Consider the following 72089-nt stretch of genomic DNA (forward strand, 5'->3'; position numbering starts at 1 on the left):
TTAGTGAGTCTTCACATTATAGATTTTCTAGAAACTTTATGTGCAGATATTTTATCTGGATCATAGTAACTATGTAAAATAACACATTCTGATCATCAGTTAACCCTACACAAGTAAAAAGGAATTGTGCTGCATTGGTAAAAGCAGTGAATGGGCTGATTTAAAGGTAATGTATGAGCATGGCTCTTGTCTTGAAGGCTGTCTGCCCTACAGTGTGTAAGATCTTTGCAGAAGTAGAAAGGCTAACAATTTCATAATAAACTTCCACACATGTTACTCCTAATCAATTACCCTATCTCCTCAATAAGCAAGTTGGACTCAGTTGTCTCTACATTTCTTTACAACTGAGGGATCATCAAGCTTGTTGAGCCATATTCTTTCTTGGAGATGGCTGACTGACAAGGAAACAAACAGAAGCCTGAGGCTTCTCAAGTTTTAGCTAGAAAACTGCTTAGTGGAACGACTACTAGCAATGGTTAGTAACATCAGTAGAACAAGTCAAGAGTTAAGGGCCAAGAGAGCACAATGGCCATAGTAAGCTAATATTGAGGGTACATGTGTTGAATGGAGGAATAGTTTCCTGTTTCTCAACTACTCATAGAAACTTGTTAATTCTAGTAGATACTGACTCTGGATAACTGAAGAAACATGAATTTTGGCAACAGTTTATTTATTTCACAGAATTGAAAGGAAGTTAGGAAATTCAGGGGGAAATGTTTAAGAAAATACAAGGACTGAGATATCACTATACTAGCGGGAAAGGCAGTGCTCAGTGAACGTCATTGGGGTGCTACTGCTGAAGTTATCCCATGCTCCAGCTATTTGTAGAGTAACCTAATATTTATCTCAATGCCAACATAATAAGCTCCCCAGCCTTTCCATTACTGAAAAATACACCTGAAATAAACACCTTAATACATGACTGATTTCAGCTCATGCTTTCAGAGCTTGCCTCCATGGATGTGGGTGTTCAGTGAAACTAACCATCATCATACAAGGGTGTCATGGAGCAGAGCTGATCATCCCATCACAGTCAGGAAGTAAAGATGAATAAAAGCAAGGGGCAAACTAAGAACTATCTCAGGCTATTTGCTTCCTCCACCTAAGCCCCAATTCCCACAGTTCTACCACCTTCCAATATTCAGTTCAAATTTGAATCCATTAGTGGATGGAGGTCAGAGCCCTCATAAAATAATGTTCTCTGAAAATACCCTCACAGACACAGGAAAAAAGGAGCTTCATGAATCCTAGACATGCCTCAATGCAATCAAGCTGATAATCAGCAGGACTAAGCCAATGACAAACATGCAATTCTAAATAAATATATCTGCATTCTTGAACTAACCCACTCAAGTTTTGAAGTTTGGGAACACAGAATCTGACTGTCTACAGAAGGCACATGCCTGTTCAATGTCCACAGGAAGCGTATGCATGGTCATCATAATTAACCATGCCATTAATAATGCACACAAGCAGATTCACCAAAAGGAAGCTGGGACACTGAAAGCTTTATATTGACTCAAACACACAGCAGGCTCTCAGTCAATCACATCTTTGGCTTGCTTTAAAAAAAAATCTACTGACAGTAATTGTATATTAAAACAGCTCAAACCTCTTTCCATATGAATGTCTTCAAAATATTTCCATGTTATCTGTCTAATTTTCATTGATGTTGCTGATGCACTTATCCCAGAATCTTCAGCTTTTCTGCACATACAGAAGTGTAAGCTATGCTATTACTACAAAAGAAATGTAAAATTGAAATGTGATTTTTGTCTTTGATGTAATGATAAAAATGTATGCAGGCAGCCCAGAGTGGACAGAGACCAGATTTCTTCTGCTAAATTGCATCATTTCCTATGATACAGTCCTCATTATCATGATTAAATCTGAATTGCTACCTGTTTTTGCATTTCAAAATGGTGGGGGGGAAGGAGGGAAAAAGATATATGCAAAGAAAAAGCAACTTTCTTCCTTAGGGTATGATGTGGAATGTGCAGACTTAAGTCTGCTGACTTCTCATTGACCTCCATGTGGTCACATTCACATGGCCGCACCCAGACAGATGGTCATATTAAGTGTGGGGATAAACTATAAGTAAAAAATGTGAGAATGAAATATGGGAATATAATATGGGAAAAAACTGAGAAAGTATTTCTTACGGACATTACAAATAACTTTTCTGAGAATGTTGTGAAATGCTAAATTTCTTACTTGTAACTTGCCCTAAAGTTAATCTTACGACTGTGTAATCCATTCAAATCAATGTGACTAGGATTCCTCTGATTTAGTGTACCTTTGGCCTGAACAGCACAGTTGGCCAGTACTGATAAGCAATGTTTAGAGATGCTGACTGATCTAAAGTTATGCTCTTTGCCCAATTTTTCAGATGCCTGGCTGGACTCTTGACTCAGTGAAAGCATATGTGTATAAGAAGTACTGGTCATAGTATTGAAGTCAATGAGATCAGTAACGAAGGACTCCCAGAGTTGTTGAAAGCAACAGGTGGGTTTAATGGGAGATTGCTTGTGTGATCAGAGTGTATGCATGTTTTGGATCAGCAGATTCCAGCAGGCCATATCCATAAATCGCTTCTTTAACAAAAGTTTAAAGATTTCCCAGTGCTGAGAGGCTTCCGGTCAAGATGGCGACCGCCTAGCTGCACTACAAACAACAAGGGGAAAAAAAGGTAAGTATTCAAGGGAAATTAGGAACTTTTTGAAGAGGGAGGGCACAGATCAGGGTAAAAGAGGGAAGCACACACGCGACCCATGCCCCGCCACCCCGCCTGCCGTGAATCGCCGCATTGGGCGCAGCCCGGCGCCTCAGCGTCCCGGCGCCCCGTGCGCCCAAGCCCCACGGGCCCCAGCTGCCCGTGCGCCCCACAACCCCTGTGCCCCACACCCGTGCACCACGGCCCCCCCAAGCACGCCCCTCCCACCCAGCGCGCCCCATGCTCCCTATCCACAAGCAGAGGCGCAGACCCAGCGAACCAAAGCTACCCGCGCCCCGGCGACCAGGCCTGCCCCGCACCCCACGCCCCCCCCCCCGCGCGCCCCACCCCCCACACGCCCCACGCTCCCTATCCACACTCAGCAGGCGCGCCCCAAGCGCCCCACGCCCCGGGCGCCCAGGCGTGCCCCGCACCCTTGCGACCCACCCCCACGCGCCTCGAGCCCCCACCCGCGCGCCCCGCCCCCGCCTCCGCCTCCCCCCGCAGGCCCAACACTCCCTACCCACACACGGCAGGCGTGCGCCAAGCGCCCCTGAGCGTCCCGCGCCCCCCGCGTGCCTCAAGACCCCGGCACCCCACCCCCGCGCTCCTCGAGCCCCCCCGCGCGCCCCACCCCCACCGCGCGTCCAGAGTGCCCTGCGGTGTCCTGCAGCGTCCCCCAGCGTCTCACGCTCCATCTTACCTCAGTGTGCTCCACACCCCCTGCAAGACCTGTGACCCCTTTGACCCCCTCCCCCGCGCGACCCGCCACCCCCCCCCCCGCGAGTCCAGAGCACCCACGGCTTCCCGCAGCGTCCTGCGCACCCCCCCGCGCCCACCCGAGCGCCCCGTGTTCCTAGCCGTCCACCCTCCCCACGCGCTCTGCGCCCCCACCCCCACACGCCCCGGAGCATCCGCGCCCTGAGCCCCGTGCTCCCTGAAGCGCTCCCTGCCCCCCCTGCACCCCGGCCCCAGCCCACACGCCCCTCGTCCCCCTGCCGCACACGGCCCCGTAGTCCCGAGCGCGCCCCTGCGTACCCAGGCGTGCCCCGTGCCCCCTGTGCCCCACCCCCACGCGTCCTGCGCCCCGGAATGCCTCAGCGTACCCAGCCCTGCCTCCACCTCCCGCGCCCCACGCGCGACCCCCCTCAACCCCCCCCGAAAGCCCCGCCACCCCCCCGCGCATCCAGAGCACCCTGCGGCGTCCCTTGGCATCCCGCACCCCGGTGTGCCCCGCGCCCCCTCCCCCCACGCGCACCTTGCGCCCCCCTGTGCACCGCACACAACACCCACGTGCCCTGTGCCCCTAGCCCCCCACGCCTCCCGCAAGCTCCTCCGCGCCCCCCTGCGCATCGCGTGACCCCCCGTGGGCGCCGCGCTCCCCCCCGCACCCCCCAGGTGCCCCCCACCCTGCCGCGCCCCGCCCACCCCCCCTGCATGCGCACCCCCCGCACCAAGAGCGCCCCTCGCCCCCTAACTGATCAGAGGGCCCCACGCCCCCCGCCCCTCCAGGGCAGCCCACCACACGCCCCCTGAGCCCTGCCACCTCCCGCACACCCCACCCTGATTGCCCGGTGCCCCGGCACACCCCGACCCCCCCCCCGCCGCCTGCCCCACTCGCTCCATACACACCTTCGCACCCCGCGCCCCCTTCTGCCCACCCGCCCACGCACCCTCTGCACATCCCACATGGCTGTGCTCTGATCGGGCACCCACCAGTCACGCCTGCCAGCCTGCAAGAAAATCAGAAAATGAGGCGAAAAGGGAGCTGGACAGAGCGATGGAAGTGATACATAGGAAAGTAGTAGAAAATGCAAACTTAATTGAACAAGTCCAAAACTCACTAGAGGCTCTCAAGAATAGAGTCAGCAAAGTGGAAGATAGAAATTATGATCTAGAAAACAGGATGGAAGAAACAGTTCGAGAGTCCAAAAATTTCAGTAAGTTCAAAACTTCCTGTGAACAGAACATGAGAGAATTGTGGGATACACTTAAACGTCCTAATATCAGAATCATTGGAATACCAGAAGGAGAAGAATTTCAGACCAAAGGCATGGAGAACTTATTTAACACAATAATTAAAGAAAACTTCCCCCCTCTCTTAAAAGAAAGGCCCATCAAGATTCAAGAAGCAAACAGAACTCCTAACCGACTTGACCAAAGGAGAAACTCCCCAAGGCATATTATCATTATGACTCTAAACATTGACACCAAGGAAAAAATCCTAAAAGCAGCTAGGGAAAAACAGCACACCACTTTCAAAGGAAACCCCATCAGAATTACTTCAGACTTCTCAATGGAAACCCTGAAAGCTAGAAGGGCCTGGAATGAAACTCTCCAAAGTCTAAGAAACTATGGCTTTCAACCCAAACAACTCTACCCGGCAAAAGTCTCCATTATAATAGATGGTGAAAGGAAAACTTTCCACGACAAAACTCAGCTTTACAATTATATGAACACAAAACCAAACCTACAGAAAGTACTCCAGGAAATTCTCCACAGAGAAGAAACAAATAACCAAAAACAAATGCCTACAAGAAGAAGATCACAGCAACCAAACCCAGAGAGGATAGAAAAAAAAAAAAATTAAATTCCATGAAAATGCCAACACACCTCTACCACCACAACATGACAGGGATCAAATCAAATCTCACAGTCATCACCCTAAACATTAATGGCCTTAATTCACCCATCAAGAGACACAGGCTAATAGGGTGGATCAAAAAATAAGACCCCTCAATCTGCTGCCTTCAAGAAACCCACCTTACCACTAAAGACAGAAACCTCCTCACGGTGAAAGGGTGGAAAACAATATTCCAAGCAAATGGGAATAAGAAACAAGCAGGTGTAGCTATATTAATATCAGATAAAGTTGACTTCAAACCAAAAACAATCAAAAAAGACAAAGAAGGCTACTTCCTACTTGTAAAGGGAACAATCCATCAAGAGGATATTATAATCATAAATCTGTATGCACCAAACACAGGGGCACCACAGTTCATAAAACAAAACCTACTTGACAATAAAACAGAAATAACCACCAACACCATCATAGCTGGGGACGTTAACACACCATTATCAGTAATAGACAGATCATCCAAACAGAAGCTCAACAGGGAAGTAAGAGAGCTCAACAAAACGATAGAGCACTTAGACCTAACAGACATCTACAGAACTTTCCATCCCAAATCCACAGACTACACATTCTTTTCAGCAGCCCATGGAACATTCTCTAAAATAGACCACATACTGAGTCACAAAGATAGCCTCCACATATTTAGGAAAATCGACATAATTCCCTCCATGATATCAGATCATAATGCTATATTCCTAGAAATCAACAACAAAAAAACCAACAAGAACCCCAACGGCAACTGGAAACTGAATAGCACACTCTTAAACAATAAATGGATAGTGGATGAAATAAAAAATGAAATTGCAAAATTCCTGGAATTGAATGACAATGACAACACATCATACCAAAACTTGTGGGACACAATGAAGGCAGTCCTCAGGGGAAAATTCATAGCACTCAATGCCTTCATAAAAAAGACAGAAAGATCCCAAATCAATAGCCTAACCATCCACCTAAAGGCATTGGAAAAACAAGAAAAATCCAACCCAAAGAGCTCCAAAAGGAAAGAAATAATTAAAATCAGAGCAGAAATTAATGAATTGGAAACCAAGGAAACAATTAAGGCAATTGACAAAACAAAGAGCTGGTTCTTTGAAAAAATAAACAAGATTGACAAACCTCTGGCCAATTTGATCAAGCAAAAAAAAGAGAGACTCCAATTTAACAAAATTCAAAATGAAAAAGGAGAGATCACAACAGACATCAGTGAAATCGGCAGAATCATCAGGACTTATTTCAAACACCTCTACTCCACAAAACTGGAAAATGTGGAGGAAATGGATAAATTCCTTGATGCATATCATTTACCAAAGCTAAACTCAGAGCAGATCAACCACTTCAATGAACCCATCATGCTCATGGAGATTGAAAAAGTAATAAAAAAACCTCCCAAAAAAGAAGAGTCCAGGACCAGATGGATTCCCAGCCGAATTTTATCAAACATTCATGGAAGAACTCAAACCAATCTTCCTAAAACTGTGCTACACAATTGAAGAACAGGGAAAACTACCCAACTCCTTCTATGAAGCTAGTATCACCTAATCCCAAAACGAGGCAGAGATGCCACAAGAAAAGAAAACTATCGGCCTATTTCCCTAATGAACATAGACGCAAAGATCCTCAACAAAATTCTTGCAAACCGAATCCAACAACACATCAACAGCATTATCCACTTGACCAAGTGGGATTTATCCCAGGAACACAAGGGTGGTTCAACATACGAAAATCTGTCAATGTAATACACCACATAAACAAGCTTAAACATAAAAATCACATGATCATTTCGATAGATGCAGAAAAGGCCTTTGACAAGATACAACATCACTTCATGATCAAAACATTGGAGAGAATCGGCATGGCTGGTTCACATCATAATATAATAAAGGCAATATACAAAGCTCCAAAGGCCCAAATAATACTTAATGGAGAGAGACTGGAGGAATTCCCATTGAGATCAGGAACAAGACAGGGATGTCCTCTCTCACCTCTGCTTTTCAATATAGTTCTGGAAGTCCTAGCCCAAGCAATAAGGCAGGAGAAGGAAATAAAAGGGATACAATTTGGAAAGGAAGAAGTTAAGTTAGTGCTATTCGCCGATGACATGATTGTATATGTAAGAGACCCGAGAGACTCCATCCCAAAACTCCTGAAGGTGATTAACTCCTATAGCAAAGTAGCAGGATACCAAATCAATGCACAAAAATCGGAAGCATTTCTGTATGCAAATGACAAAGACACAGAAAAAGAAATAAAGGACATAGTCCCATTTTCAATAGCAACAAAAAAAATAAAATACCTTGGAATAACGTTAACCAAGGAAGTAAAAGATCTATACAACGAAAATATAAAAACTCTCAAAAAAGAAATTGAGGAGGACTTGAAACGATGGAAAGACCTCCCATGCTACTGGATAGGCAGAATTAACATTGTGAAGATGACAATCCTACCAAAGGCAATATATAGATTTAACGCAATTCCAATTAAAATTCCTACAGTGTTCTTCACAGACATAGAAAAAATGATCTCAAATTTCATATGGAAAGGCAGAAGGCCTCGCATATCCAAACATATCCTCAGCAAAAGAAATACCTCTGGTGGCATCACCATACCAGATATAAAGTTATACTACAAAGCCATAGTAATAAAAACAGCATGGTACTGGCATAAAAACAGGAGTATAGACCAATGGAATAGACTTAAGGACCCGGATTTTGGGCCAAGCAACTATAGCTACTTGATATTCGACAAAGGCCCAAACAATATAGACTGGAAAAAAGATAGCATCTTCAACAAATGGTGCTGGACAAACTGGATAACCACATGTAGGAAACTAAAACTTGATCCACACATTTCACCATGCACAACACTCAAATCCAAATGGATCAAAGACCTCAACATAAGACCAGAAACTCGAAAACTACTGGAAGAAAATTTAGGAAGTACCTTCCATGATATAGGAATGGAAAAAGACTTCCTGAATAAAACCCCAGTGGCTCAAGTTCTTAAACAGTCACTCAACCATTGGGATCATATGAAGCTGAAGAGTTTCTTTACAGACAAGCATATAATAAGCAAAGCCAATAGAATACCCACAGAGTGGGAGAAAATATTTGCAGGTTATCCAACTGATAGAGGCCTTATCTCTAGAATTTACAATGAACTCAAAAGTCTAAACAATAAGAAGACAAATACCCCACTCACCAAATGGGGCACAGAGTTAAACAGGCAATTCACAGAGGAAGAGATACAAATGGCAAGCACACACCTAACAAAATGTTCATCATCCCTAATCATCAGAGAAATGCAAATTAAAACAACTATGAGATTCCACCTTACCCCAATAAGGATAGCCAACATCAAAAGGTCAAATGAAAATAAATGCTGGCGAGGATGTGGAGAAACAGGGACACTCATTCACTGTTGGTGGGAATGCAGGATGGTACAACCACTTTGGAAAGCAATATGGAGACTCCTGAAAAAGCTGACTATAGAAATACCAACAGACCCAGTTATACCATTACTGGGCATGTACCCTAAAACCTTCAAACCAAAAGCCAGAGAGATTTGCTCAACCATGTTTGTAGCAGCTCAATTCGTAATAGCTAAGAGCTGGAATGAACCCAGATGTCCATCATTAGAAGAACGGATAACAAAGATGTGGTATATCTACACAATGGAATTCTATATAGCAGTAAGAAAAAACGACATCAAGAAATTTGAGGAAAAATGGTTGAACCTGGAACAGATCATTCTCAGCGAACTTACCCAATCACAGAAAAAAAAATCAACACATAGTCTCACTCATCTGCAACACCTAACCTGAATTTGCCCAAGATGCCTTACATACCCACAAAGCACCTCATGGACTAGACAATAAGGTGGATGGGAGGGCGGGGAGGAAATCAAAGGGTGGAAAACAGTAATCCGGACTCAAATGGCAATGGTGCCATAAAATTCTACTTCCTAAAAGACAGACCAAATGGCTGAACCTTCACTATTCCCTTACAGGAAACACCTGAGCCACAAGACACTGGAGAGGGTAGGATCAAGACTGACCTAAATCTCCTACATCTTCCTTCCCTCCCTCTCCCCCTCTCCCCTCTATCTCTCTCCTCTCTAACTCTTGTATATTAGTTATCTTTTCCTCAATTTCTTAGTGGACACTGACCTGTAACCCCCACTTCCAGCTTGGGCCTACCATCCACAATGAGCTTTTGATCAGAGAAACCTACAAGGTTTCCCAAAACAATGACAGACTTCTGTCAGAGTACTTGATGACCCACCAAAGGCCAGTGGTAAGACCCTATTGCTGAAGACTCCATACGCAGCTGACACGTAAAATGGAATGACATGGCTGGAAGCCAGGAGAGAGTCAGTCCCCAGACAGTCAGCGTGTCTAGTGCCAGAAGGCGCTACATAGGCGACTGGGGGAAGTGACCAAGATCTGTCCAAGCAACACATTGTTTAACCTAAGTAGCAACAATTAACCGGATGTGATACCCACACAAGTGCAATAGTGGTACACAGCCATGGTGAGGAATCAATTGCTCTTGATTTGGCTAACTGATCCACTCAGTGGTACTAGACCCTTAGCTGGAGCTGGGAAACAAGTCAGAACCATACCCAAACACAAGCCCACTCTACAATATCAAGCTACCATCAATCACGGGGTATAAGAGGGCCTACACCTATCAAACTGTCTGTCAAAAAAGTGTTATCTCAATTTTCTGGGTGCTAACTTACTCTCCATTGGAGAATCTGCTTCTCTTTTCCAGATAGATGCAGATCCTAAGAAGAGAGCTGCCCCAACATACCTCAGAAGGGGCCCAATGAAACTAAGGACAACTGGCGAAATAAGCAAGGGTGATGTTTTCCTGTGAACTGGATACCAGCACAAAGGGGAAGGAGATCAATGCAGAGAAAAATCAACTCCTACCAAATCAGAGAGCCAGAGCCTCAGAGGCCCCCAACACCTCAGCACTGAAGCAGACCAAAAATGAACCCAACATGGCTCAGGGAAATCTTGCGGAAGAGGGGGCGGAAAGAATGTCAGAGTTACATGTTGGGTCATGATTTTCAGAGACATTTATCATACTAATAACTGGGGGCTAACTCCACAATGCACGACCCATTTTCAATAACAAGGAGGGTCTAATGGGAGGGGGTAGATCACAGATGAGCCTAAATAATGGTACCAAACTGCCTGTATTTACTGAAAAGAAAACTAATAAATTAAATTAAAAAAAAAAACACTGTCTTATAAATAAGGTCACTGAATCTGAATGAAAAACCACTTTTCCTCAATATATCTCTGGATACAATTTTTTAAGACAATTTTATTATTTTGTGATAAACCTACGTCACACCCATGTTGTTGGCAGATGTTCAAATGAAAGTGTCTTCCAGGGTGCACTTTCAACTAGAAAAGTTAAGGACAAATGTGTATAACTCATATAAAGTAAGAGAAGCCATACCCTTCTTCAGTGTCTTGTTATATTCCAAAGTAGAGCTAAGTGCCATGGGAAATGACACCTGCAAAACTATACAATGCATCTCATTTAAATACAGTGAATTCAATTTTTATTAAGCGCATTATTTTCTATTCACAACAAACATTAGCAGTTAAAGGCTTACTCACTACTTGGTGCTGGGGAAGCCTCAGGCCCTTTTTTTTAAGTGCAGTGCACTGCTATTAAACCTCTGTTCATAAACTACTGTTCCATTATTGAAGAAGCTCCCTAATGTTTAACAAAGCTTTTAATACAGAATTATCATTCCTAGGCTTAAGTAGATAGACAGCTTCCTCTTATCACTTATTTAACTGTGCTCAACATGGTAAAGGAGCTAAAAAAAAAAAAAAAAAAAAAAACCCTTCCCACATTTCTTAGTCATTACTAATCACCATATGTTTGGAAACTATTTTTGGATAAGAATTGAGATTGTGTGAATGGAACCTAATAACACCGTCTGCAGATTTGGTGTCATATGTGCCATGACAATGTGTCAACAATAAGTAGTTATTAGCACTTTCAGAAGCTTTTTCTAGGGAGATGGCTTAGGGAAACAGTGCTTACCAGTCAGGCTTGAGTACAGAAGTTCAATCACAAGACCCCACATGCAAAGCCAGAAGCCACGGTAGGTTTCTATAATTCCAACACAATGAAGTACTGATGAAAGATGCCAGGCAGAGACAAGAGAACATCATGGAAACTTGTGGCAAGTTCAACAAAGAGCCACAGAGTGAGAATACAGAGCAAGAAACCCTGCCTTAGTTGAGGTGATTAGCAAGGGCTGACCAGTTGTCCCCTGACCTTCACACAGATACCATGGCACACACATGCCTGTGCTCACACAAACTGGCACACACACTCACACACAAATAAATAATAAAAACTTTTACTAAATAAATCAAATTTAATTTAGGTGAAAATTAATTCAGGCATTTCACAGCAAACTCACCCATCTTTGGGCATGGGTAGTTCCCAACACACTGAATCCCTGAAAGGAAAATGTTATACTTTGTTGACATGTTTTTTTAATTAAAACTTCTATACTTACAGACAATAAACCATGTTAATTCCCACCCACTTCCCCACTTTCCCCTTAACAACTCCACTCTCCATTATATCCCCTTGCTCTCTCCATTAGTTTCTCTTTTATTTTATTGTCATTGTCTTTTCCTCCTATTATGAGGGTCACATGTAGCAGGTATTGCTATGCACTGTGTGGTCATGATTATTGATGCCAATTTCCGTTTAGACAGTTACATTGTAAGGAGTGGTACTCTTCCTTTTGGCTCTTACATTCTTTCTGTGACCTCATCTTCAATAGACCTTCAGCATTGGAGGGTATGATAGAGATGTTTCAGTGCTGAATACTCCTCTGTCCCTTCTTCTCAGCACTATGTTTCCTTTTGGGTCATCCCAGTGGACACTGCCATATGAAAGAGAAGCTTCTCAAAACAAACTGAAAGTAGCATTGATATATGAATATGAACATTCAGTGTAGTACTTTCAGGGCAGTTCGATGAGCATAATATATAAATTTAGCCATAAAAGAGCAGGCTTTATACCCCTAAGGCTGATGACTTCTGCCATAAGCTTTTGATTAGGTTTTCAGTAATAGATATGTATTCCCTCTCATAGAGTAAGCCTCCAGTCCAATTAGAGAGCAGTTGGTTTCCCTAAGGACATACATGCCACTATCATGCCCATTTTGTCATTTGGTCTGTCTGGCCATGCCAGGCTCCCCCAGCAGGTAGTGCTGAGGAAGTACCAGACCCGCTGGTTCCTCCCAAGGGGTTGAGAAGGAGGATGAGTGTCGACGGCCAGGAACACACCACCAAGCCAGGAGTCTTGTCGAACTCACTTTATTGTTACAGGTGGTTGCCTATATAGCATTGAGAACGAGGGTGGGGATTCTAGGATGGGGAGAGAGATAAGGGCCAATAGTATAGTACAACTTTTGAAATGATTGGTTCTAAGTGCGTGCACACTTGAATTCCAACTCCTATGCAGAAGTAGCAGGCCAGAGGCCATTAGGGCTCTTGCTGAGTCATAGCTGGCGAAAGGCAGATTGCCAAACTTTAGCTAGGCTCAGGAAGTTCCACTAGGCCTCACATCCAGGCCTTTCAAGACCCAACATGGCCAAACTTGAGGATTCCAGTATCCACTGTTTTCACCACTAATGACTTTGGTCTCTCATAGGGTTGAATACTGTGCATCTTTTTCCAGCTTTTAGTTGGCTGGCCTACAGGGAGAAGGTTATCAGCTCAGCCCCAGCTTGATTTCTCAGTGTCCTTGCTGCCCATGCATGTAAAGTCTTCAGGAATAGAGTCTTACCATCTCTTTCTGTTGAGAAATCAAAAGCTTTGGCAATAGCCTGTAATGTTTGGTCAACAACTCACTGGAAGGTATCCCATCACTGGCACTGAAAATTTTAGAGTAATAATCTATGGCTTCTAGATGTGCCATTATCCAAAAAATAAATCTAGGTTTTCATATATCTTATTCAGAATATCTTGAATTTTGATTGACCCTAACCCTGCACTTCTTTTACTCAATCTCATACTGTGGTCTCACTTAGACCATTCCATCCATGTAACCTGTTCTTCTACTTACATATATAAAATACCATCCTCTTAAGCCCTTCCCTCACCTCCCTACTTTATAATCTTTTTCTAGCTTACTGGCCTCTGCTACTGATTTTTGGTTCCAGATCACACACAAGTCTATACATTTGTAGCTAGGATCCACATATGAGAGAGAACATGCAATATTTGGTTTTCTGGGCCTGGATTACCTCACTTAGTATAATCCTTCCTAGAGTCATCCACTTCCATGCAAATTTCATAATTTCATTTTTCTTTACTGCTGACTAGAACTCCATTGTGTAAGTGTACCACATCTTTATTATCCATTCATCTGTTGTGGGAAATCTAGGTTGGTTCCATTTCCTAGCTATTATGAGTAGAGCAGCAATAAACATGGTTATGCAAGTATCTCTAAAGTAGAGAGAAGAGTCCTTAGGATATGAAGAATGCCATTGTAATTTTAATGGGGATTGTAATATATGTGTATATTATTTTTAGTAAGATGACATTTTCACAATATTATTTCTTCCAATCCCAGAACATTTAATGTCTTTCGATTCCCTAGTGTCTTCTGCAGCTTCTCACTTGAGTGTTTTATAGTTCTCATTGTAGAGATCCTTCACTTCCTTGGTTAGGTTCATTCCAAGGTTTTATATTTGAGGAAATTGTGAGTGGAAGAGATTCCCTGATGTCATCCTCTACATGTTTGTTGTTAGTATATAGGAAAGCTACTGATTTGTGTATATTTCTTTTGTATCCTGCTACATGGCTATAGGTGTTTATCAGCTCAACACTTTACTGGCAGAGTCATTAGGGTCCTTTATGTATAAAAATCATATAATCTGCAAATAATGATAATATGATCTCTTCCTTTCCAATTTATAACACTTTAATGAGTGTCTTTTTCCTTATTGTTATAGCTATGACTTCTAATACTATATTAAATAAAAGCGGGGATAGTGGTCACCCTTGTCTCATTCCTGAATTTAGTGAACAAGCTTCAAGTTTTTCTCCAGGTAGTGTTACATTGGCTGTAGGTTTGTCATAAATAGCTTTTATTATGTTGAGATATGTTCCTTGTATTCCCAGTTTCTGTAAGACTTTTACCATGAAGGGATGTTGCATTTTGTCAAATGCCTTCTGTGCATCTATTGAGATGATCTGTTAATTTTGTCCTTTAGTCCATTTATATAGTGTAATACACATCAATTTGCATAGATTAAACCATCCCTACATCTCTGGGATATTGCCTACTTTGTCAGGGTGAATAATATTTCTTTTTTTTTTTTTTTTTTTGGTTTTTTGAGGTAGGGTCTCACTTTAGCTCAGGCTGACCAAAAATTCACTATGGAGTCTCAGGGTGGCCTCAAACTCACAGTGATCCTCCTACCTCTGCCTCCCATGTGCTGGGATTAAAGGCATGCGCCACCACACCCAGCTTATGAATAATATTTCTGATATATTCTTGTGTTCTATTTTCCAGTATATTGTTGAGAGTTTTTGCATCTATGTTCATGAAGGAGATTGATGTGTAATTTTCCTTTATTGTTCTGTCTTTGTCTGGTTGTGGTATCAGGGTGATACTGGCTTCGTATATGGAGTTTGGTAGAAATCCTTCCTTTTCTATTTTGTAGAAAAGTTTGAGAAGCAGTGGTGTTAGTTCTTACATGAAGGTCTGGTAAAATTCACCAGTAAATCCATCTGGGCCTAGACTTTCCTTTAGTTGGGAGACCTTATATAACTACTTGGATCTCTGTACTTGTTACAGGTCTATTTAAATAGTATATCTCATCTTGATTTAATATTGGCAGGTCATACGAATCAAGGAAATCATCTATTTCTTTCATATTTTCACTCAGAGGCATATATATTCTTAAAGTATGTCCTTATAATTTTCCGAATTTCCTTTTTATCTGTTGTAATGGTGTCTTTTCATCACTAATTTTATTGATTTTCTCTCTTCTCTCTTTCTTCTGGTCAGATTTGCTGGAGATTTATTAGTCTTGTTTATCATTTCAAATAACCAACTCTTTGTTTCATTGACTCCTTGGATTGTTATTTTGGTTTCTATTTCATTAATCTCTGCCCTAATCTTTATTATTTCTTCTCATGTACTGATTTTTGGTTTGCCTTTTTGTTCTTTTTCCAAGGACTTAAGGGGAAGCATTAATTTGTTCACTTGTGAACTCTATACTTCCTTAATATAGGCACTTACAGCTATAAATTTCCCTCTTCATACTGCATTCATTGTGTTCCAAAGGTTTTGGTGTGTTGCATTCTCATCATCATTTGATTCTATAAATTTATTGATTTCCCTTTTCATTTCTTCAATTACCCATTCACCATTCAATGGTACACTGTTTAGTCTATGAATTTGTGTGTGCTCTGTAGTTTTTCTTGCTGCTGATTTGTAGTTTAACCCCATTGTTGCCAAATAGAATACACAAGATTATTTCAATTTTCTTGTATATTTTTTAAGATTTTCTTTGTGTCGTAATATATGGTTAATTTTGGAGAATGTTCCATGTGCTGCTGAGAAAAATGTATATTCTGCAGCATTTGCATTAAATGTTCTGTAGATATCTATTAGGCACATTTGTTCCATGACATCATTTTATCCAGGTGTTTCTCTGTTTATATTTTGCTGGGATGACCTGTCAGTTGATGAGAATGTGGCATTGAAGTAACCCACTACAATTGTGTTAGGTGTTATCTGTGGTCATAAGTCTAATAGTGTTTATTTGATGAATTTGGGATCCCCCATGTGAGTTGAATACACATTTAGGATTGTAACATCCTCCTGTTGAGAGTGTTCCTTTAATCTGTATAAAGTCATATTCTTTATCTTGCCTCACTAATGTTGGTTTGAACTTTATCCTGTCAGATATTAGGATAGAAACACCTGCTTGTTTCCTAGGTACATTTGCTTAAAATACTGTTTTCCATCCTTTCACCCTAGGACAGTGTTTGTCTTTTATTGAGATATGAGTTTCCTGGAGGCAACAAACTGCAGGATCTTGCATTTTAATCCAGTTTGCAAGCCTGTATCTTCTGGTTGGGGCATTGAGGCCACTAATACTAAGAATTATTATTGAAAGGTATATTTTTATTCTTGCCATTCTTCTTGTTTTGTAGTGCTTCCTGTTTCCCTTTACTGTGTTGTTTTGACTGTTGTTTGAATATGCTTTATTATTTTCCTGTTTTCTCAGGTGTCTGCTTTGCTTTTTCTTCAGCATGAAGGATTCCTAAAGTATTTTCTGTAGAGCTGGCTTACTGATTTTTTTTTGGGGGGGGGGTATTTATATTCTTTTATTTTTCTTAACATTTTCCATGATTATAAAAAAAATCCCATGGTAATACCCTCCCTCCCCCCACCCCACTTTCCCCTTTGACATTCCATTCTCCTTCATATTACCTCCCCATCTCAATCATTGTACTTACATATATACAACACCAAACTATTAATACCCTCCTCCCTTCCTTTCTCTTCCCTTTATATCTCCTTTTAAAAAATTTAATTTATTAGTTTTCTTTTCAGCAAATACAGGCAGTTTGGTACCATTGTTCAGGCTCATCCATGATCTACCCCTTCCCAATGGGCCCTCCCTGTTGATGTAAATGGGTCGTGCATTGTGGAGTTAACCCACAGTTATTGGTATGATAAATGTCTCTGCATATCATGACCCAGCATGTGACTCTGACATTCTTTTCCCCCCTCTTCTGCAAAATTTTCCTGAGCCATGTTGGGTTCAGGGAAATAAGTCAGAACCATAGCCAAAAATAAACCCACTCTCCAATATCAAGCTACCATCAATCATGGGGTACAAGAGGGCCTACACCTATTAAACTCTGTATCAAAAAAGTAAGTGTTATCTCAATTTTCCAGGTGCTAACTCACTCTCCATTGGAGAATCTTCTTCTCTTTTTCAGATAGATACAGATCCTAAGGAGAGAGCTGCCCCAACATACCTCAAAAGGGGCCCAACTGAAACTAAGGAAAATTGGCGAAACAAGCAAGGGTGCTGTTTTCCTGATGAACTGGATACCAGCACAAAGGGGAAGGAGACCAACACAGAGAAAAATCAACTCCTACCAAATCAGAGATCCAGAGCCTCAGAGGCCCCCAACACCTCAGCACTAAAGCAGACCAAAAATGAACCCAACATGGCTTACTGATTTTGTTGTGAGATGTCCTTAATTCTCCTTCACTTTGGGTAGATAGGTTTGCAGGATTAAGTAATCATGGTTGACAGTTTTTCTTTTCCAGAACCTGGAATACATCATTCTAAGCCCTTCTGGCTTTTTTTTTTTTTAATATTTTTTGTTCATTTATTTATTTATTTATCTGCGAGTGACAGACACAGAGAGAAAGACAGGTAGAGGGAGAGAGAGAGAATGGGCACGCCAGGGCTTCCAGCCTCTGCAAACGAACTCCAGACGCGTGCACCCCCTTGTGCATCTGGCTAACGTGGGACCTGGGGAACCGAGCCTCGAACTGGGGTCCTTAGGCTTCACAGGCAAGCGCTTAACCACTAAGCCATCTCTCCAGCCCCCTTCTGGCTTTTAAAGTTTGTGTTGAGTAATCTGTTGTGATCATGATGGGCTTCCCTTTATAGGTGACTTGCGTTTTTCTTTCTCCCTGCTTTCAATATATTTTCTTTGGCTTGAGTGTTTAATGGTTTAATTATAATGTGGAGAAAAGTTCTTTCCAGGTTTTGTCTGCTTGGTGTTCTAAAAGCTTCCTGTATCTGCATTGGCATTTCATTCCCAATTTGGGGAAAATTTTCTTCTGTGATTTTGTTGGAAATGCCTTCTATGCCTTTAGATTGAAATTCTTCTTCTCCTCCTATGATAACCTGAATTCTTATGTTTGATTTTTCAGTGTCCCTAATATCTTGAAATTCATATTCATATCTTCTTATCAGCTTCTCTTTGTCTTTGTTGGACTCTACTAGATCTACTGTCTGGTCTTCTCATTTAGTAATTCTGTTCTGCCCTTCATCCATTCTACTGGTGAGAGGTGAGAAATTCCATAGAATTTTTTATTTGTTACTGTGTTTTTCAGTGCTACTATTTCTGCCTGTTTTTTCTTCAGTATTTTTATTTTCTTCCTCATGTCTTGGAATGACCTCCTTATTTCATTAATCTTGTTTCCTGTGTTCTGTTGGAATTCCTTCAGGAGTTCATTTTCTTCTTTAATTCCCTTGTTTTCTTCTTTGATTCCTTTGTTTTCGTCTTTGTTTTATTTGAGTACAGACACAACCATTCTTTTGAAATCTTTGTCAGGCAGTTCATCTAAGACAGTCCAATTGGTGATCATTTCTGATGGATTTATAATTTTAGTGGTATTGTATTGTCTTCATTCTTGTATTATAATGTAGCAATTTTTTCATCCTGAGTTGATTTGATGCTTTGGTTTTCTATTTATCTGCAGTGCTTTTAGACTTTGAAATTCAACTTTATGTACCTTCAGAGTAGGAGCTTAAGGTGCCAAGTGTAGCTCTTGTACTCCAATCCTACCACAGAAATAACCCTAGGTGTTGAGTTCGCCTGCTGTTCAAGTATTCTAGTTGTCTGGGTGGAGCAATTTACTACCAAAATTTTAAAATTCTACCAAGTAATATACACATTCAATAAAAACCAGCACAGAGTATGGAAGTGTGGGGGTTGAAACAAACAGATATCTTTATAACGCCAAAATTCCCAAGGGTGGGTGTTGCTCTACCCCCTTAATCTTGTCAGCAGAGAGCTTGAGATTTCTGTTCTTAAATGGGTTCCCAGTCAGCCTGGGTCTGAATAAGACCTGCTCTCAACAATGACAGAAGAAAAAGACAAAGGCTCTATGAATCTGAAAACATCAAAAGCAACATTAGTGAATCCCTAAGTACTGCTTAATTGAGCATGGTAAAGCCAACCAAGAATATGAAATCCATAATCTTCCCTAACATGGAAAAATATTAGCACTTCCAATGCAGGACCATGTACCTGCTATTTTGTCACTCAGTCTCAGTACCTTTTGGGGTAGCTTCTAATCTCACCAATGCTGAGTGCCCACATCAATCCCTCTGTGTTGTCCTGTGGATCTGTTCTTCTGATCAGCTAGCTGGATGCCCTGCAGCCAGGGGCTGAATGCATTCTCTGGAGATTCCTGTTTCTGATGGTTGGGGGAAAGGGAGAGTACAGTAAGCCGGGAGTTTTCCTGGAACTGCTAAGCTTTCCCACCTATATCCTCTTCAGCTGGTCTCTGCTGTTTCCCCTTCAAGTTTTTTGACTTTGCAAGGAGGCTGATGAGGTTGTAAAATTCCCTAGTTTGGTCTCTGCTCCTGCAGCCTGGTGCTGGGCCAAGGCAGCATGTGGATTCATGCTGATTGGGGTCACAAGCGCCTTCACAGGATTCTGGCTGGTTTCCTCCTTTCTAGTAGATCTTGGTCTTTTTCGTGCTTCTCCTCTGTGGCCTATAAAAACCTATACACCTTCACTTTTCAGAAGAAGCGTGTATTTTGCTGTGGTTTTGTTTATATCCTTCCCTAGGTTGGATTAGCATGACTCCTATACAGCCATCTTACCTAGAAGTCCCTTCTGCTTTTTGAGTCCTGGAGACTTCCTTATGTTCAAGTTATACCATTAAGCACATAATACATCTATAAATTCACAAAATGTGGCCTCACTGACAGAAAATGGAAATTGCCATCAGTTTCCCAGAAAATACAGTAAAATGTAAATTAAATTAAACACAAAATGTAATATTTATGCTAGCCAATATAATTAGCTATGAGTAAATATTAAAATAACTTTTCTGGAGGAATATCTATATTTCTTTGTCAATAAAATACATTCAATTTTAATATCTAAGAAAGTATTTGACAAGAATCTTTTATACTCACTACAATATATTACCTATCTTAGAATAAACAATTTTTGATGTTGGACAGACTGTCAGAAATGTGTTCCTACTAATAAAGTATCATAGTAGATTGTCTTCTTTAGGTTTCAAAAGCATATTTTTTATTAAATGGCATGAATTACAAGACCCACTACAGGGTTTTCCCCCATCCATTTAGTGTTATGTTTCAATTACATTTTTTTAAATTTTTATTAATTAGAAACTTTGTTGTACAGGCAAATTATATGTTGGTTCCCTTTCCCCCTCCCCTCTTCACAGTCTTCATTTCACTGAGGACCTTCTTCAGTGTGGTTTCTAGTATTCACCATGGGGATATAGGCTCTCATCAAGTTCAGAATTTCTGTTTTGATCCCATTTGAGCATCCTCAGTGTCTATGGCTATCTCCCTGGAGTAGGTTGCCAGGCTTGCCATGAAAGCAGCACTCATGTTTAACTCACCATTTACTTCTATGTACCCTGGATAATACACAAGAGGTGGCTCATCTTATTATAGGAAGTCAGCTACTTTTCCTTGATGGATTTGGGGTTTCCCTGTGTTTTTTTTTTTTCTACCTTCTATAAAAATAGAAAACAGTCTGCAATAGAGAGTGAGAGCAGTATGGATTAAAGGGGATACTTTAAAGCATACTTAATTAAGAGAAATTTTATGAGTGTACCCTCTATTTTGGGCAAAGACTAGTGGAATCATCTCACTGGAGTCCATTGCCATCATCTCTGCAGGATTTTGACTTGGTTCCCAGGTCCAGTTCCTTCCCATCATACTTTATATGTCTCACTCTGTTAGCTTATAGTTGAAGATTTCACTCAAAATGTTCATTTGATCAAATTAAGTGCCTTATCACCTTAAGTTTACCTTTTTAATTTTTTTTTATTTTTAGTTTATTTAAGTTAGTGAAAGAGGGAGAGAGAGGAAGAAAGAGAGAGAATGGGTATGCCAGGGCTTCCAGCCACTGCAAACAACCTCCAGACACATGCTCCACCTTGAGCATCTGACTTTCGTGGGTCCTGAGGAAATGAACCGAGATCTTTTGGCTTTGCAGTCAAGCACCTCAACTGCTAAGCCATCTCTCCAGCCCCACATTTATTTAGTTTTGCTTTTAATTTTCACATATTTGGGGCTTTAATTGCATATATTACATATCAATCAGGACAGAATCAAAAGTATTTTGAGTATAAAGCAATGAGGAAATTATAAACAGTTGAATGGCATTAAAGGAAGTGTTTAAAAGGAAAAACATCAAAGAAAGAAATGAGGGGCCAAGGGCATGACTTAAGTCCAGTGACACTGCAGGAGATTCCATTGGCATCTGAAACACTTGGGTTAGACATGATATCTGGCTAGTCTGAGTGTGGCTCTGTCTCTGAGTCTTCAGGAGAGCTGTACTGGCAGGCTTCTGGTCCCTGGTCCCTGGTCCCTGTTCATCAGCAGTACAGCATTCCCAGCTGGAAGCTGGAGAGACACAGCAAAAGAAAGGCAATTCTAAACTCTTATGTGAACTTCACATTGGAATCAGACTTCCTCTGACCAACTCTCCAAACAAAAACTTCAGCCTTTCTTTCACCTGATAAATCTCACATACCTGCAGCTTCATCACGTCTAACTTGAAAACAGAATAAAATGGAATTCTAGGAAATTATTTCCAAATTAGTAAAGACAATATCACAAGCCATCTTAGTCATCTCTTGTCAACTTGGTGCCCATACATAACTGTTTAAAAATATTTAACGTCCAAATAAAGTTCTGCTTCTTACTAATATTCCTGGTTCATGCCCAAATAAATATATGATGTGCCCCCAATCATTATATCTCAAAGAACAACTTATCTATCCTTAGATCATGATAACCCTCTTCCAGAAATCACTTTTTCTGGCCTTCTATAAATCAAAGTTTGTTGTGCAAGATTAGCCTGGGGTCTCTTTGGCATGCTAGTGAATTTGTGCGTGCATGTCTGTAGATATTGTATATGCATAATAACAATTATAGACCCCTTTGATCTTACACATTTTATCTGAAATTTTTACAAGTTGCAGTAACGTTGTATTGCATTATCAAAAATAGTTTTAATTATTAAAAAGTTCAATTAAGACTTTCAGTTAAGATGGTGGCGTAGGTACCATGCCAAAGCAGCCTAGGGGGAAAAAGCACCAAAAAAAAAACTCAGCAAAATACACACTTTTACTAAAAAGGATGCAGAATATACATTCTTTTCAGCAGCACATGGAACAATCTCTAAAATAGACCATATATTAGGACATAAAGCAAATCTTAACAAATTCAGGAAAATTGAAATAATTCCTTGCATTATATCTGATCACAATGGAATTAAAACTACATATCAGTAGCAAGAAAGGCTATAGAGCATACAAAAAATCATGGAAACTAAACAATACACTACTAAATGATGAATGGGTCAATGAAGAAATCAAGAACGAAATCAAAAAATTTATAGAGTCAAACAAAAATGAGAACACAACATATCAAAATCTCTGGGACAAAATGAAACAGTTCTAAGAGGTAAGTTTATAGCCTTAAGTGCCTATATTAAGACATTAGAAAGGTCGCAAGTAAACGACCTAATGCTTCACCTTAATGCCTTGGAAAAAGAAGCACAAGGCAAATCAAAAATCAGTAGATGGGAAGAAATAGTAAAGATTACGGCAGAAATTAATGAAATAGAAACAAAATAAACAATCCAAAGAATTAATGAAACAAAGAGTTGGTACTTTGAAAGGATTAACAAGATTGATAAACCCTAGCAAATCTGACCAAAAGAAAGAGAGAAGAGACACAAATTAATAAAATCAGATATGAAAAAGCTAACATCACAACAGATTCCAGAGAAATTCAAAAAATCATAGGGACATACTATAAAAGCATATACTCCACAAAGTATGAAAATCTGAAAGAAATGGATCATTTCCTTGATTTATATGACCTACCTAAATTAAATCAAAATGAGATTAATCACTTAAATAGACCTATAACAAGCATGGAGAGCTGAACAGTTATCAATAATCTCCCAACTAAAAAAAGCCCAGGCCCAGATGGATTCAATGCTGAATTTTATCAGACCTTTAAGGAAGAGCTAACACCATTGCTTCTTAAGCTTTACCAGGAAATAGAAAAAGAAGGAATTCTACCAAACTCCTTCTATGAGGCCAGCATCACCCTGATACCAAAACCGGGCAAAGATAGAACAAAAAAAGAAAATAACAGACCAATCTCCCTCATGAACACAGATGCAAAAATTCTCAACAAAATATTGGCAAACAGAAGACAAGAGTATATCAAAAAGATCATTCACCTTGACCAAGTAGGCTTTATCACAGAGATGCAGAGATGGTTCAACATACACAAATCTATAAATGTAATACGTTATATAAACAGGTTGAAGGACAAAAATCACATGATCATCTCATTAGATGCAGAGAAAGCATTTGACAAAATACAACATCCCTTCATGATAAAAGTCCTACAGAGACTGGGAATAGAAGGAACATATCTCAATATAATAAAGGCTATTTATGACAATCCCACAGCAAACATATTACTAAATGGGGAAAAATTGGAAACTTTTCCACTAAAATCAGGAACAACACAAGGGTGTCCACTGTCCCCACTTTTATTTAATATAGTTTTGGTAGTCTTTGCCATAGCAATAAGACAAGAGACACACATAAAAGGGATACAAATTGGAAAGGAAGAGATCAAGTTATCATTATTTGCAAATGACATGATTCTATACATAAAGGACCTAAAGACTCTACTAGCAAACTGTTAGAGCTAATCAAAACCTACAGCCATATAGCAGGATACAAAATAAATACACAGAAATCAGTAGCCTTCATATATGCTAACAACAAACACACAGAGGATGAAATCAGAGAATCACTCCCATTCACAATTGCATCAAAAAAAAGTAAAGTACCTTGGAATAAACCTAACCAAGGAAGTAAACAATCTCTACAATGAGAACTTTAAAACACTCAAGCGAGAAATTGAAGAAGACACTAGAAAGTGGAGAAACATCCCTTGTTCCTGGATTGGAAGAGTCAATATTGTGAAAATGGCAATCTTACCTAAAGCAGTCTACATATTTAATGCAATCCCTATCAAAATACCAAAAGCATTCTTCATGGAAATAGAAAAAACAATCCAAAAATTCATTTGGAATCACAAAAACCCTCGAATATCTAAAATAATACTGAGCAACAAAAATAAGGCTAGTGGTATAACCATACCTGATTTTAACCTATACTACAGAGCCATAGTAACAAAAACAGCATGGTACTGCCACAAAAACAGACATGTAGATCAATGGAACATAATAGAGGACCCAGATGTAAGGCCAAGTGGCTATAGCCAACTGATATTCAATAAAAAAGCCAAAAATACTCATTGTAGAAAAGACAGCCTCTTCAGCACATGGTGTTGGGAAAACTGGATATATATCTGCAGAAGGATGAAAATAGATTCTTCTCTCAAACCATGCACAAGAATTAAGTCCAAATGGATTAAAGACCTTAACATCAGATCTGAAACTGCTAGAAGAAAAAGTAGGGGAAACCCTTCAACATATTGGTCTTGGCAAAGACTTTCTGAATACAACCCCAATTGCTCAGGCAATAAAACCACAGATTAATCACTGGGACGTCATGAATTTACAAAGATTTTGCACTGCAAAGGACACAGTGAAAAAAGCAAAGAGGCAACCTACAGAATGGGAAAACATCTTCGCCAGCTACATATCTGATAGAGGATTAATATCTACGATATACAAAGAACACAAAAAGTTAAATAATAAGGAATCAAACAAGCCAATCAAAAAATGGGCTATGGAGCTAAATAGAGAATTCTCAAAGAAAGAAATATGGATGGGTTATAAGCATCTAAAAAATGTTCTACCTCACTAGTCATCAGCGAAATGCAGATTAAAACTACATTGAGATTCCATCTCACTCCTATCAGATTGGCCACCATCATGAAAACAAATGATCATAAATGTTGGTGGGGATGTGGAAAAAGAGGAACCCTTCTACACTGCTGGTGGGAATGCAATCTGGTCCAGCCATTGTGGAAATCAGTGTGGAGGTTCCTAAAACAGCTAAAGATTGATCTACCGTATGACCCAGCTAAAGCACTCCTCAGCATATATCCAAAGGACTCATTTTATTTCCTTAGAAGTACATGCTCAACCATGTTTATTGCTGCTCAATTTATAATAGCTGGAAATGGAACCAGCCTAAATGTCCCTCAACTGATGAGTGGGTAATGAAGATGTGGCACATTCATACAATGGAGTTTTACTCAGCAGTAAAGAAAAATGAAGTTATGAAATTTGCAGAAAAATGGATGGACCTGGAAAGGACTATACTAAGTGAGGTAACCCAGGCCCAGAAAGCCAAGCGCCACATGTTCTGTCTCATATGTGGATCTTAGCTACAAATGACTGTGCTTCTGCATGAGAAGGAAAATACTTAGTAGCAGAGGCCAGTAAATTAAAAAGGAGACATAAAGGGAAGAGAAAGGAAGGGAGGAGGGTACTTAATAGGTTGATATTGTATATATGTAAGTACAATGATTGAGATGGGGAGGTAATATGATAAAGAATGGAATTTCAAAGGGGAAAGTGTCGGGGGGGGGAGGGAATTACCATGGGATATTTTTTTATAATCATGGAAAATGTTAATAAAAATTAAAAGTAAATAAATAAGTTCAGTTAATTTGTTAATTTTAACTCTCAGCTGGGGTCTTCCCTTTGAATTGTAGTAAACCTCCACAAATGATTAAAACCAGTAAACCTCAAGTGAGTCTTATACATACTAGAGATTTTCTATTGTTCTAACATTTAAAAGAGGGTTTTTGTTTTGCTTTACTTATTTTATATTATTTTGTTTAAAAGAAAAAATGTATAAATGATTGGTAAACGTATGCATAAATAATAGATAAACAAGTAATATTTTAATGGATGGTGCTGGATAAGTGAGAGAAAATAGCTGAGTAAAAGAGGAGGCTAACCAAAGGATAACCAAAAGCAAGTAATTTACACAAGAAAGAAAGCTAATTGCTGATTTATTTCTTTGAAGCTTAATAGCTTATCCCTAGGCTCCTCCCCCATGCTCCCTTATTATCTAAGCAGAGATATTTTCAATGAGCTATGTAGCAACTATAACTTAAAAGCCCCTCCTTTACAATAAAGATCTTCATGGAAAGATTTTCACCTCCAAAATAAAGCTAATAATCCTGTAAAAAAGTAATGACCATAATATAATTACAGTACTGCTTATTAAAATGCCCCTCCATTTGCTACAGATGCACAGTTCATGGTTATGGAAAGGGGTAATTTGTTTAATAATATATTCACCCAGCTACACATAATATGATTTAATCAGTACATTATATGCAGGCTTCAAATGTAAATTATCTCAAATGATCTAATGAATTATTAACGGTTTGCAGTCACTGAACAGTTATGGAGGAAGGACAGTTGTAGAGATTCATCACATCCCCTTGTAAATCTCTCTACCTTTCAGCTATATCTAAACATTAAGACTGAAAACAGCCTTTCATTCCAAACCACAGAAGAGAAGCTCTCCTTGTGGAAGACAAAATCAAAACTAGTTTCATGATTTGATATTGGCAGGCTTCATGTCATTGAGCATAAACCAGTAACATCTTGTTCTAGCCACATATTTCTCCCTCACATTCCATATTGAAGTCATCACATAACCACACAGCCTTTCCTATAACATAATAATAAGATGGCCATCTTCCTGCTTCTATGAGCCTGGTCCAAACCAGGGTCACTTTAATAGACTTTAAGTATGTCCTTCCACTTTTATGTTTGTTTTTTTGTTTTGTTTTGTTTTGTTTTGTTTTGTTTTTCGAGTAGGGTTTCACTTTAGCTCAAGCGCTCTTGGAATTTACTATGTAGTCCCAGGCTGGCCTCGAACTCACAGTGATCCTCCTACCTCTGCCTCCCAAGTGCTGGGATTAAAGGTGTGCACCACCACACTCGGCTTATGTTTGCTTTTTTAAAGCACTTTCTCCATTCAAACATCAGTATGGTGCTATCAAAATGAAAGATAAGAGCTCCTGGCATTTATTTGCTAAGCATTCTTTGTCAGTTGCTCACTTAACAAGGAGCAAAGGCCAAGGACCTGTGATGGCTATGTTCTCCAGGAAATTAACTAGACTTGTCCACATGAGGCTCATGGGTCGAAATGTGAAGGTAAAACACACATATCCATGAAGTCTTGGCTCATAATTGGTCTATGTGCAGTTCAATTTCATTATGAACCAGTCACACAGGAGCCCAGATAGAAAGAGGTGTGGAAACATTATCAATGGAAGAGTTCCAAAGACACCATAAGAAAAATAGTCATCACATCCCCATGTTGAAAATGTCACCCAAGTCATAAACTGGCAAATCCTCATAAGAATGTGGAATGTCCAGGAGATGATACAAATGAGAACCAAATTACAGTTCATTATCAATTCATAATAAGAAATTCATTTCAAGTGCAAATCTACATTGTGACCAAGATCTAAGACTAAAGTACCATCAAAAACATTAGAACTTTTGTTGTCCTTTCCTACTCTTAATAGCATTGTTATTGTTTAACCTTTTTATTAAAGACTAGAGACATGCTTTAGTATAATAGGAGAATATAATAATTTAGATGAAATGACTCACACATAATTTTGGCAGAGACATAAGAAGGCCTTAAGTGAAACACATATCACAATCCTATTAGAGGATTTGGAACTTTGGCTGATTATATATCCAAGTGCATTAACGGGGAAGTGGTGATCTAAGAAATGGAATGTGATCCAGAGGAAGCCATCAGATGCAAATATAGACATATACTGTATTGCCATTTTAGGTATTTAAACACATGCATTCTGTTTATTCCTTCCTGGACTATTTTCTCTCCCAAGTACTACTTTCATGTTTGATTTTTTTTTAAACTTATGATTTATAAAACCCATGATTTGTCCACCTTTTTATTTTCTCACTTTGGCACCAGGCTTATCTTTGCCCTCTGTCACATTCCTTTCTAACTAGGTCAGAAGCTCTAGTTTGAAAAAAAAAAGGCAGACTTTTCTTGTGTAGATATTTTAAATCTCCTTTATATTTCTTTCTCTGTATTCAAAGTACAAAGAAATCATGGGGTCATTGGAGTGTGGAGTTCTATGTGTAACTATAAACAAAATGTTAGAGACAAGAAAAAAAGTGATACAATAGTTCTTAAGACATCTGTGAATTTTGAAATACTCATTTATGTTGCTTTTATGGAAACTAAGGAAAAGGATAAAAGTCAATCCCTAACATTACCACTTCTTTTTAAAAGAACCCTCAAGACATGAGGCAGCATTTTGAGTAGGAATGGCCCTAGAATTTGAGTATGAATACAAAACTTGATAAGGGGCTATAGAGATGGCTTAGCAGTGAAGGCGCTTGCCAGAGACACCTAAGAACCTAGGATCAATTCCCAAGAAACCAGTAAGCCAGGTGCACGTGGTGGTTCATGCATCAAGTTGGTTTTCAGTGGCTTGAGGCCCTGGTGTGCGCATTCTCTCTCTTTCTCTTTCTCTCTCTCCCTATCTCTTCCCAGAAGCTAGTTTAGATATAAGTGGTTTATGCTTAAAAACCACACAGTAATTATACACATTTATAATTGGGAAAATTCATATTCATGAATGACATGATGACAAAACAAGGTACACACAGATCCAAGCACTGTGGCTTCTGTGATGGGAGTCCTGGAAATAAGCAACATTCTACTGCATTCTATTAGTAACATACCCTCTTGTTCAAAACAATTTTTTAAATCCCTTTTATGTTTTTGAAATAATACAAATCTACACACTACATTTAAAGCTATTGTCCTTTCGTTTTGTGACAATTTTATGTCATTAAATTCTCCAGTAAAACTTCAAGATTGCTGGTGTCTTTCTCAGAAAAGTAAATTCTGTATCACTACAAAAGTAGAATATGTACAGTATACTTTAAATGCCTTTATTAAGACAGTTTTCGTTATTCTTGCTGCTTCAGAGACAGAGGGGTCATCTGAATATACCAAGCTCAGATGAGTGAATGAATTTGATCGGACTCTAATTGCAATCATGGCTGCCGTCACATAGATGAAGAAATGGGTCAAAGCAACTCCACTTTGAAGTAGCAGTATGAGTGTGATTAAAACCTCCTGGGTATGTGGGGTGCCCTAGATCTGCTTGAATGCATTAAAAACTAAATCTCAAAAGAAAAGGGCTGAAAAAGTGTTGCTACTTCAGAATGTTCTAAAATCTCTACTGAGTCACGGTGAACAGGATTATCTCCCAAGTTTTTTCTTTTATAATCCTTACATTTTATTTATGGTGTATGAATATCATATTAAACATTTAGCATATGTCCATGTATGATGATACTAGAAAAGATATAATCCTGAGTCATATAAAACACATATATGAGTTCAATGATACAGAATTATTCCCTTTTACCCCATAATTGCAAAGCCCTAGTCAGGCTTCCAGCAGACTGGTAATTTCCATACAAGCTTTCATTTGTACCTAATGTCTTTGAACTTAATGTCATAGTAACCAAAGGTCAGTAATCTGGACCACTTCAACCAGTTCATCTCAATACTACTTGAAGATGCCAGTGTATGCAGAATTTTTATGAGAAAAAGCCATCTCAGAAGTTCTTACTCTTGAGATTTAAGAAGAGAACTATTAACACCATCTCACTGTAATAAATTAGCTTCAGAGTACTCCATTTTCAGCTCTGCTTCCCATGTTATTAATGCTCCAGAAATTTACTGTGGAGATATTGCTAATGAGTTTTGGGGTGTATGCGTGTGTGTGTGTGTGTGTGTGTGTGTTGTGTGTGTGTGTTATGTGTGTGTCTGCTTAGAAGCTGTAATATAGCCTCCATTTTTATGAATGTTCATCATGATTTTAGTTCATCTTAATGAGCATACCAGGTCTAGACCCTCACTGAACACTTTGGTTCATCATTGTCTGGCTCCTGGTGGCTGGATCTAAAACTGTTTCAGACTTTTCTTACCAAAATTCTTCAACCTTCAGTATTATGACACAGATTCCAATATATCTATACAAAGGGGGTTAACAGGCTATATAGGAACCTTGGCATTCATGTCAGCTCCAACTTGAGCTGCTTTACATTAGAGGCTTACTCAGATTAAGACTTCTTAATCCATTCCCATTTTTTATGTATACTTAGCATTGGATAAGTTACCTGCAGAGAGATAAGGTGTTATTTTGTACATCAATATATCAATGTACATGATATCATTATATGCAATCAAACAGTTCACTGAACTGAGAAAACAAGTATGGGAGTAGCTTGAGATGGGAACCACCAGCCAAACCACACAGAATCTGTTCATGTTCTTTATTGAAGCTTTCCGTATATATTTTCCAAAATTCTCCTTAAGAGTTAAATGCATCTCGAGAGGAAAGCAGGGAGTCTGCCGCCACCTCGGCGCGGCTACCTGTCGTGAGGTGTGGGGCGAGCCGCCACCAAGATGTGGAATAGTGGATTTGAAAGCTATAGCACCTCCAACTTTGGGGGAGCCAGTGGCTACACGCAGACCCCAAGGGGCTTCGGATCGCCGACCACTTCTCAGGATGAAAAGAAATCGAGAGCCCGAGCCCAGCACATCGTACCCTATACCATATCTCAGCTGCTTTCTGCTACTCTGGATGATGAAGTGTTCAAAATTGGAAATGTTGAGATCTCACAGGTCATTATTGTGGGAATTATCAGACATGCTGAGAAGACTCCTACTAATATTGTTTATAAAATAGATGACATGACAGCTGCACCAATGGATGTTTGCCAGTGGGTTGACACAGATGATGCCAGTGGAGAAAACACTGTGGTTCCTCCAGAAACATGTAAAAGTGGCTAGACACCTATGGTCTTTCCAGAACAAAAAGAGCCTGGCAGCCTTTAAGATTATTCCCCTGGAAGATATGAATGAGTTCACTGCACATATTCTGGAAGTAGTCAATGCACACATGATGCTGAGCAAATCCCACAGCCAGCCTTCAGCAAGCAGAGCATCTATCGGCAACTCAGGAATGAATGAAACAGGAAAGTTTGGGAATAACTTCATACCAGCAAATGGCCTCGCTGTGACCCAAAACCAGGTGCTGAATTTGATAAAGGCTTGCCCAAGACCAGAAGGACTGAATTTTCAGGATCTCAAGAGCCAGTTCCAGGACATGCCTATAGCTACAATCAAGCAAGCAGTGGATTTTCTGAGCAATGAGGGTCACATTTATTCTACTGTGGATGATGATCTCTTTAAATCCACAGATGCAGAGTATTTGGATCTCACTGGCTACCCAAGATGCTTCAGCTGGACCTGTTTTCATAATCTGCTATCTCTGGCTATGTGTTTGGCCACATGACTTCTAGAAAGGTTACATCTATAGGAGATCTCAATTGATGTCCTTTTGAAACTTACTGCTCTTCTCTCTCTCTCTTGTGTGTGTATGGCTTAAACGTTCTAAAGGAAAGGGGGCAATTGACAAGAGGTTGTAAACCAGGGTGGGATTTCTTCCAGACGTTCCAGTAAGTTAGTTAGTACAGGGTGGATAGCATTGAGCGAGGGCAGTACCACCTTATGCTTGGAGTGTCTGTTCATGGAAGGGCTCCTGCTGAGAAGATAAACAAGACCACTAGGGCCTGTGGGCACAGTACCAGCCGTTGTCGCTTCCCACTCTGGGTGTGTGGCATAGCTTTCCAAATCACACTTCCTTCCCCTTCTTGCCTGAAGCTGAAAGTGGGCTCCTGTGAAAGTGAGGTTCTGGAGCAGTGGCCTCGGGTCGGAGGAGAGGAAATGTAACAGCATCTTGTATAAATAAATGTGTTCATATGTTTAATAAAACAGTTATCTTATTACTGAAAAAAAAAGAGTTGCATGAATCTCAATGGCTGGACAGAATAGTCTACCCTTTCTTTATCAGCAGTATATCATACATAAAATACATAAAATGCAGGGCTAGGAAACAAAAAGTTCCCACTCTTAGACATGTCAACATTTCTACCAAAGTAAAAGAGAGAAATAGACAGTAGTGGCCCTAGAAATCAGTAATAAATCTATTCTCTATGTTGAGTATTGTGTACAGGTGTTTTTTTTTCATACAGGGAACTTTTTAACAATTTGAGGATCATTGCTGGAAAATATTCCTTTAATTTCTTCTTAATCAACTGCATGGTTAGAGAAACTTCATTTGATCAAAATTCCCAAGTAATAGTTTGGACAGTATTCTATACCTTAAGACCAACCCAAATCTGTTAAATTCACTAGACTGGCCTTCTTTCATTTTCCCCTTCTTTCTCTTCATTTTCATTATCCCTTTCTTCATTCTATTACACTTCTTGCACTTTCTCATTCCTATCTCCTTAAATTCTTTTTCTTTTCAAGTCCTTCCTTTCCTTCCACTTCATTTTTTTTACTTTTTCCTTTCCTCTACTTCTTCCTTTCTTCATTTCTTTTACTTTCCTTTTTTCTATGTCTCTTTCTATTCTTCCTATTTCTCCAGAAAAACCACTCTCACTTTGTCCTTGCCTATATAACATTTTACTTCTAACCGAAATAGATGTAGAGCATCTGTCTTTCAATAAATAATCAACACATGCATGTAAATCATTTAATATCCTCCAACGAGTGTGCTCAATGGAATTTACCTGAAGCAAATGCTAATGGTTTAGAATTTTAATAAGTGCTGTATTGTGCTGCCATATGAGCAATCTCCAGCATCTGTCAGAGATGCAGCATCTCTGACACTCATGCCAGTTTAATAACTGTAGAGAAATGAACAGGAATTGTGTGTTTAGCTGACAGTTTTAAAATGTGGAAGAACTATAAAATCCTCTCTATATAAATTTCCATCTTTTGATAGATGTTACTAAACTACAAGGTATATTTGTGGAATAATTTCTCCTTAATAAAAATAAGATATTATAAATATCTAGTATAATTGAAAAACCATGTTAAAGTGTCCACAAACTATTTTTATTGATAGTTACTCTTAAGCCAGTATTTCAATGAAAAAAAAACTATTTGGTTATTTTTTTCCAATGATTCAAGTATATTCACAGCTTTAAAGAGAACTAAATTCCAGAAAAAAAGATCATTGTAATGAAAATAACGTGATATCACATTAACAAAAATTTATACTTTAAAAAATGTTTTGCATCTAATCATTAATCATTTCTCTTTTTTCTTAGTATGGATTACCAGTTAAGAGTGTATGCGTAGGTGACCTATATCAAACATCAGTCCATGGAGGAAAGGTTTGCTTCCAACTTAACTAAATATGTATAATATGCATTAATTAAAAATCTATACTCAAACTGAGAGCAAAATAATGTGATGTCTTCAGTGACAAAATTACCCATAAATATCAAATGTCTTTGGTAATAATAGATTACTTTTTCTCTAATAGTTAACAAGTTTTTCTCTGAGGACTGTTGGCCCTTTTGTAAAGCTCACATTAACAAACATGTAATTAAGGAAAAAGGATGAATAGAAGGTAAAGTCAAGAGACAGCCTTTCACTCTCTATCTGCACTTTGTATGTCTGGAAAGTTCCAGAATCGCCTGCATGAGGAGAGTTATTGGCAAGTTCCAGGCTTATTCACAACTTATGCCAAAATAAGTTTATATTAACAGCAGCTGATCCAGTGAAAAGACATCAGTGCTCCAAATGTGAATGTGCTGACGACTCCCAGGACAATTTTGGGACTCACAGGCAGCAGTGTTCACAGATGGCCACAAATGGCAGTAAAGGCAGGTGGAAGTCACAGCAGTGAGCACTTCCCTGCGGTTTTTCTCTTTTACTTCCTGTCTGGGTGAGTCTTTTACTTTCTTCCCAGATGGTTTCTTGTGCATGTGTGCCCCTCCCTTCATCATTCACACACATCTTCCTTTCTTTAATGCCTGTCCCTTTAAAGTTAAAAAAAAAAAAAGTGAGAAGTTAGCCACATGAGAAGAAATAAACTACCCCGCTGAATTCAGCCAAGCCGCAGCTGAAACCACAGGGGAACTGGGCAGAGTAGCATGAATGCTGGTTCCATGGTGAACCTGATAGTCAGCACCAGGGTGCAGGAGACAGACTCTGATACTCAGCACCTACCAAAGCAGAGATCCAGAGGCTTCTAAAGCTCATCACTGGAGTAGGCTTCAACGTCACCCACCACGGCTCAGGTAATTTTGCAGAAGAGGTGGCTGGAAGATTTTAAGAGTTACAGGTTGAGACATCATGCCAGAGGCATTCCCTCCCCACAAAGTAACTGATTGCTGCTCTAAAAATGCATAAACCACAACCCCACGGGGAATATCTGTAACCCACTAAGGAGAATCCCCACAGGATTGGGGGCAAGGACTAGGGAAAAGAGGGTACCAACACATGATGTATCTATATGAAACATGTTGTAAATAACATTATTGATAATAATAATAAACATTAAAAATACAACATAAATTTTTAAAGTAAAAAAGAGCATAAAAATAGATCCTTATTTTATTGTGAAAGCAGACTATAAACATGTGGATATTCTATACATTACTACTATTTCTCTCCATTTGAACATATGAAATATTGGAAGAGTATAATCCACGAAATAGTCAACATAACTGACATCCTTTTATTACTTGGTGAGTTATGTTCAATGGCTGATTTTGTCCTACCTAGTAGATCTGTGTCAAATAAAAATTTTCCAACTCAAGAGCCGGGCGTGGTGGGGCACACCTTTAATCCCAGAACTTGGGAGGCAGAGGTAGGAGGATCACTGTGATTTCAAGGCCACCCTGAGACTACATAGTGAATTCCAGGTCAGCCTGGGTTAGAGTGAGACCCTACCTCAAAAAAAAAAAAAAAAATTCCAACTCAGAGATATAAATGATAATCAACTTACTTTACATTGAGTTGTAACAGACATTACTGAGCATTAATTGTGTGTTCAGGATTGGATTTTTAAAATTTAATTTATTTTTTTTTTTACTAATTAGTTTTGTACTCACTGAATACAGTCTCAGGTTGGTACCATTGTTAGGCTCATCCATGTACTACCCTCTTCCCCTGGCCCCTCCTTGTTGAGGTATATGGTTCGTGTTTTGTGGAGTTAGCCTACAGTTATGGGTGGGATAAATGTCTCTGCATATCATGATACAACATGTGGCTCTGAAATTCCTTCCACCCCCTCTTCCGCAAAATTTCCCTGAACCCTGTTGGGTTCATTTTTGGTCTGCTTCAGTGATGAGGTATTGGGAGTCTCTGAGTCTCTGGATGTCTGATATGGTAGGAGTTGATTGTTCTCTGTGTCGATCTCCTTCACCCTTGTGCTGGTACCTGGTTCACCAAGAGAACAGCACCCTTGCTTGTTTTGCCAATTATTCTTAGTTTCAGCTGGGGTCCTTTTGAGGTATGATGGGATGGTTCTCTCCTTAGGATCTGTGTCTATCTGAAAAAGAGAAGCAGATTCTCCAATGGAAATTAAAGTTAGCACCAGACAAATGGGATAAACCTTATTTTCTTTATAGAGAATTTAATAGGTGTAGGCCTGCTTATAGCCCACTATTGGTGGTAGCTTGATAATGGAGAGCAAGCTCATGTTTGGATATGGTTCTGACTTGTTTCCCAGCTCCAGCTACGGGTCCCGTACCACTGAGGGGATCAGTGTTAATCAAATCAAGATTAAATCAAGATCAAATCAAATGTTAGCCAAATCAAGAGCAACTGGTTTCCCACCATAGCTGTGCACCACTATTGCACTTGTGTGAGCATCACAACAGGTTATTTGCTGATAAGTAGGTTAGACCATGAGTTGCTTGGACAGATATTGGTCATTTTCCCTGAGTCACCCATGTAGCTAGCACCTTCTGGCACTAGACACACTGACTGTCTGGGGACTGACTCTCTTCCAGCTTCCAGCCATGCCATTCCATTTTATATGTCAACCACATAAGGTGGCTTCAGCAGTAGGGTATTACCACTAACATTTGGTGGTCATCAAGTACTCTGACAGAAATATGTTATTCTTTTAGGAAATCTTGTAGGTCTGTCTGATCAAAAGCTCATTGTGGATGAAAGCCACATGCTGGTACTGGGAGTTACAGGTCAGTGCCCACTAAGAAAAGGAAGAAAAAGATAACTAATATAAAAGAGTTAGAGAGAAGAGAGTCTGAAAGAGAGAGGGAGAGAAGCTGTGGAAGTTTAAGGTCAGTCTCCATCATACCCTCTCTGGTGTCTTGTGGCTCAGGTGTTCTCTCTAAGGGTCTGGTGACGGTTCAACCATTTGGTCTGCCTTTTCAGATGTAGAATTTTATGGTACCATTGCCATTTGGGTCTAGATTTGTTCTCCCACCTCCTCTCTCGCCCTCTCCTCCTTCCCCACCCACAGGATTGGATTTTTGAGATTGTTTCCATGCAACACCGTTATGGTTGTCAATGTATTTTCACATCTTTTCATCATAGACTTCTTACTTGTATGAGTTTACCTTACAGCGCATATCACAAAAATGTAGGTCTTCATACATTCCCACTCTGATGTTTCTATTACTGTATTTATTTATTGTATTACTGTATTTATTTGGCTCTTACAAATTATGAAACAAAACAAAATACTAATGTATTAGTAAAATTAAATATACCTTAACGAATTAAATTTTAATGTACTGTAAGTATCTTTCCATATTTCAAAACAAGCATTTCCTACTAGAAGCCTTGATCTTTAGCTGTGTTTTCACCTTTTTTATTTATTTTTATTTTTATTTATTTATTTGAGTGATGGAAAGTGGGGGGGGGGGAGGATGAGCATGCCAGGGCCTCCACCCACTGCAAACGAACTCCAGATGCATGAGCTTCCTTGTGCTTCTGGCTTACATAGGTCCTGGGGAATCAAATCTAGGTACTTTGGCTTTGCAGGCAAGTGCCGTAACTGCTAAGCTCTCTCTCCAACCCATGTTTTCATTTTTTGAATATCAGTGTGTTTGTAGAAGAGTACATATTTTACATCATTTAATCTCTTAAAAAGTGTATAGCCTTTTTATCTAACTTCCTTAGCAACCATATGTTACAGGTAATATTAATTCCACTTCTAGGTGAAAAAGCTGATGCTATGTGAATTGAAACCTTGATCAACTTCATAGAATTATAACTTAAGGGCTGGGGGAATGTAGTAGATAAAGTTCTTACTGCTTAAGCTTGACTACTTGAATTTGGTTCCCCAGACTCCATGTAAAAAGCTGAAAGCTTTGATGGACTACTTTTATAACAGCATGCTGACAGTGAATAAGAGGCAGAGACAGGGGAAGTTCTAAGAAGCTTTAAAACCCATAGCAAGTGCAATGGTCAACAACAATAAAGAGAGAGAGGAGAGAGAGAAAGAGAAAAATCTCCCTTTTTTGTTGGGGGGGGGTCAAGAATTCCCACCTCAAAAGAAATGGATGTAAGGGCTGACCCAAAAGATTTCATCTGACATCCACAAGCTATTCTTGGCACATGCACATATACAGTTACACATGAAAACACACACACATGAATGAAGACTTGAGTTTGATGTTTACTCAAAATTACTGCCCTCTTTATTTCCCTGAATTTAGAACAATTTGATTGTAAATTAGATCAATTGATTATGCCTTAATCGTTAAGGGGAACTGTAATAAGTCATATTGTCTCTGACCAGTTTTTCATAACTGGTTAACCTTGCCTTCAGTGGTCCATTTGGAAAATATGATTAGAGTAATTTGATTGTCTAATTAGCTGAGGCCATGACATGGTGATGTGTCTCCCACTATCTTGTGGATGGGGGACACAGGAGTTGCTAAAAATTATGAAATGTAGATACAGTCCTCCACAGATAGGAAACCACTAGCCATAATGTCATCAACAATGTGGCTGAGAACCCCTAAAAAAGGGTTTTAATCTGAGTTTAGTCATCCCTTCTTTCTAGTTAACCACTCCATGATTCCTGCTCCTAACCAGAACATACTGTGAATCAGATAAGAGAGACATATTCAGAAACAGGAGTGAAAGGAGATGAAGAAACAAGTTCCAATTATTTCCTTTCCCATGATTCTATATTCACCAATAAGCTATCTTACTAATTGTCACATGCTCTCTGAAATTAAAATCATGTGTTCTTTCATTAATTATATACTCAAGCATGTTTATTTATTGCATTAATACATCTTCAGCCCAGTATTCTTTTGGTCACCAAAATTTTGGTATAGACTTGATTTCATATACCCATAGCCCATGCATTGGAGACCCAATCTCCAGAGTGTTGCTATTAAGCAGTAAGAAGTCTTCAGATGATTGGGTGCATCTTATGTTTTTTAATTTAATTTAATTTTTTATTTATTTTGGTTTTTTGAGGTAGGGTCTCATTCTAGTCCAGACTAGCCTGGAATTCAGTGTGTCATATCAGGATGGCCTTGAACTCAGAGATCCTCCTACCTCTGCCTCCCAAGTGCTTGGAATAAAGGCATGTGCCACCACACCCGGCTTGGGTGCATATTATTTTAAAGAATAGGAAAACACAGCCTGTAGCTCTTCCTTCTTTGGACTTCACTGCCTTGAGGTGAAACTCTCTACTGCATGTCCTCACCATGGTATGCTGCCTCTCCACAAGTCAAATGCAACAGAGCCAACTGACCACATAGAATGCAACCTCTTCACACATTGATTATCCCAGGCATTTGTTATAGTAATAGCAGAATTAACTACACATAAAATAGTCACTTTTGGGCTGGAGAGATGGCTTAGCAGTTAAGCGCTTGCCTGTGAAGCCTAAGGACCCTGGTTCAAGGCTTGATTCCCAAGGTCCCACGTTAGCCAGATGCACAAGGGGGCGCACGCGTCTGGAGTTCATTTGCAGAGGCTGGAAGCCCTGGCGCGCCCATTCTCTCTCTCTCCCTCTATCTGTCTTTCTCTCTGTGTCTGTCACTCTCAAATAAATAAATAAATAATTTAAAAAAATAGTCACTTTTTACAAATATATTATAAACACAAATTCCAGGTGGAAGGTAGTATTTGTCTTAATACATGTAGAAGTCCTTATGTTATAGGAGCAACAGAGGTGTTAGAACCCATCTAGAACCCAGGGAAAGAGAAGGGTAAAGCCTTAACCCTCCTTCTGATAGTTACCAAATTATTTTTCACCTCATCAATGTTCCTGGTGCTTAGAGAGGTGCTTTTCACTCTCAGTTCATTCTCGGCTAAACCCTCTGACCATTTTGGTTTCCCACCCCTGAAATAGTTAACCTTGCTGCACCAGAATCACAAAAGCCTATGTCAAGAACCTGATGGCTGAAGTGCTGTGATGGCATTAACAACAATACCACACTCAGAGAGAAACCCGAAAGCTGAATGTTCACAGATACAGTTTATCACTCACTGGGTCCAAATATCTCAGCACTGTGTGCCTGAAGCAAACCAAAAATCGATGTTTTTAAAGTCCCGGATGCCTTGAATCAACTGTCAAAATGATATGTGTTGATAGCGCTAACTGAATTCTAAAAGATCAAAATAATCTTTGTTCTGTGCTTGTTTTGCATTTTTATCAACAGAAATGATGCAGACTTAGTAGTATAAATGTGATTATTTCAAGAAACAGGGACAGTGTTTAGCTTACTGCTCTTGTGTGGTCATTAACATATGGAATTATAGTAATCATTTTAAATTCATTTGAATTTTAAGGCATGTAACTTTAAAATTCAGAAATATAACTTTGCATTAAAACATTTCAATTTCTGTCTATTAGTATGGCTTTATCTTTGTAATAGACCAAATTATATCTTCAATCTTCAAAGAAATATGTATTAAATTATATCTTCAATTCTCAAAGAAATATGTATTAAATTATGTCTTCAATCTTCAAAGAAATATGTATTAAAAGCCATACTCTAGAATACTTTCAGAACATTTAAGATGATGTTCAGATATAGACATATAATGCGCACCAATCAAACAATGAAATATCTTCTAAAAATTTCACAAACTTCTGTACAAATTGTGTATCCTGACCATTCTAAGCTTCTGATCTCCACATTCTCAAATTTAAATTTATATCTGAAATTATTAGCTGTCCTGTTTTCTTTTCCCTTAAGGAGAAAATATTTGAGAAGTATGAGATTAATTTTACAAAGATCAGAATATTTTCAACATATGAAAATTAAGATATACTTTTAGCAAAAAGGTTTGTATTGTAATGTTTAGGGTTCAGGTTTTATTAATAAGATTGGTACTTTTATATTTAATTTTACTTAGGAATGTCAAAAAGGTCTTAGTGTTTTTGTTTTCAATACTGTATTTCACTGGATACCAAATACAATATGCAATAACTTTTTTATTTTAATTTTTTTGCTTATTTATTTGAAAGTGACAGAGAAACAGGGAGAGAGAGAGAGAGAAAAAAATGGGCCTGCCAGGGCCTCCAGCCACTGCAAATGAACTCCAGATGCATGTTCCTCCTTGTGCATCTGGCTAACGTGGGTCCTGGGGTACTGAGCCTTAAACCGGGGTCCTTAGACTTCACAGGCAAGAGCTTAACTGCTAAGCCATCTCTCCAGCCCCACTTTTTTATTTTAATAAAGATGTTTTCTGGCTGCTTTGTATTTAGTTTGCTTATATCATCAATACTAATTTAATAACAACTACCATTGCACCCTGTTTATTTCAATAGCATTAAATAATCATCAGTCAATAATCAGAATAACTGTTGTTCATTGGTTGATCAAACTATAAAATATTGCACCTAAACCCCCGTCTTTGCACTTTTACTTTAATTGTCCTCCACTAACTGTGAAAAGAACTAAGTAAACCCAGATTGTTATTCATATGCATTTGTGAAAAGAGTATTTCATTACTTATAAGAATGAACAAAGACAGTAATGTAAAAATAATTCTCTTGGTCAGGAAAATTATATGATTAAAATCTCATACATTGAAACATGAATCAATATTAGTGGGAAGATTCAGTTGTGAACTAAGCCATCATTATTTGACTGAATACTACAAACCCTACTGACACTATTCATTGGTACTAAAGATTGAATAATATATTTCCAATCCCACAAGGGAAGAAAAGTGAAGGATAAGAAATGATAACATTTATTATATATTTCCTATGTAGCCTATGTTATTTCAGAATGAGAAAGATATAAACAGAATGTCATGTTGTTATTCCACAACACTGCTCTGAGCTATCTTGAATCAGCTTCATTTTAAATAATAGATACTGGTTAAATCTACTCATGAATAATATTACATGTACCTAAACAGACACATGCACCACTGGGGTTGTCACAATTACAGTCACTCTTTTAACAATATTTACTTTGATGATGCTTGTCTATTGAACCTGAATCAAACCAGAACACAGACATAGTTCATATCCAAGACCAACAACTGGACTTTGTCATTTTATGGCATAAATTAGATTTTTAAAATGACTGATCAGCAACCAAAATTCCATGTAACATGTTAAGATTAAATATTTAATGAATTCAAATTATGAATTGATCCTTAGGGTTAAACATAAGCCAAATGAAGAACTAAGCATAACTTCCACCCATAAATTATTTAACACTGAGTTTTTCCCCTGGCAGTAGAATTATGTAATAACATGCTGTGTTAATTCATGCAATCAAACATTTGTTCAGCCTCTCACCAAGTCTTTATTACACAGTTTTACTGGATATGCCTCAGTATTTGGTCTGATATCTGAAAACCAAGCTCTCATGCAGGACACAGATGGAGTCTACTTAGAGAAAGGAGACAAAGGAAGAGAATGGAGCCAAGTTAATAAGATTTAATAGAGTCCTTTCAGTGAGAGAAAAAACAGAAAAATAATGAAGACCAGTTATTGAGAGAAAGAACATGAAGAAAGCAGACAATTAGAAATAGTTTGATGTCATAAAGAAAGAATAACACTGTAGTCATTGGGAAAAGCACAGGAATAAAACTGAAAGATTATGGGGACTATGGATTCATGGGTTTACCCACTGCAGAGTTTGACCAACACCATACCTGGCCATGTGAATGAGGAACATGTGCCCAAAGGCATATTGGCTATGGAAGGACCTGAGTTTCTTTAGGCTTGTAGTGGGAGTAATACGCACTCAAAATTCAGGCAGCATAATTTTTTACAATGCAATAGGTATAGAACAAACTTATTTGGAAATGATACTCTGGAATAAATGGAAGTTTTTTGACCAAGCCCTTGAGAGGTAATGTCATTCCATTATATTTTCTGTTGATGAACTTTTTCAATGTTAAAGTTTGCAAGGCATGCCAGGAAGTCACCACTGTATAGATAGACCACATGCCCTCTCAATCTTCCTCTTTACTTGGGTGATACGTGAACCAAGAAGATCCAATGGAGGATGGTGGCATTTATCATAGGTGTAGATTCATATAACCACCTCTGTGATCAAGAAAATAAAGAATTATTATGTCATTATTGAGGTAACCCAGGCCCAGAAAGCCAAGCGCCACATGTTCTCCCTCATATGTGGATCCTAGGTACAGATGATTGGGATTCTGCGTGAGAAGGAAAAATCTCAGTAGCAGAGGCCAGTAAGTTTAAAAGGAGATATAAAGGGAAGAGAAAGGAAGGGAGGAGGGTACTTAATAGGTTGGTATTGTATATATGTAAGTAGAATGATTGAGATGGGGATGGGATATGATGGGGAATGGAATTTCAAAGGGGAAAGCAGCGGGGGGAGGGTACTAGAGGGTACTACCATGGGATAATTTTTATAATCATGGAAAATGTTAATAAAAATTGAGAAAAAAAAAGAATTATGTCGCTATTAAAGTATCTGGTGTCTGAAAGGTTAATGGACCACTGCCTCAGACCACTGACATCAGTGAACCACAAAAGTTTCCTGTGCCATAGTATGATGTAGTATGCTACAAAGCAAGCTCACAACACAAAGAGCCAGTCTCAAAAGCTATCATACCACCCATTCTTCACTTCCAATATCCCCCCAATACCTCAGTCTTTATATCTCTACTCTCTTCAATATTCATATGCAGTAGTTCCATCCTGGCACAGTTACTATCCCTCCAATAAAGTCTGTGCTGTTGATATTTTCTATTTTTTCTATTTTGTATTTCTCATGTAGCTGTAGTCAATCCTGAATTTTAACAGTGTTGATCTTGATGTATATTTCTTGTGTCTCCTGTAATAGCAAATTCTCCAAAAAAGCAGATGCCCAAAAATATAGGCATTAATTGTCCTTGTTCTGGAGACCAACAGTCCAGGCCTGTGCTCCCATGTGTGCACCAAGGGAGACGCTTTCTTTGCTCCCTCTAAAGTGTGTGGATGTCAGCATTGCTCTGTTCTGTCTTCCAGTTATTCTGTCTATTCTCCCTATGTGTTTACCTTCTAATAGAGATTCTCCTGAATTCTTTTAGGACCTAACTTTCAAGATCCTTATGTAGTCAGGTTTGCATTGCTAGGAGAAATCACCAAACCAAGAGCAGCTTGTGGGAAAAAGAGTTTTATTTTGGCTTATTGGCTCAAGGGGAAGTTCCACAATGGCAGGGGAAATGATGACATGAACAGAAAGTGGACATCATTGCCTGGCCCACATAATGTGAACAACAGGAACAAGAGACTGTCCTGTACCAAACACTGGCAAGGGAGAGCTAGCTAGAACACCCACAAGCCCACCTCCCAACAATACACTGTCTCCAGGAGGCATTTATTCCCAAATCTCCATAAGCTGAGAACCTAGCACTCAGAACACTTAAGTTTATAGGGGACACCTGAATCAAACCACCACATTCCGGCATTGGCCCCTATAAACTGATAACCATACATGATGTAAAATGCAATACATTCATCCAACTTTAAAAGTCCCCATAGTTTTTATCAATTCCAATGATGTTCAAACATCCCCATAGTCCAAGATCATCTAAGTGAGTCATAATACTAAAAAAAAAAATCCCCCCAAAACACATAATGTCACAAAATAAATGCTCACACTGAAAAAAATGGCATTGGGCATAGCAAAGAAATATTCAAGCAATACAAGATTTAAAACAACCAGGGCAATCACCAAACTCTGTAGCTTCAGGTCCAACAACTCTAACCAGTGACACTTTTCCAAATCCAATAATTCTAACCAGCAACAAGTCTCTGGAGTCCCAATTCCTCCCCTCCAGCCAGGCTACTCACAGTCCTGAATGACTTTATCTGGGGCCAGTAGCTTACCTTGGCAGCCATCTTGTGATCCCAGCATCTCCACTGCAACCTACAGTTCTTCCTCATGGCCCCATGCGGTCTCCATGCAAGCATCCAACAAACACTGCCCATGGCCATTGCCAAAACACAAGACCATGTTGCAAACTCAATGACCCTCTCTTTCCTGCATTTCTTATACTCCACAATACCAGTTAGAGTGCCAATTTGTTAATCCAGAGGGGAATAAAACAGACTTTAAAGAACAAGACACTCCTTGAGCACCCAGGTCCCTCCAAAAAAGTCTACATTTTTCCTGTTGCCCCAGTGCAGGTCAGCTGGCACAATCTCAAAGGTGTTAATTTCTCAATGGCAGCTGAATGGGCAGAGTTCACCCAAAGATTTCTTTTTTTTTTTTTTTTTTTCCTGAGCCATATTCTTTGCTCATACCAGTCTGTTTCTACTCAATGCAACCCTGCACAACTTCTCAGGGCCCAGTTATGACGGTAAGCCTCTCACACAAACTGTAGTCCTGTACAGGCAAAGCTCTTTCTCACCCTCATAAACCAAACCTCATAGTCCATAGTTCTTTTTGCATTCAGGCCTTCAACTCTGACCATAATAGTCTGTCAAGATGTGCTTACAGCACTGCAAGGCATCTCTGAGGCCAAGGTTTCAAATCCTTCCACATTCCTCTTTAAAATCAGCTCCAAAAAGCTAAAGCCACACAGGTGCCTAGCAGCAACCCCACTGCTTGGTACCATTTTACTGTTGCAGTAAAGTTCACATTGCTGGTAGAAATCACCCAAGCAAGAGCAGCTTGTGGGGAAGAAAAGGTTTATTTTGGCTTACAGTCTCAAGGGGAAGCTCCAGGATGGCAGGGGAAAACAATGGCATGAGCCGAGGGTAGACATCACCCCCTGGCCCACATAAGGTGGGCAACAAGAACAGGTGAGTGTACCAAACACTGGCAAGGAGGAACTGGCTATAATAGCCATAAGCCCACCCCCAATAATACACTGCCTCCAGGAAGCATAAATTCCCAAATCTCCATAAACTGGGAACCTAGCATTCAGAACACCTAAGTTTATGGGGGACACCTGAATCAACCACCACAATCCTTACTTCTGTTCTTTTGCATATAAGATAGTAGTCAAGGTTCCAAGAGGAAGAACATTGCTTTCTCATTCCAGAGGCTATCAGTCAATTCACTGTTTCCTTATAAAGAAATTCACTCCAGCCACTAACACACCAAAATTGTAGCCACTAATCACCCACTAGTTTCCATCTCTAAAATTTATATAGTGCTGAGTAGTGCAGTCATGCAGTATGCTATGGCTTGAATTGGGTTATTTCCCCAATCAGTATACAGCCCTTGAGTTCAATCCAAATTCTAGAGTGTTTCAGTGCTTGCTCTTTTTCATTGATGAGTCATGTTTTATAGCATGGATGTGCCATCATTTAATTAGTACATTATTTTAGGACATTTTGAAAGTTGCAGGCTAGGCTCTTACAAATAAAGCTGCTTTGGATAATCTCATACAGATGTGGGCATGCACAGAAGGGCTCAGAAGTGATTCCTGAGTTATGCAGTAAGTGCACATTTAGTGGGTTTATGAAACTACATGGCACTTCTCCAGAAGAGCTGAATCCTTTTACAAGCCCCTCTACAAGGCATGAAAGCTTCACATTCTGGTTATTATTACTAGCTTTGTCACTGTTACAGTCTCTTGTTATTTTTTTTCATTTTATTTATTTTTTTTTTATTAATTAGTTTTGTACTCAGTGAATACAGTCAAGTTGGTACCATTGTTAGGCTCGTCCATGTCCTGCCCTCCCCCTGGCCCCTTCTTGTTGAGGTATATGGGTCATGCATTCTGGAGTTAGCCCACAGTTATGGGTAGGAGAAATGTCTCTGCATATCATGACCCAACATGTGGCTCTGACATTCTTTCTGCCCCTCTTCCACAAAATTTCCCTGAACCCTGTTGGGTTCATTTTTGGTCTGCTTCAGTGATGAGGTATTGGGGACCTCTGGGTCTCTGGATATCTGATTTGGTAGGAGTTGATTGTTCTCTGTGTCAATCTCCTTCACCCTTGTGCTGGTACCCGGTTCACCAAGAAAACAGCACCCTTGCTTGTTTTCACCAGTTATTCTTAGTTTCAGCTGGGCCCTTTTGAGGTATGATGGGGTGGTTTTCTCCTTAGGATCTGCGTCTATCTGAAAAAGAGAAGCAGGTTCTCCAAAGGAGAGTAAAGTTAGCACCAGACAAATGGAATAACCCTTATTTTTTTATTAGGAATTTAATAGGTAAAGGCCCTCTGTAGCCCATGATTGGTGGTAGCTTGATTTGTTTTAAGTGTTCTAATAGGTGTAGTGACTTCTCACAATTCCTCTAACAGTCAGTAAAAATATTTAAATTCTCCTGTCCTATTAGCTTACCTTCATAGATAAAACGCCTCCCCATGTGCCCCCCTTTGAAATTGGAAAGATTTCCTTCTGTTGAATTTTGAGAGTTCTTTACACATCACAGATTTGTGCTTTTGTGGAATATGTAATGTGAAAATCTCAGCTCCTGGCATGTAGCTCACCTTTGTGCTGTCTCACTGGATTCTTCAGCATTCTTCATGCTTATTTTTTGGTAAGTTAATACTATTTTTCTTTCATGGGCTATATTTTTGCTTCCATAAAAATAAAATTTTTTCATTGACAATAATGTGGATGAAAGTGGGACACATTATGCCAAATGAAATAAGAGCTTGGCGCAAAAAGACACTCGTTGCGTGATATCACTTGCATGTGGAATACAAAAAGGGTTAAGGAGTCAGAGTGTAGTTACTTGGTTGTCAGGGGTTTGGTAGGAAGAGGGGTAGTGACATGCTAATCAAAGGGAACAGGATGAGGAACCTTTGAGGACTACAGTACAGAATGGTGAGCACATCTAACAGTCACATGGTGTCTTACTAATATTGGTCAAAAGAATAGATGTTAAATATCTTCATCATAGCCCAACTATATAAGGAAATGGCTATCTGACCTAACTCCAATGAATAAAATCAAAAAGCACACAAGATTCAAAACATCACATTGTAAAAGAAACAAAGAACAAAATACTATTTTTAAATAAAAAAATTCCCTAAGTCTTAGTATCTAAGAAATACTGTGTATATCTCCTCCTAAATACTTTGCAGACTGTTTTGTTTCTATTTATGATACATGACCCATTTTTAGTTAGCTTTGCTACATAAAATATGATGCTAAGATCAAGGTTCTGTTTTTCTTTTCCTGTATCTTTCTAATCATTCTTGCACCTGTTGTAAACTTTTTCCTACACTGAATTGTTTTAGCACCTTAAGATTTAGTTAATATTCATCACTAAACTTCTTAGAACTAAAGACAATGCCTCTCCTTATCAGGGTTTTTGTGTTGTTTTTTTTTTACATTCAGCCTTTTTTTTTTTTTTTTTTTTAGTTAATGGCTCTTTTTTTTTTGTTTTTAATTTTTTATTTATTTATTTGAGAGTGACAGACACAGAGAGAAAGACAGATAGAGGGAGAGAGAGAGAATGGGCGCGCCAGGGCCTCCAGCCTCTGCAAACGAACTCCAGACGCGGGCGCCCCCTTGTGCATCTGGCTAACGTGGGACCTGGGGAACCGAGCCTCGAACCGGGGTCCTTAGGCTTCACAGGCAAGCGCTTAACCGCTAAGCCATCTCTCCAGCCCAGTTAATGGCTCTTTTTAAATGCTTTTCATCACGTAAACTCATGAATCCACATTTTCTTCCATATGATATTAAAAAAAGATAAATCTCTGTGTTAAGTCATTTAACTTAGGTATTCAATTTGAATCTTAAATTCATTCACATTTCAATGATGGAATGCATAAAATTTTGAGACAAATAACAAAGATGGATTAGAAAAACTTTTTATAGGTACACTGTGCCCCAGTGTGATTATGTTAGGATATGTTATCGTTTATGTTAACATCAAAGTTTTGCAATGTGTATTTCAACCTAATTTCTTAAACATTAAGAATTAAAATAAACTATCATGGACAAAAATGGTATGTCCAAATAGCAGAATCATATTCAGCAATGAAATATATCTATTTATTTATCTATCTCTACCTTTCTTTCCCTCTCTCTCTGTATGTGTGTGTATGTATGTATGTATATATAATCAATGTGATTTAAACTTATAAAGACAAAACAGTAACCAAAAGTGGCTACAAAGAGATAAGCTGGAAGAGGGGGCAGGGAAGGACAAAAGGATACATGTGATACAAGGGAGAGGGGAATTGGAGAAAGAGGAAGAGGAGGGATAAGAGGATAATTAATTGAAAAAAATCAAAATTTCCTTGAGAATGCCAGAATGAATGATATTTAAATCTCTGTATAAAATTTAAAATGAACGCATATAGGTGTGTGTATGTGTGTATTTGTATTCAATTACAACCTATTAAAACAACTCAAAACAATGAGACTGAATGCTCAACATGCCTATTCCTCTTTCATTTTCAAGCCTAAGCCTTAATACTGTTAAGAATTCTTTCAGCTGGGTGTGGTGGTACATGCCTTTAATCCCTGCACTTAGGAGGCAGAGGTAGGAGGATCACCATGAGTTTGAGGCCAGCACTACAGTGAAACCCTACCTCAATATAGCAAACAAACAAACAAAAAGAATTCTCTCATTGTTAGCCAATGTAAGTTTATTATTTTGTTGTCATTTTGAGTTAGAGACTATTTATGTAGCCCAGGATACTTTCAAACTTGCAGCAATCATTCTGCTTCAGCCTCAGAGTGCTGGATCATCAGCATGTGCCACCATGGCCACCATGGCCACCATGGCCAGCTCAACTTTCAATCCTTCATCTCATATTTTATAGCTGTTTGTGTCCTGCTGAAGCATGCAATGGCATCCCTTCTGTAGCTTGGCATCACTAGTGCTCTCCTGATGTTACAATTTCTTTTTATTTATTTATTTATTTATTTATTTGAGAGTGACAGACACAGAGAGAAGGACAGATAGAGGGAGAGAGAGAGAATGGGCGCGCCAGGGCTTCCAGCCTCTGCAAACGAACTCCAGACGCGTGCGCCCCCTTGTGCATCTGGCTAACGTGGGACCTGGGGAACTGAGTCCTTAGGCTTCACAGGCAAGCGTTTAACCGCTAAGCCATCTCTCCAGCCCTGATGTTACATTTTCTTAGAATATCCAGAATGATAATATCATACAATTATTTTGTTGCAGAACTTCTAAGGACTTTTCTTTTATAATAGCTTTGAATAAATTCATATTCCTTCTTAAAATTCCGCATGACAAAAATCCTATGAACCTTTCTCAGTCAATAGCCTATGTTTGACAATATAATTATATGCAACTTCCTTTTGTTTATTCAAATGCTCCAAGCTTATAAAGCTTATGTTGTCTTTAGTGAATGGCTCCCTGAAGAATTAGAAAGGAATATATTACATTTAATTGAAATACTATACTTAAATACTAATTATTTGCCTGTCTATTTGGCTGACAAATTTTAAATGCCTTAAAATACTCTTGTCTTAGTATCTATAAGCTTAGCAGTATGACTACTTAAAATATCATTGATGAACACATGAATGAAGAAATATATCAATGTTAATGTGCTGTTTGTCATTTATAATTCTCAAAGGCATCTTTAAAGTTCCTTTATTGCAAGAGCAATAACAGGAGTGTCCATGTGGAAAAAAATCCAACTTCTTATCTTCTTGGTAATAGCCTTACAGTCCTTCACATTTTCCTTAAATTTAAGTCCTTTCCTCCAAAGAGCTGATAATTATACTACCTAACAGTTAACATACTTCCCTCATTTTATGACTGTGAACTTATATTTCATAATGTTATCAACACCATTTATCATTCTATTTTCTCTACATATCCCATTCATGTCTAGATATATGGCTCAGTGCATGCATTCTGTTTACCATTATTAATTTATCTGTAAAAGTGAACTGAAAGTAAAGCCTGTTTAATATTCTAGTCTTTTGGCTGTCATAAATTCTGTTCTAGTCTGTTCCTTCTCCCCAAGATCTACCAGCCTTTTCTGGTTTCATCATACATTTCATCACTTTTTTGCCTTCCCAGCCAGCAGTCTGCAACTGTTAATGACATTTTAAATTTGGATTAGGCAAAATTATTTTCTTGTGATATAATAGGCATATAAACTGCACTTCTGGAAAAGCTGTTACCTTTCCTCTGTCAATATGAGTATTTTACTGCCATAATCCAGGAGCAAAAATGCAGAAAACTTCCCCACTGAAAGGTCAACTGTACATTCTGCTATTTTGTGAGTGTGTTACAATTTACAACTCTACCTCAGGCTCTTTTCCCTCCTATGGACTCACATGTCTCATGTGTAATTATTACCTGTGATTGGAACTTTGCACAAGCCGTCCTTCTGACTTCTGTGTCAACCAATGCCAATATTTACCAGTACAAGTTCATTTCTAGAAAACAGGCTTAAATATTTAATCAGACAGAGTCTTAGCTCATTCAGGGATTACCTTGATCTAAAATTTATTATTCCCATAATTGATCAACTTAAAATGATCAGCTATTTTTTCTGTCTCTTAAGACAAATTTAATGTAAAATGGATTTCTACATAAATTAACTTGATTTGTTGAAAGTTAGGCCAATTTTTCCTATAAAGTATTCCAACTTCTAGATTTTGATGGTTACTTTCTCATGGTGTAATTTCATGTGTTCCTCTCTCTTTTGAATTTCCTGCAGGATGGAATTAGAACAGAAGATTTAATTGCTTTAAGGTTAATCATGTTAAGCAGGAATAGCTACTAGTGGCTCCACATCCTATAGTGTGTTTTGTACCAGACAGTACCCATGGCACTGTGTTTAATAGTGAGTAGTAGCAGCTGGTAGATATTTTAATTATGGTACAACCATTTTTGAAATTTTTATGATTTCATGTACTTTCAAACTTCAAACATGTTGCAAGAAGAAAACATAAAACACACAGGTAAACCCTTTACTCAACTCACCAACTGTCTTATTTTGTCCCATTTTAGAAATTCTTTCTTTTTTGTTAAATGAGGTACACATACATATGCATACTGGTGCAGGTGCTTTCTTGTTTTCTGTACAAAACATCCAACCAGATGCAACTAATGGAGGGAAAGGGTTTATTTCTGTTTAAATTTTTTTGTGTGGTCCAGAATTAATTCAGGCATCAGGCACTTTATTTCTCCTTCCATGAGAAAATATTGCTATGAAACAAAATATTGTTTTGTTCTAGTACAGTATATTTGAATATTGGAATGCAGAATCTTCAAAACAGCATTTTCTTTTGCAAAAGAACTAAAAATATCATCTATTTGAACTTTTTTTTCTTAAACTCTGCCTTTGACACAAATTATATGGATGCTTTTCTGTGGTTTCTCTAGTTCATTCTATAATCATGAGTACAAATTGACAAGCTCATAGAAATGGTATTGCAGTAATCATGTCTTTAATGTCACAATAGAGAGACAATGTGGGTCATGGGGTAGAGAAATGCTCTGCAGTTAAAATACAGTTGATTTTTCTCCTGATATAGATATTGCCACTATGTAAAAGTGATATACTGGGTTTGAATATCAATGTTGCATAAAAGATACTGTAAAAAAGCACTACACTCATAAATTTACTGGTAATTTCAGGAATAGAAATGTTGAATATGCATCTCAATCATTGCAGGTACTGCACAAGTGGTAGTTACAGACATTGGGTATCTATGGGGTTGGTTTCAGGGTGATATAAGGTTACCAAAATTTGTGAAGTTCAAGTTTCTTTTATAAAATGATGTGTAAATGGAATATAGCCTGTACACATTCTCTTGACATACATACATATTAAATCAGTACTAGATTACTTATAGTATTAATTCAATGCAATGCTATGTAAATGGTTGTTAAAGTGTACTATAAGATAACAATAATGAGAAAAATACCTGTACATATGTATTAGCTACTTTTCTCATTACTATAACCAAATCGCTGATAAAATGAAACTTAATGGAGAGGAGTTTAATTCAGCTTTATCATTTGAGAACACATAGTCCATCATAGTGGAAAGGCATCCTAGTGTATAGCTTGCTGGTAGTGTAGTGTGTGGCAACTGATTTTTATAAATCTTAGTGAACCAGGAAGCAGAGAGACAAAAGGAAAGTTCAATCTATAAAACAAAAGTCTCAGTCCCCAGTGACATACATATCCAAGTCACAATCCATCACCTCACTCAGTGGTCCCAAGCCCTCTAAAACAGTGCAATCAGCTGGTGATTAAGTGTTTACACACATGAACATATTCAAACATTCTGCACTGCCTCCATTGGCTCATAGCTATTGTATAATGCAAAAAACACCTAGTCTTATAGGTCTAACACAGTTCAAAAGTCCAATTCTCTCCTGAAGGTCAAAGCAAAATATATATTATTAGCCCCTGTAAAATCAAAAATCAAGTAACATGCTTCTAATACAACCTCTAATAATAGAATGAATGCTGCCACTCAGTAAACAAGAAAGGAGAATACACAGCCCTGAACCATGAGCCCACCTGGCCCAATGTGGTATAGAGCTGCAGGAGCAAAAGCCAAGTGAAGTGATTTTGCTCTCACATCAGCCTCCTGGCAATATCAAGAAACCTGAAGGGGAAGACAGCAGGGACCAGATGAACAGCTGCTGAAGGATGTCACAGATGAAACCAGCTGAGCAACTCCAGTACAACTCCAGGCATCCTTCACAGCCTCCCATCTCCCAAGTGCCAGTACTATGAACCACCAGAGAACACATTCACCCCCACCCCACCACACAGCATACAGTACAGCTGATCAGAACACCAGATCTGGTGACCCAAGAAAACAAACAGAGTCCACAGTGCGACACAGAGGGATTGAAGTGAGTACTGAGCACTGGTGAGATTGGAAGCCATTCCAAAAGGTAATAGGGCCTACTTATACAAAGCCAGGTACATAGACCCTGAAAATGCTAATCTCACCTTTCATGTCAGGGAAGGTTATGTGTTAGATTTGATTGATATATTCATTTTTTGTAACATTCATTTATTTGACAGAGAGATAGAGGGAGAGAGAGAAAAAGAGACAATGGGCATGCCAGGACCTCTGGCCACTACAAATGAACTCCAGGCACATGTGCCACCTTATGCATCTGGCTAATGTGGGTCATGGGGAATTGAACCTGGGTCCTTTTGCTTTGCAGGCAAATGCCTTAACTGCTAAGCCATTCCTCCAGCCCTTTATTAATATATGCTTTTTAGCACAGCTTTACCATTCTCAAATAAGCTGCATTTTTGTGTTGATTACTGTTGTGTTTGATATTTCCTGATTTATAGGGCCTTTGCATTTTGTTTTGTTATTACTGGGGGCAGGGTCTAACTCACCCAAGCTGACCCATTTCAGACCAGAAATCTTAGCCTCCCAGTTCAAAGGATTAAGGATGTTGGGCAATATAAAGGACTTTGGCATTATTAAATTATCTGTTTGTTTCAATCCCCATAAATACTCTGTTCTGGTTTTGATTGAATGAGTATATTGCTTAGTTGAATTTTAGAATTTGCCAGTAATTTGTCCCACCCAAGCTTCTATAATTCTTGAATAGTAGGCAAACTCAACACATAGGGTCACTTCTGCTGTTACTTAGGGAGTATAAGAGCCACACCTGGCACCGTAAACTCCTACCTAGAAGATATATAAAGTTGGATTTACATGGATAAGAATACTATAGATAATTAGAAAACCCAAGCATCAAATTAACTCAAGATTCAAAAATCTCTACATTATAATACAAGAAACACAAAAAATCAAGACAATACACTTCCACGAATTATAAATCCATCAGAAATGACCTCCAGTGAGACTGATTTAGATGAAATACCTGACAAAGACTAAAAAAAAAAAAAGATTATATCTATGCTCAAAGCAATAAACGAATAAATCAAAAGAATCAAAGTAAACAAGGAATCCTAAGCGAGCACATGGAACCAAACTTAATGAAATAAAGAGGTTAATACAAGATATAAGTAAGGAAAAAGAAATGATGAAAAAATACCAATCAGAAATACCAGATGGGCTAGAGATATGGTCAAGCAGTAAAGGTGCTTGCCTACAAAGCCTAAGGACTCAAGTTTAATTCCTCAGTACCTACATAACACAAGATGTAGTAGTGCATATGTCTGTAGTTCATTTGAAGTGGCTGGATACCTCATGTGCCCATTCTCTCTCTCTTTCACTCTCATTCTAAAGAAAGAAAGGAAGGAAAGAAGGAAGGAAGGAAGGAAGGAAGGAAGGAAGGAAGGAAGGAAGGAAGGAAGGAAGGAAGGAGAAAGAAATAAAGAAAGACTAGAAATAAAAAAGGCAAATAGAAAACTGTACAGAAAGTCTCACCACTAGAATGAATCAAGAAGAGAACAGAATATCTAAACTAGAAGACCAGATGGCAGATATAATACAGTCCAACAAAGAGAAAAACAAACTAATAGGAAGGCATGAATGGGAATTTCAAGACATCCAGCACACTATGAAGAGATCAAACATAATTTCACTCCAAAGGCATAGTAGGTATTTTCAACAAAATCATAGAATAATATTTTCCCCATATAGAGAAAGTGATGCCAGTTAAGATACAGGATGCCTTTAGAATGCCAAACAGACAAAATCAGAAAAGTACCTCTCACCAACATATTATAATTTCACTACAAAACACACAAACCAAAGAAAATATATTGAAAGCAGTTAGTGAGAAAAAAAAAAATCAAGTCACATGAAAAGGCAAGGCCATCATGATAACAGCAGATTGATCAACACAAACTTTAAAAGCTAGAATGGCTTGGAATGCTGTATTCCAAATTCTGAAAGATAACAACTATCAACCAAGATTACTTTATCCAGCAAATCTGTTGATGGAGAAATAAGGACATTCAAAAACAAACACAGGCTAAAGGAACATATTACCACTAAACCAGCTCTGCAGAAAATACTTGAAAGGGCCCTTCATGCTGAAGAAAAAGAAAAGTACACACATAATGATATAGGAAAAAACAAACCATACTCAAATAATAGTACAAGAAAGTAAAGGAAAAAACAGGAAGAACTAAAAAACAAGAATAAATGCACACCTTTCAATAATAACTCATTTTGTTTTGTTTTTGTTTTTCAAGGTAGGGTTTTACTCTAGTCCAGGCTGACCTGAAATTTTCTATGTAGTCTCAGGGCAGCCTCGAACTCAGGGTGATCCTCCTACCTCTGCCTCCCAAGTGCTCAGATTAAAGGCATGTGCCACCACACCCAACTCTCAATAATAACTCTTGATAACAATGTGCTCAATGCCCCAAGAAAAAGACACAGGATTGCAAACTATTTAAAAAGAAGGATCCTTCTGTTTGTTACCTTCTAGAAACTCATCTTTCCATAAGAGATGGACATCATCGTAGGGTGAAAGGATGGAAAATGGCATGTCAAGTAAATGGGCCTAGAAAACAAGCAGGTGTTGCTAGCTGACAGGGTAGACAACAAACCAACATTAGTTAGGAATGATAAAGAAGGTCACTTTATATTGACTAAACAAACACTCTAATAAGTGGATGTTACAATTCTAAACATATATGCACATAACATGGGGGCTCCCAATTTTATCAAACACTATTTAAATTAAAGTCACAAATAACACCAAACACAATTGTAGTGAGTGACTTCAATACCCCACTCTCATCAACTGACAGGTCAACCCAGCAAAATATAAACAGAGGAGCATCTAGATTAAATAAGGTCATAGAACAAATGGACCTAACAGATTTCTATAGAACATTTTAAGAAATGCTGCAGAATATATACTCTTGTTAGCAACATATAGAATATTCTCTAAAATAGATCATATATTATGAAACAAAGCAAATCTTAATAAATGCAGGAAAGTTGAAATAATTCCTTACGTTCTGTCTGATCACAATGGGATTAAACTACAAAACAACAACAAGAAAAACTATAAAGCATACAAAAAATCATTGAAACTAAACAGTACCCTATGAAATGATGAATGGGTCAATGAAGAAATCAGGAAGGAAATTAAAAAATTATAGAATCAAACGATAATGAGAGCACAACATACCAAAACCTTTCTGTCACAATGAAGTCAGTCCTAGGAGGGAATTTTATAGCTTTAAGGGCCTGTCTTGAAAATAGCACTGAACTAGCTAGCCCCACTGCATACTTTGGATATATGTTGAATTTTGTAACATGTTAAATTTTGCAAGGATGTTAACCTCATACAGGAAGTAAATTCTCACTATTTTTTTTTCTGTCCAGTCAACTCATTCTCCTAAGCCAAAAGCCAAGTTTATATGAAAAAAAAAAGACCTCTTGTATCTGAATACAGTATATTTCTTGGCATTTAGTATCACTCTACAGTTGATGACACTTCTCCGGTTTATTTCATCTGTACTTAACAGAACTATGTCTACAGCCCATTTTCCAAGTTTGATAGAAAAATGTTAAGTGTCATAAGATACAGATATAGCTAACAAGCACTGTGCCAGCCTTTTAAACAGTGAATTTATACAAGCAAGGACATTAGGCTCAATAAACTTTTGTTTTGATATTCAAAATAAATAAATAAATAAATTTGAAAGGTTTCAAATAAGGAACTTAATGCTTCACCTTAAAGCTTTAGAAAAAGAACATAGCAAACCAAAAGTCAGTAGATGGGGAGAAATAACACAGATTAGGGCAGAAATTAATGAAAGTAAACCAGGAAAATAACAAAAAGAATCAATGAAACAAAGAGTTGGTTCTTTGAAAGGATAAACAAGATTGATAAACCCTTAGCAAATCTAACTGAAATAAGGAGACAAGGGACAAAAATCAATAAAATTAGAGATGAAAAAGGCACCATTATACTAGATACCAAAGAAATTCAGAAAATCATAAGGACATGTTTTAAGAACATATACTCCACTAAGTTTGAAAATGTGAAAGAAATGGAAGATTTCCTGGATTTATATAACCTACCAAACTTAAATCAAGATGAGATAAACCATTTAAACATTTAAACAAATATCTAGATCAAAGTAGTATCTCCCAACTAAAAGAAAAGTCCAGGCTCAGATAAAATCACCATTGAATTTTGTAAGAACTTCTTGGAAGAACTAACACGACTGCTTCTCAAACTTTTCCACAAAGTAGAAAGTAAGGAATACTACCAAACTCCTTCTACAAAGCCAGCAACACCCTGATACAAAAACCAGACAAAGTCAGAACAAAAAAAAGGAAAACTACAGACCAATCTCCCTGGTTAACATAGAAATTCTCAACCCAAAAAAAAAAAAATGTGCCCACTCTCCATTATTAAGCTCCCACCAATTGTGGACTACAAGAAAGCCTACACCTATTTAAATTCTCTCTAAAATAATAATGGTGTCCCATTTATCTGGTGCTGACTTCACTCTCTGCTGGAGAATTTTCTTTTCTTTTTTCAGGTGGGTGCAGAACCTGAGGAGAAAATCAGACCATCGCACCTTACCAGAGCCGCAAATAAAACCATAGAGTAATTTGGGAAATGAGCAAGAGTGCTGCTTTCTTGGTGAACCTGGTACCAGCACAAGGGTGAAGGAGATAGACACACAAAACACTCAACTCCTACCAAACCATAAATCCAGAGACATGGAGACTCCCAAGACCTCATCACTAAAGTTGACCTAAAACTAATCCAACATGGCTCAGGGAAATTTGTGGAAGAGGGGGCAGAAACATTATGAGAGCCACATGTTGGCACATTATGCTCAGGGATGTTGCCTCCTCCCCATAACTGATGGATAGCCTCACAATGCATGACCCACATTCCCCAAGGAGGAGATTCCTTTCAGAGGGGGAAGGACAGGGTGGAGGCTAACAATGGTACTAACACGGCTGTATACATACTGTGTATATAACTAATAAGAAATAAGAAAAAATATTGCCAAACAGAATACAAGAATATATCAAAAAGATCATTCAACCTGATCAAGTAGGCTTAATCTCAGAGATGCAGGGATGGTTCAATATATGCAAATTGATAAATTTAATACATTATATAAATGGATTGAAGGACAAAAATCACATGATCATCTCATTAGAAGCAGAGAAAGCATTTGACAAAATATAACATCCCTTCATGATAAAAGTCCTATGGAAACTGGGAATAGAAGGACCATATCTCAACATAACAAAGGCTACTTATGACAATCCTATAGCCAACATAATACTAAATGGGGAAAATCTTTGAATCTTTTCCACTAAAATCAGAGATAAGACAAGAGTGTCCACTACCCCATATTTATTAATTATAGTATGGGAAGTCTTAGCTATCACAATAAGGCAAGTGACACACAAAAAATGGATATAAGTTAGAAATGAATCTGGGTGTGGTGGCTCACGCCTTTAATCCCAGCACTTGGGAGGCAGAAGTAGGAGGATCGCTGTGAGTTCAAGGCCACCCTGAGACTACATAGTGAATTCCAGGTCAGCCTGGGCTAGAGTGAAACCATACCTTGAAAAACTAAATAAAAAAGAAAGAAAGAAAGAGATCAAATTATCATTATCTTCAGATGATATGATTCTATACACAAAGTAATCTAAAGACTGCCAACAAACTGTTAGAGCTGATAAACACTAGTAGCAGGATACAAAATAAACAAACATAAACCAGTAGCTTTCCTATATACTAACAACAAACATGCTGAGGATGAAATCAGTGAATCACTCTCATTCACAATTGCTTCAAATAAATGAATAAACAAAGAACCTTGAAATAGACCTAACTAGGAAGTGAAGGATCTCTACAATAAAGACTTTAAAACACTCAAGACAGAAATTGCAGAAGACACTAGGAAATGGAAAGACATCCCATGTTCTTGGATAGGAAGATTCAATATTGTGAAAATGTCAAACTTACCAAAAACAATATATGGATTTAATGCAATCCCCACCAAAATTAGAATTGCATTCATCATGGAAATAGAAAAATTAATCCTAAAATTCATTTGGAAGCACAAAACAAACTCACATAGCCAAAACCATTTTGAGCAACAAAAAATAAGACTGGCAGTATCACCACACCTGATTTTAATTTGTATTACAGAGCCATAGTTACAAAAACAGCATGGTACTGGCACCGAAACTAGATCAATGGAGCAGAATAGAGGACCCAGATATAAGTCCAAACAGCCATGCCATCTGATTTTCAACACAAATACCAAAATTATTCACTGGAAAAAAGACAGCATCTTCAATAAATGGTGCTGGGAAAACTGGATATCTATATGTAGAAGGATGAAAATAGATTATATTTTGCCATGCCCAAGAATCAAGTCCAAATGGATTTAAGACCTTAATATCATACCTGAAATTCTGAAACTGATAAACAAAAAAGTAAGGGAAACCTTTAAACATACTGGCATAGCCGATAACTTTCTGAATAATATCCCTGGTGCTCAGGAAACAAAACCACTGATCAACCCTCATGAAATTACAAAGTTTTTGTACAGCAAAGGACACCATGAAAAGAGCAAAGAAACAACCTACAGAATGGGAGAAAATCTTTGCCAACTATACATCTGGCCAGTTATTAATATCCAGGATATACAAAGAACTCAGAAAACTAAATAAGAAACCAAACCGCCCAATTAAAAAATGGGCTATTGAACTAAGTAGAGAATCCTCACAAGAAGAAAACAGATGGCCTATATACATCTAACAAATGCTGTACATCCTTAGCCATCAGAGAAATGCAAATGAAAACTTTAGGTTTCCGTCTCACTCTGTCAAAATGGCTACCATCAAGAAAACAAATGACAATAAATGCTGGTGAGGTGTGGGGGGAAAAGAAGCCCTTCTCCATTGTTCATGGGAATGTAAACTGGTACAACCATTGTGGATATCAGTCTGGACATTCCTGAGGCACCTAAATATATATTTATCATATGAGTAGACTTACCACTCATAAGAATATATCCTATATCATCTCATTACCTTATTCATACCTGCACATCCATGTTTATTGCTGCTCTATTCACAATAGCTAGAAAATGGTACCAGCCTAGATGTCCCTCAAATGATGAGTGGATAATGAAGATGTGGTACCTTTATACAATGGAGTTCTATTCAGTGGTAAATAAAAATGAAATTATGAAATCTGCAGGGAAATAGATGAGCCTGGAAAGGCTTATACTTAGTGAACTAACTCTGGTCCAGAAATCAAGCACTGCATGTTTTCTCTCATATGTAGATCCTAGCTACAAATGTTTAGACTAATATGTGAGTTGAAGTAAAACTTGGTAGTAAAGGCCAGTAATATAGAAAGTGACTACTAGGGAGGGAGGTGACTTAAGGAGATAGTATTGTATATATTGTATATATTTGTACATATTTTGTACATACATATATTGTATATATGTAAGATTAGGCATAGCCAGCAAGTGAAAACTACTTAGACTCTCATCAGTTTGTGAAGGTCAGTGGTTAAATGTCTATTCTTGTCACTTCTATTGCAGTTTTTATGAGCTGTGTTAAATTAACATTGAATGGTACAGTGGCAATAAAAGTGATATTTGGATTTTGGAGAAGTTAGTTGCATATTAAACTTAATAGTTGTTAAAATCTAAGTCAGATGATGCTTAGTCAAAGCTGATAACTAATAAGTGATTTTATTGGCTGAAGATTAGTTTAACCTTGAGGCCATTGTGGTAAAGAAAAAAGGTAGATTTAAGATAAAGGTGCAGGAGCAAATATGAGAAAAAACCTTTAAGTAGATCACAATTTCTTCTAAAAAAAAATAGAAAAATTGCCAGGCATGGTGGCTCACACATTTAATTCCAGCACTTAGGAGGCAGAGGTAGGAGGACTGCCATGAGTTTGAGGCCACTTTGAGACTACATAGTTAATTCCAGGTCAGCCTGGGCCAAAGTGAGACCCTACCATGAAAAATAAAAAAAAAAAAAAAAAAAAAAAAAGAAAGAAAGAAAGAAAGAAAAAAGAAAATTTAATTTCCATATTGCTTTTGATGCTGTTTAAAGAAGTGCTATAATGACCTGTTTTATGAAACTCTCATATGATATTGACATTTCAAATATGCAGTAACGTTCTCTTCCTACCTTTCCTAAGCAAAGATGCAGAACAATAAACAAATGGTTTGAAGGTCACAGTAAAGTTGTCAGTGACCCTTATATAAAATACTAATTTGAAGGAGTATGCCCTCTGAATGGTGGTGTACAAGGAAGAAACAGCATAAAAGATTTAAAAGAATCTGTTTACATGATGAAAGTAGAAGGGGGCAGAATTAGCTGATAACAGGAAAGAACAAAGTAACAGATGTTAAAATGGAGACATTTGTTTATTGTATCATTTGTACAGTTGCATGAGATATCTTACATGAAGTAATACAAAATTCCTTAGGATGATTTAAGTAGAAAATAATTTGTAGAGATATGTATGTAGCACACGTAATTTTGTAGAGACTGGACAATCAGAAAATTAATGATGATGGTGGTAGTTGCAGTGTTGGTGGTGATCATGCAATGAGGTTCCAGGCAGTGGAACTAATCTGTATGGTTGTAGAATTGGGTTAGTCTGTATCAGTTGCAGAGAGCACTGGGATAGCTGAACTAGTGACTGGAAAAAGCTGATAATTACTCTACATATTCCATGAAGGAAGTGTTCTGACTCCCAGTCCTTTATATGCTAGAGTCAAAACTCCAGGACTGATGAAGCTGAGCCTTGTTCAAATAGGCTAGGATGTGCCCTGGCTGCCAGGATTGCAGAGTAAGTACAGTCTATTATGACGGAGACAAAGCAGTTTTTTTCCATCATTACTTCTTTAGTGAGTTTCATACTACATAAGCTAAGGTACAAAAGACATTAATATGGAAAAGCATCCAGTAATGGCTAAAAGTTAGGAAGAGAAAAATATGTATGTATGTGCATTTAATTTGTATCTGAATATGTATTGTGTCTGTGTAAATATATATGCAGAGACATATGTGGATTGAATGATTTAATATATATGAATATGTATGTATATATAAACTATATAAATGGGTTAAAATTATTTTTATAATTTCTGTTTTCATAAATTTACTCATGTCCATATCTATGTGAAATGCTAATCACAAGTGAGTTTGCTTGGGTTTGTGGGCTTAGGATGGAAATTGCAGAATTGGCTGATGACTTTCTTACATAGGTTCTATTTTACTTAATTTTGTTCTTATTACATCAATATGAAATTGACAAATAATTAAAAGTAAAAATAATGCATTTTTATGAGGACACTGGGGATAGAACTCATGATCTCACAGATCTTCATGTATATGCAGCAATTACTCTTACTCATTGAGCTATATTCACAGCCATGTTGAACTATTTGAATAAATATTCCATTACTTGGGAGCCAAATTGGGATCCAGGTGTGCTAGGTCATGTTTTAATCCCAGTACTTGGGAAGCTAAGTAAGACAATCACTGTAAATTCAAGGCAAACCTCGAGTACAGAGAGAGTTCCAGGTCAACTTGGGCTAAAATGAGATCCTATCTATAAAAAACTCAGGCTTGGTGGTACACATCTTTAATCCCAGCACTCAAAAGGCAGAGGTAGGAGGACCACCATGAGTTTTAATCCACCATTAGACTAAACAGTGAATTCCATGTCAGTCTGAGCTAGAGTGAGACCCTACTTGAAAAGCCAAAAAAATATATATATATATAAATATAAATAAATTGCTCAGTAAATTATGAAGTGATATAAATAATAAAGATTGGGAAAAAATCTCCCCAATTCCAACACTGGTTTTGTTTCTATGATTATATAGTATTACAATTTTGACTGATAATTATAGAATATCTCATGGCACTGCCACCTTCTCACCTGAGGTTACTATTCACAATAACTTTAGAAATATCTGACCTACAAAACACAGAAGGAAAGTTAATTCACTTTTAAAGGAAACAAGTTTCTTTTCAAATATAAAAGCATAAGGATCTCTGGGGTCTACTGCTACATAATATAGGTAAATTTAAAAAAATATTAATTTCATTTGTTTAGAAAAAATATCTAAAGTTTCTAGAAATACAGGAAATAATGGAGCATTTATTCAAATTGTTCAACAGGCCTGTGAATATGGCTCAATGAGTAAGAGTATTTGCTGCATATACATGAAGACCTGTGAGATCTTGAGTTCTATCCCCAGCATCCCAATAAAAAGCTCAACATGTCTATACATGCCTGCAATATCAGTCTAGCAGAAGACAGAGACTGGAGAGATAATAGGGCTCACTGGTCAGAAAGTTTGACTGAAAATTGTAGCTGTAGGCTCAGGAAGAGACTCTGTCTCAAGAAAACAATGTGAAAGAGTGGTAGAGGCAAATGTCTAGCATTCTCTGGCCTCTGCACACACAGAGAGAACACATGCATATCTGCATGTATACACTATACATACACCCTCACAAACAGCACCACCACTACCATCACCTCACATTACCAAAGTTCTCAAAAAAAAAAAAGTGGCAAAAACTGAGTCTGTGGTATATGAACCAATAACCTCTCTGTCCCATCTCTCAACTCAGAAAGAAAGAAGAGTGGAGACTGTTCTTCCAAGTGATGAAGGCTGGTCTGCTCAGTTCCCAAAGAGTGAAGGTTCCCAGTCACCAGAACCCTTCATCCTGTCTCTACCTAAATGTCACTGAGGCTAAGAACACTAAGTTAGGGCACAAGGAGGCGAGAGCTAGAGTTCATTTATTCTGTCCAGACACCGCTTACTGGACACAGATTCCTCTTTGGGTAGAATGTCATTAAGATTAGGCTGCCCAATTAATGAGAATTCTATTTAGGATTATAATGGTGCAAACTCAGCATGCATTTATTGAAATCTGCTCTTTGAATTCTTTTGTTCCCAGGACCAGTGACATCTAATATCTTTGGCTATGCTAGACACAGCTCCCCTCAGCCATGCAACACCTGTAGAGGAGGCAATGAGAGTCAATAATGCAGTATTTTGCTAAGCCATGATGTTTGGTAGGTTAGGTGTGTTAGATGCATTTCCAGCCTACAATAGTTTTAGTATAGAAGGGCTGATGAGAAAGTAAGTCCATCATGAATTGAGGGGCACACATGTACACATGATAATAAGTAGGGCAGAGAGGTGGAAGGATGGAACCATTGCAAATGGTAACATACCAGTTACCTCCTCATTGCTGGGACAAAGACTGGACAAGAAGCAGCTGAGGGAAAGAAAGGGTTTATTTAAGAATATGGTTTCAAAGGGAAGTTTCACTGTGGCAGAGAAAGCATGACAGAGCAGACAACTATCATATCTTATCACACCAGCAAAGAAGCAACAAGCATAAACTCCAACACCCAGCGGATTAATAAATGTCAAAGTCCACCTGCAGTGACACAGCACCTCCATCAAGGCTCCAGCTCCCGAAGGCTTCACAACCCCCCCAAACTGCCACCAGATGGGGACCAAATATTCCAAATGTGTGGGCTTATGAGGAACATTTCATTGAAACCACCACAGGCGAGAAGGTGAAGTGGTACAGCCAATTTCAAAATAGTTTGACAAATAAGTCTTTAAAATAAGTTTAGTAAAAACTCTCATATGAGCCAGAAATTCTACTGTTATGTGTATATTCAGGATAAATGAAATCATGTGTCCATCTAAAAACCATGCACACTACTGACCATAGCAGAATTTCAACTGCATAAATTTCAGTTTTATGGGGGAATGTGGGCAAAAGAGGGTAATAGGATGGGAATTCAATCAAATTATAGTATGTTCACTATGAAATTCTCAATAAAAATATTTTAAAAATTTTATTAAAGTAAGTACACATTCAAGTACAATGAAATACATAGTGAAATAATTTATTGCTTTTGGGTCCATATAATCTTTATAAAGTATAAGTATTGATGTTCTAAAAGTTATAAGTTAAATTACATAAAACATTTCATAAATAATAAAATCACCATCCCCAAAAGATTCACAACACCTGGGAATAGAATTGTAACCTGTTCATATATTTATACTCATTACACATTTCAAAACACATACGTGTATGCTTCATGCAGTGATAAATTTAATGAATAGAATCTTAAACTATAGGTTAAATTAACCCAGAGAAATGAATCAACAAATATTTTACCTCAAAGATGGAAACTTGAACCATCTGACAGGTTGAAAAGCAACAATGGCTTTGTGTTAGAATTAGGACATGACCAGAATGTGGGAGACAAAACAGAACCTTCACATCTTTTTGTCTGGACTTAGTCCTGAGACAATGGCTCTGACCTTTCCTCGTTCTTGAGGAGACATGCTCAGCCTCAGCCTGTCACCCAACTCTTAAATAAAAAGAGATTTGGTTGTGGGCCTGAGTTAGGAATATTACAATAAAAAAAATTCCATGTACATGTTTTTATTACTCATAGAGTGATATATATACATCTCATATTTTATACTTATTTATTTGAGTATATTAGTGTCAAAAATAAGTTTGATTTTCCACAATATCACAACATAAAAAATCTGAGTAGATTATCTTATTCGTTCACTTTAAAACATTACCAGTGTTTTAAAGGACTTAGTTACAGATATGATATATTGAAAAATAAATAAAAATAAAAAAAGATTTTACAAGAAAATATTTATTTAAAAAGACACAAGTGATTTTTTTAAATGTAGATTTTATTTTAGTGTTAACTGTTATTTATCCTTCAACATGTACTTCCAAACTTCTAATACTGGCCTAATGTCTGGTGGTACTTAAATATCTTCATGTCCTGAACTCACATTGTTTTCCTACTTTATTTTAAATTTAACAGCTACTCACGATTACATAGAAGTCTGTGAAATCTTTCCAGAGCAACAAGAGACCTTGGGAAACCTCATCTCATATCTCACATCATTGATGACAGCTGTGTGGTTGGGGCTGGTAGCCATGCTTCTCTGAAGATGCTGACAAACCTTCAGAAACTGAATGCTCTTCTCAAACTAATGACTTCCCTCTCTGACTTCCACACTGAGAGCTGCCGATGGTGTTTCTCTCATGGACAGAAGTTCCCTGAGTACCTCTGAGAAGCTAACTGAGCATCTCCAGAACCTCTAGTGACATGACCCCAAGCAAATGCTTAACCTCACAGAGGTTTCATTATTTTCAAATGGAGCTACCACATTTCTTACGATTATATTACTAAATGTCAAATGTCTACAATAACACCTAAAATCTTAGAAAGTCAAAACAAAACATTTACATAAGGCAGAATGATGTGGCACTGAGATCAGAAGAGAAAGCATGAAATGTAAATCAGACTGGGCATGTAGGAACTCCCCCTGGACACAGGAGGAGGTTAGATTTAAGTAGCTATATTTTGAGAGATCTAGACTACTTAAAGGAGCTGAATTTTGAGAGGGCTAGATTATTTAAAGAAGTATGACCTTTAGAATCAGAATTTTCTGGGCTTACATATTCTGGGATTTATTAAACATATGTCCTCTACAGTTTAGCCAAATACAAGTGCTAACTTCATAACTGTTATATACATAGTACAGAAACAGCGAACAAAGGAGAAACAAGTCCCTTCACTACCAAGGTTTACATTCAGTTTGGCTTTCTGTGAGGAAGGTAGAATTTTAATGGGTGTTTGCCTGAATTTATGTAATCACATTCAAAAACCTCCAGATCCAGAGATAATTGAAATGTTTTCCCATCCCTATGAGTCTTTATAATGATTCTAACATTTATTTTTGCACATCCTGGAAGGATCATTGGGCTGCCATAATGAGGCTTAAGGAACTGCAGAAAAGGAAAGTAGAAAGAAAAATCAAACCTGGTATTAGAAGTGGACTAGAAACCAGTCCTATAATGACCATGAATAAAAAGAGAGAGAGAGAGATTCAAGCAGTATATCTGATCTAAATAATCCATGAAGTCTCTGTAACACATCAGGGCCTCCAGAATGTACAGAAATGATTAAGACAGATTCTCTGCTTTCAGAGACCTCAAAGACTGGCTAAGTGTGAACGGATATTGTGACTCAACACATTTACAGTGGCAGACATATAAGCACAACAAAATATTAGAGCAATGCCTATCAAAAGTAGGGGAATACATGGACATAAGGTATAAGGGTGCATTTAAACAAATTGGAGTGGCAGTCTAAGGATTTTTAGCAAGCAAGGAGCTAGCTGTTCACATAGTAACAACATGTGCAAAGCATTATGCAAGACATGGTTGGCCAGCCTTAAACAATGAGCATTTTCAGTCACCTGAGCCTCCACTTTTATTAAGTACTTGACCCCACAAACTACTACCAGTTGTTTGCCTCATCAAACAAGAATTAGATGGATTGGACTGAAGCAGAAGAGTGCAGGGTAGAGAATTACAGTCTGGAGATTCACGTCAGATCAAGATGGGAGTGTGCCCATCTGAGAGTGTGGGACTCCTTGCTTATTAGTAAGAACTCATGGAAGCTACAACAGGATGGATTGACAATCTTAGAATTCCCTGTGTTGCCAACTCACAGCTTGTGTTGCCAAGATTAAAGAGGAGGTGAGCACTGCCAGCACATGGGTAGCTCTTTAAAGAGAGAAGCGAGCTCTCCCTGACGTAGTGGTGCAAGTAAATAAAGGCTGGGCTGAGAAGAACCTAAGATAAAAACAATGTTAGTCTAATGTTACACATTTAAAAATACTATTCAGAGCTGGGAAAATGGCTCAGCATTTGAAAGTGTTGGTTTGTAAGCCTACGGACCTGGGTACAATTCCTCAGCTACCCACCTAAAGCTTGACCAGCATTCATTTGCCACAGCAAGTGACCCTAGCACACTCATACACACACGTGCATGTGCAACACATGCACACACACACATATGTGCAAATAAAAAATGAAATTTTGAGAAAAATAAAAAATAATAACATTTATAGGGCATTGGGTTTTTGTGTGCTTATAGCCTTGTGACTTTTCATCACTCATTTTCATTAGTACCTATGCCCCAATATTTATCTCTGAGACCTGTAAGTGATTAAAAAAAAGATTCATAAGTTTAGGTAAAATTGAATAATGCTTATTACAAAAGCAAAAAAAAAATTTCTAAAAGCCTTTGTTTTCAGTGTATCAGTTATTATGTATTTTCTATTTTCAGAAGATCAGCTAAACAAAACAAATACCATTTCTGCTCCCATGCAGGTTACATGGTAGCCATCTGAAAAGTCAGGCAGTGTTTACCACAAGATACATGCTCAGCAAATATTACTGAATGAATGAGTCGATGGTTTGAATTAATTCATAGAACTAGAGAATGACTTCACATTCTCAGACTGACAAAGTGTTGAAGCCAGTGGACATAGACCACGTGCATACTAGTATCATCACTGGGGAAGAGCTGAAAGCAAATAAATCCCTGTGCCTTTTATCTAGATCACACTTTAACTGAAAAATCAGGGATAAAGAAAGAGAGAGAAAACAACTTAAAAATATATTGAAATATGAACAGCATATGAGAAGCCCTGGGTTTAATCTCTATATCAGAAAAAAAATAATACTCTAAACAGTTACAAAATGATTCTCCAGAGCTTCAAAATGTGGAGGAAGGTCATTGTGTAACAAGAAAACTTTTACACAGGAAATACAACTTAGATGGTGACTAGGGTTAATGGTTTGATAGACATAGGTACAAACTGCATGTTCCATAGGAAGGAATAGAGTGAAAAACTACTTGAGTGTGGGCAAATGTTGAACACAATCTTTGTATGAGAAAAGGAAAGTCATCAGGGGACAATGATAAGAGAAAAGTTCCCATGTAACTGAAAATGAAAGTAGGAGGCATATTGCGGAGGAGTAATTGGTGGAGACTCTTTTCAGAACATCAGCCTTGCTGAAATTTCTTGCTGTGGTGATACATAATGGAACTGATATCTGTCAGAGGGTGCTTAAACATGTGCTTGTCGGTTTGTGCCTTCTATTGCTTAGCACCCACCACACCATTAACATCTCCTTATCTTGCTAGCCAGTAAAATGCCTAAGTACATAGAAAGACCAGTTAGCTTTGGATTTTATGAATGCCTCATGGGATATTGGAGACATAGTTAGTTATGTTTAAAAAAGAAAGTTCATCCATGAACTGAAAGGACAGCTCAGTGAGTAAAGTACACTTCTCACATGCATGAAGACCTGTTTGATCTCAGTAGCCATTGCTGGATGTGGCAGTTCATACCTGTAATCCCAGCACCAGGAAGACAGAGATAAGAGGATACCTACAGCTTGATGGCCAGCTAGTTTAGCATAATTGATAAGCTCTAGGCCAATGAGAGACCCTGTTTCATAAGAGGGGGATGCATTCCTGAGGAATTTGCTCCAGGTTGTCCTCTGGTCCCTACATGCACCCATTCGCGCGCGCGCGCGCACACACACACACACACACACACACACACACACAAAACATACAAAATATCCACTATTTATCTGAATCTCAAGTTCAATTGGACATCCTAAGATTTTAGATGCTAAATTTTCTAACATCTCCTACAAGTACTAGAAAATGTTAGATTACAAGTAGTTCTCAGCTGTTTGTCCAAACAAGTAAGAATCAAGGCTCGGCAATATTCTCCTTTAAATTAAGTTTATCTCATGTTGAAGTTGGCCAGTGTATTTTCTATTCACAAAAATAATAACTAATAGTTGTGCAAGATTTCCCTAGGGGAAAAAATAAATGAGAAGAAGAATATAAACTCATCCATTTGAGAGAGAAATAATTTTAAAATTATACGTGCCCTGATTTGATCACTCCACATTCCATACATGCAACAGAATACCCCACTGTGCCTTATAAACCAATTCAATTACAAAGTGTCAATTGCCATTTCTTCTCAATGTGGGCTGTGTACAAGGAGTTAAGTGTCAGAGCTCCCTTCAGCTTTTAGCCTTAGGAGTCCTATTTACTTTAATAGAAATCACTTTTCCAAGGCACCATGCAGAGATTTGAAACACAGGGTTAAAGGTCATCCAGCAACTCCAAGAATAATAAATTTGCAATTTGTACTTTTCTGACCTCTAGAAATATTTTGAGGTGTCTAAGGCCAAAGAAAACAAAGCAGTGCTTTGATAGGGTTGAGGAACTATCAATTGATCAATTTAAGAGGGATTATCTGATAATTGGGTAAATACATTGTTATTGATGTGCAGCAGGAGATGAGCCAAGAAAACACTAACACTCAGGCTGAGACTTATCTGCTAATCCTGGAAGAAGGCAGTTTACCCAGGACATGAGTAATTGCTCTGCTAACAGATTTATTCTTTTAAGCCCATTTGGGGCTTACATACTCCTCTTTCTTCCCAGCAGTGCAAAATGTGGTCTGCATCCTTGCAGCCCACTGTGCTGGACTTTGCATCCCCTCTGCACCATGTCCACACTCCAATTTCTTTGATTTAACCTCCATCACTGTAATATCTATAGAAAGGGGTTCTGGCCAGATGTGCTCCATTTGACTGAACTTTCAGGAATTTGCATTTGATTGGACTACCTGGAGAGAAATGCCTCTTTTCTGGTACCATAATTTTAACCAGATTATTTTTAAGTAGGGCCCAAATGACAGATGGAAGATCCCCAGACAGAAAACCAGGAAACCAATCTTCTACCCTATATTTTTCCTAATTATTCCTGTGACCTTGGCTAATCTCATTGCATTGTCTTAATGCTTGCCTCTGAATTTCCATCTGTGAGTCAAGGGAGGTAGAGTTGAGAGTGTTTGCAGCTCCTGTAACTGATGAAGGATGAAACAATTGCTTTTCTTATTTTATACTGAACAAGGGGATCCACTATCAGGATTTTTCATGATTTTCATTTATTTCCTGCTCTTATCACCATATGTTGTGACTCATACCTGAATGTCCTAGAAATCTCCACAGGGAAAAGTAGAAAAATTGTAGATAACAAGATAATTTTATTTGTTCAGCAATTAAATATAGCCTCTCCCATGGTGACTAAACAATTCTGAAATCTAAATAAACTCAGTTCATTTTTAAAATGATGTCTTTGTAGCAAAATGTTTTCCAAATATAAATAATAGTAACTCTTTGTTATAGGATAAAAGGTTTAACTTCATAGATAGCCTTACCAGAAGTATCTGTGATTAGACCTGATAATACTCAAATGAAAGCTTGAGAATCTCTCCAGATAAACAGACAATAAATAATAGATATGATAGATGACACCTAATCTAGATAGATTTGCACCACTTGTCTAAAATCTGAGTATGACTTAGTAAATCTGAACTATAAAGCCATCTCTAACCACAGGACAAATTTAGTGTTGATATTTTTCAACATACACCATATTTGTAAAGGGTCCTAACAGGAGTCACATTTATTTTAGAAATCAACAAAAACAGACAGATTTGGTGTAGGGAGAGAGCTCACTTGGTAATGAATGTGCCTCACAAGAGTGAGAACCTGAGTTTAG

At 38.2% G+C, this 72089-nt stretch overlaps 1 pseudogene; it reads left to right on the plus strand.

Annotated features, from left to right (window-relative positions):
• Nucleotides 1–30856: 30856 nt before the first annotated feature.
• Nucleotides 30857–31808, plus strand: LOC101616535 (annotated as a pseudogene).
• Nucleotides 31809–72089: the final 40281 nt, after the last annotated feature.

This window comes from Jaculus jaculus, chromosome 3 (assembly GCF_020740685.1).
Source record: "Jaculus jaculus isolate mJacJac1 chromosome 3, mJacJac1.mat.Y.cur, whole genome shotgun sequence".
NCBI classification, from domain to species: domain Eukaryota; kingdom Metazoa; phylum Chordata; class Mammalia; order Rodentia; family Dipodidae; genus Jaculus; species Jaculus jaculus.